General features: G+C 38.7%; 4 protein-coding genes across 6 annotated transcripts in view; 2 read left to right on the forward strand and 2 right to left on the reverse strand.

Moving 5' to 3' along the window:
* Positions 1 to 270: 270 nt before the first annotated feature.
* Positions 271 to 7,293, reverse strand: r3hdml (R3H domain containing-like). 2 transcript variants are annotated; one of them, XM_042491358.1, is made up of 8 exons: positions 7,233 to 7,293; positions 5,829 to 5,874; positions 3,746 to 3,804; positions 2,704 to 3,024; positions 2,276 to 2,394; positions 2,077 to 2,179; positions 1,784 to 1,899; positions 271 to 543 (listed from the first exon to the last, which is right to left on the reverse strand). In XM_042491358.1, the coding sequence occupies exons 3-8, from the start codon at positions 3,749 to 3,751 to the stop codon at positions 411 to 413; spliced, it is 798 nt and encodes a 265-aa protein (XP_042347292.1). In that variant the 5' UTR covers positions 3,752 to 3,804; positions 5,829 to 5,874; positions 7,233 to 7,293; the 3' UTR covers positions 271 to 410. The 2 variants fall into 2 exon arrangements, with proteins under 2 accessions (XP_042347292.1, XP_042347293.1); XM_042491359.1 differs by lacking the exons at positions 5,829 to 5,874; positions 7,233 to 7,293 and having other exon boundaries at positions 3,746 to 3,820.
* Positions 7,294 to 14,011: 6,718 nt separating this feature from the next.
* On the forward strand, positions 14,012 to 19,346 carry fitm2 (fat storage inducing transmembrane protein 2). The gene is given in 3 exon segments (XM_042491360.1): positions 14,012 to 14,174; positions 14,177 to 14,198; positions 15,679 to 19,346. Coding segments are annotated over 3 exon segments (780 nt in total). The 5' UTR covers positions 14,012 to 14,026; the 3' UTR covers positions 16,289 to 19,346.
* Positions 19,347 to 22,057: 2,711 nt separating this feature from the next.
* Positions 22,058 to 43,573, reverse strand: gdap1l1 (ganglioside induced differentiation associated protein 1-like 1). 2 transcript variants are annotated; one of them, XM_042491356.1, is made up of 7 exons: positions 43,528 to 43,573; positions 43,055 to 43,432; positions 36,341 to 36,533; positions 29,466 to 29,639; positions 24,800 to 24,894; positions 22,499 to 22,613; positions 22,058 to 22,404 (listed from the first exon to the last, which is right to left on the reverse strand). In XM_042491356.1, the coding sequence occupies exons 2-7, from the start codon at positions 43,232 to 43,234 to the stop codon at positions 22,061 to 22,063; spliced, it is 1,101 nt and encodes a 366-aa protein (XP_042347290.1). In that variant the 5' UTR covers positions 43,235 to 43,432; positions 43,528 to 43,573; the 3' UTR covers positions 22,058 to 22,060. The 2 variants fall into 2 exon arrangements, with proteins under 2 accessions (XP_042347290.1, XP_042347289.1); XM_042491355.1 differs by having other exon boundaries at positions 43,055 to 43,437; positions 43,528 to 43,555.
* Positions 43,574 to 52,239: 8,666 nt separating this feature from the next.
* Positions 52,240 to 72,089, forward strand: part of jph2 (junctophilin 2) — a 26,693-nt gene continuing 6,843 nt past the window's right edge. Inside the window, exons 1-2 of the mRNA XM_042491345.1 lie at positions 52,240 to 53,068; positions 57,265 to 58,081. Of these exons, the coding sequence (XP_042347279.1) occupies positions 52,690 to 53,068; positions 57,265 to 58,081 (1,196 nt within the window). The 5' untranslated portion in view covers positions 52,240 to 52,689. The remainder of the gene's footprint in view (positions 53,069 to 57,264; positions 58,082 to 72,089) is intronic.

Below are 72,089 nucleotides of genomic sequence, written 5' to 3' on the forward strand. Positions count from 1 at the left end.
AAAAAAGAAAAATGTTCAATCAGGCTGGAATAAGAATCAATAACACATCCAAGGTTACAGTAAATATAGTCTGTACAACAAAAGTGCTTTATTTTTGGTCAATGCGTCAAACAAAGTCATCAGTAACAGTGCAAAAAAATCTGTTTCTCTTCAAGAAGTATAAAAAGTTATGAAAAGAAATAACTTTTTTGGTTTCAATATTATTTTGTTAGTGAACAACAGTGATGAAAATATATACATGCATACAACTCAACTCACCTGTGTGTGAAATATTCGGTAATAGAGATTATTTTGATCATAGTGGTAACTGGACAGCTGCATCATTTCGACATGAAGCCATCGTGTCGGTAAAAATGTGACTTCACATGGACTGTCGCTCATTTCTTACATTAAACAGCATTTTGAAACAGTTAATATCTCGTACGTCTTTTGTGTTTAGATACTGGAGAGCACTGGTTTCTCCAGCAGGAGCCGCCGTAGCTCGACGGACAGACAGAGCAAGGTTTTCCGCTCCTATAGGGAGCCTCGCCCACCCAGTTTCCCCTGAAACACAAGTTAATATCACGTTAGCAATTAGGCATTTCATGAAATTTTTTTACATGTTTGAGATAAATACCTATTAAAGGGTAAGACTGACATTATGTTTTATTTTTTAATGAAAATGTTCAATAAAGGACTTGTTTTCATTACCTCCTGCTCGTTCTCCGAACATGAAATACTGATGATTTCTGAATATGTCTGCTTGTTTTCTGACTTATATTTCTATTTTTATTTATTGACATATTTATTTACATCTTATTTTTTAAATAAAAATCTAAATCTGAAATCTGAATCTACATACTTTTCTAGTTGTTGCCAACACTTCGTACATATCCAGTGTTGGTTAACAGATATCCGGGCCGAGATTTCGTCTTCTGTGCACTGGCCTTTGTTTAAAGTCCCATTATCAACTTGAGACGCTAAATTAAAAATTGTCTTTAATCCTTCTTTAGTCCTTGATCCTGCGGCATCTTTGGAGTTGAAAGACGGGTTGATTTAATTCAGCAGCTACTTTTAATCAACTCATCTTTCAACTCCAAAGATGTCGCAGGATCAAGGACAAATTATTTCATTTTTTAAATCTTGTTTACAAAATGACTATTAAATCAACCTTGTACTTTGTATAAACAGGGAATGACGCTCTGTAGACAGATATCTGCACATGAACGCAGATGAATAAATAAACGGCTGACAAAAAAGCTAAATTCTCATGAGATAAGAGCCGATGGGTTCTGAGATTGCATTTCTGCCGATGCATTTCATCTATTTTGCTCGTCACACATAAAGTTTACCTGCATGGAACTAGAGCCCGCTAAAGCGTGCCGGTCAGTACTACTAGGACTATAAACAGACGCCAGAGCACTTCCAAAATCTTGTCCCGTTGCCCACCGATTCTGCATTCATAAGCAGATATCGATTTATAGAGATTAGAGGATCAATAAAGCCCAGTGCCAACTTTGCCTCAGGGCTCCTCAGCAGGTTAATTCAGCAAAATCATCATTTTTTTTAGGTCTTATATATGAGCGAAAGAGAAAAGAGCCAGCTGACTCGTGTGTGTCTCTGACAAAAGTAATGAAATAGATGAACTTTTAGGGAAATAAACTCATTCTTGTTGTCAAGAGTTACATGAGATCGTAAAAAAAGTGCCAGTTTAGCTGTTTTGTATCTGTTTCCCCCCATTTCCGGTTGATTTATCTTCTCATGTAACTCCAGGCAAAAGAGCGTATTTCCCAGCTCTTCTTACTTTATAGAATAGTTGCAGACCAGCAGCGTTGCCTCCCTCCATGTGTGTCCAAACACGAACATGTTCGAACACCTCCTGACAGCACACCCCACTCTGTTGGTGCTCGCCCACACCATCTGAAAGCAAATAAAGGGAAAAACGATAATCTTTAAAAAAAGCATCCCAAAGAAGCAAAAACAGAGTTTAGACATATTCGAGTGATAACAGGATTTTCTCTCAACTCTCTTTGAATGCACAAAATGAACAAACCCATTTCGACACTTTCTCGGTCTCAAAGTAACAAATCTCAGTACCTGAGTGTAGTGAGAGCACACTGATCCTCTGCATCCGTTCGGGTAGGAGAAGTGATGCCTCTCGTTGTACCAGGATTGAACCAGATCAGTGATGGACTGGTACCTGTCACATCCAGCACACATTCAGTCAGTCATCCACACAGAGCTCCATGTGTTTTGATCATGAGACAATAAGACCTGTTTGTTAGTTTGTCTGCACCTTCCTGAAGTGACGGACAGGTTTTGGCCTATATATCTGATGGCCTGTGTCGGACCGTGATCCCAAACACATCGTGAAGCCCAAGAGTCCGCTGAGTTAGCGAGTCCTTCATCCCAGAGCTGTGGAGCAACGAAAGAAGAGGAATCTTTATGTCATTTTGGCTGTGTTCATGCATATGGAATACATTTTGGTAAGACTGTGTATTTTTGTGTAATCTTGGACTTTTCAGCTCAGTTTAGTGGAAACAAAATTGTTACATTAAGACTGTTAAGTGCAAAAAATGCGCCATTGAAACCATTAAACCCATTAAAACTGCAATTTTTTTATCCCACAGCTACCAAAGCATAAAAACATGAATTATATTATTTTTGGGTGTCATTCTGGGCTTTTGATTTGGTTCCCTGGTCTCACTCACAGTGTCTCCTCACCATGAACTCCATATCTGCTGCAGGAGGAAAGACCTGAGAGCGGACTCGGTTGTGATAATCCAGCAGAGCGTTGATCTCTCGGGGTGAAATTGCTCGTTTACGTCTGCTGACGGCTCCGCTGAGCGTCCTCACGTCTGACTGTGTCTCAGCTCTGGTCACGTTGAGCAGCTCTGTGGAGCTCGACAGCACAGCAGCCGCAGCAGCTCCAGTGTGAGGCGTCGTCCACAGGGCGGCGGCCAGCAGGAGCTGAACACAAGCAGCTCCCATCAGAGGCCTGAGGAGGAGGAGGAGGCTGCAGCTGCACCACCTCCCTGCACAACTCTGAGGAGGAGACGAGTTCACATCAGGAGCAGCCTGACAATCATGAAAATCAATGAAAAAATCTCAAACAAGCATGAAGTCTGATAATTACACACAGTCTGTACTGATTTCATCTTATTTTAAACGGAAAATATCAAAACAGGTGGTTCACAATTAATTCAGTTCATTAAAAAAATAATAATAAAAATATTAGAATATTAACTTTAAAAGTTAAATCACATTGCATCTACTGTCCTTCTGCAAATATGTTTTTAAAAAATATACACATTGCACCAGGGATGACTTAATCAAAGTCATTAATCTCTGAACAGGAAAAAAAATCACAAAAAATCACATCTATCTATCTATCTATCTATCTATCTATCTGTCTGTCTGTCTGTCTGTCTGTCTGTCTGTCTGTCTGTCAACCAACATTTCCAAGAATTGCTGCAAAAGTCTCTTAAATAACTTGAGTTAATTTGCAAAAACAGATGAAAGTCATTCTTAAAACGAACCAGCACCGATTTGATTGACATTCTCTGGAGTTCACAGATAAACATGATTTAGTGGAATAAATGAAAACAGAGATTTCCGTTTTTGCAAATGAACCCTTGTAGATAAATTTAAAAAAGTTTACCATACAGTCACAATCTCTTAGAAATAATATTCAACATGTGTAATCAATCAATCAATCAGCAAACACATTTGTTACATAAAAAGAGGACAGAGCCGAGTGTCGTACCTTCATCAGTGGATCCTTTCACAGAGCAGAGACGAGCAGATCCTCACTTCAACGCGAGCCTTTGCAAACAAGCCGAAGTCATGTTTGGCAGAGAGTTTTTACTGGACTGACACAAACCCGAGAGCTGCTTCTTCTTAAACTTACAGTCTGTCTCTGTGTGTCTCTGTCTGTCTCTCCACTGGAGACAAAATCACAACGACAGGAAATACCTCTGAGCGCAAAAATCACAGAATATTTTACCGGCTGGTCTGATTTTTTTCACAACATATATTTGCAAAACCTTTCTTCAGCACTTTTGGAAATAAATAGTTTTTTAACACATCATAATAATTACAATAATTGTATGTATTAGGATATTTTATGATGATATTTCCGTTGTTTATGAATGTACTGTGTTTATAGTAAAATATATGTTACAAAATTACATCTGAATTATAATATGTCTTTCACAGTTCAGCTTTATGGTCATTATACAGTTCAGGATTGCACAATTAAATGAAGCTGTAGTCTCCCTTACACTCCACACACACACAAATGTATACCTTTTTTAAACATACACATCATACATAATTATGCATGTATATATAGCTAACTTATACCTAACTGTTTATTTTCTTTGTAATTTAGTTAATTTTTTATTCCTTTCTTTAGCGCTACTTACATAATCTTTGTTTATTTTATTGCCTATTTTATTGTTTTATTCAATTAAGTCAGATATACACAGAAAATATGTACAGCATATCAGGCCAATGTGAGTATTAGAACTTATAGTGCAAATAGATACTGCTTATGAGTGCCAAATAATTCATTTGAAATTACATTTAGCACACTAATATTGGATCCCTTTATTTGCAATGGCACGTTTTGGCCTCCCTCCTGACCTCAATGATTTTGTTTTAATAAAACGTTCTATAAAATGTTGAAATAAGCACGCCTCGGGGGAAAGACTGAGCACAAGGTAAAATAAACAAAAAAGGAGAAAAGTGGCTGCAGAGCCAGCGTTCATCTCCAGCTGCTGTTGGTTCCAGGAAGGACCACCGATTCCCTGCCATCTGTAATATGCTCTAACAAGAGGACGAGGACACTGCCAAGGTACACTGCAGCACCGGCAGCACCGGCAGCACCGGCAGCACCGGCAGCACCGGCAGCAACACCAGCAACACCAGCACCAGCACCAGCACCAGCACCAGCAGCACCAGCAACACCAGCACCAGCAACACCAGCACCAGCAACACCAGCAGCAACACCAGCAGCACCAGCAACACCAGCAGCACCAGCAACACCAGCAACACCAGCAACACCAGCAGCAACACCAGCAACACCAGCAACACCAGCAACACAAGCAGCACCACCAGCAACACCAGCAGCACCAGCAGCACCAGCAGCAACACCAGCAACACCACTAGCAACCCCAGCAGCACCAGCAGCAACACCAGCAGCACCAGCAACACCAGCAACACAAGCAGCACCAGCAGCAACACCAGCAGCACCAGCAGCAGCAGCAGAAACACCGGCAACAGCACCAGCAGCACCAGCAGCACCAGCAGCACCAGCAGCACCAGCAGCAGCACCTGGCTCTGCAGCTACTGGGGTCAAAGAGGTCACTGGGACCAGTGCTCAGACACACAGAGAACAACTGGAGAATCAAACAAAAGCTCAATTGAAATCTGATGCCATTGTAAAATTACGTCTTGGTTACCATCATGCGACTGGCACCTTTTTGAAACCCACTGCAATCAGTTATTCATACCGCGAACTGTAAATTATATGTTCCTATAACCCACCAGCGCCCACCCAAACTTCTGCAGTGTGTGTGAGATGATTTGAGATAATTGAAAATGTCATCTGGTGTGAGAAATCTCAATTTATGAAACGCTCTGCGTGCACAGAACAAAATGAACTCTCTGACTCTTCCTCTTCAGTTTATGGACGAGGAACCTAATCCATGAAGTTCAACACGGTTTCAAACATTAAACTCAAAAGACGTAACTTTTTCCCAGATACGACACTCAGTTACATAAAATATTATTTGATTCAAACACAGGCATGAACGTATCAGGAGGCCAATAAACTGTTTACTCACATTCTTCGCTGTCATCTCGTCACATCACCATCAGAGCATTCAGGAACTAGAAAAGACAAAATAAATGAAATAGAGATGAGTTATGTTATTAGAAACTGGACATATTGTGCAGGCAGTGTAGGAATAGTAGACAAAATATTCTGAATATTTAAACATAGCCGATATTTTAACACTAACGGCTACGGAAGCCCTAAGTGGCCATACATTCACACATTTTATTCCTCTGTTTTCCTTAGATGAAAAGATAATTTTCTTGAGATCTCATGATAACGAAACTATGTTTTCTCAAGATAACAACAAAATTATTTTGAGATCTTGAGATAACAAAACAATACCGTAGTAGTAGGCTATTCATCAAAATAATTTATTTGAAACATCATACCGTGGAGCAATGTCAAAGGAGCGAGAGAATATCAAACACCGCATCACATGGGGACACGTGATGGCTGTTTGTGTCCAGTTTTGACAAACTGAGTGAGAGGAGCAGACTTAGAGCTGGGCGATAAATCGATAACGATATCAATCGCAATATAACTTTTCCTTGATTATATGAGATGTAGTCGATACAACACATTTGAGCCACGTCCGCTCCGCTGTCATTCTCCGTCAGTGTCTCCAAATGTACACGGTCTCATGGTGGTCTCTCATGGTTACTTCTTCCTATTCCTTTTAAGACATGATATATTTACGTTTGTTTACTTAATGCGTCTGATTGGCATTCTGGTGTTGTTTTTTTTGCTTATATACTGTATATATTTTTTTCTTCTACTTTGTTTGACATGTTGGAAATAAAGATCTTACTACATTAACGCACATGCATGAAATGTTTAACTTTGTTAGACACTGAAAATATTTTAATGTTTGTCCGATGTAAGAGGCCAAAACCTTTCCAAAGCCCATAGTGACATGTGGCGACAGCTGGGAAATCTTCTGTAGCAGAATAGATGAGAAAAAAATCAAAGCAAAGTTAAGTTTGAGAAACCTGATGTTTTTGTGAAGAATATCTTCAAAATTCAGTGATGTCCTGAAATCAAGCATGAGCTGAGCGTGCAACTATTGAGTGGCAACAGTGGTGACATCATATTTATCACTCTGTATCTTTAACTTTGGACATCTTTCACAGCAGGAGACACACAATAACAAACGTCTGCAGGAGCTGCAGGAGCTGCAGTGCTCTGAGCTACATGCTAACAGAAACATGCACATGCTGGCGATGCCACAGGACTGACACTTTGATTTTCAGCTGGAATAATCTGATTTGATATATTAGCATGGTAACATTAGTGAGGCTGATGGGAATTTCCTGAGTTTTCTTTTTGTGTCAGGCAGGCGAGGCCACAGAGATGAGGCCCAGAAGCAGATATGAAGACTTTTGGGACTTTTCGATATTTTGAATGAACTTACAGGCGGCAGGTCCAAGTTCCAGATATCAGGAGGCTGGAAATCAAAGCACGAAGCATCATTGACTCTTTGGCAGGAAATGAGCGGAAAATGGGCCGGTTTTCTGCTGCAGAGCTGATGAGTGGAGGCGGAAACAGGTGATCAGGTGGGTGGAGCAGTCATGTGATTTGGACAGGTGGGAGCGTCTGAGGACATCTGGTGGATGGATGGAGAATAGCAACGCAGGGAGGAATGACAGCAGAGAGAGAAACAGACTTTATATAACATTTAGAAAGATCACAAAAGTTATAACAATAAACCCAAGACTGACCATTTTATGTTTTTTTTCTAATTAAACGTTTTTTATTTAATATTGACTATCTATATCTTTAGTCTGTTTCACAACTTCTTATATCATTTTATTATTTTTAACATATTTATTCATTATTCTACTTTGTGCTGTTATGTCATTTACCTCATATTTATAGCTTGGATATTTTACTTACTTATCTTTAAATATCTATCAATCTATTTATCTATATCTTTCTATTTATAGGTGTTATGCTGCCTCTGGTGTTTCCTTCACTGGTAGTGTTTCCTCAGCTCCTGGTTGTAATGAGTACTCCTGTTTTAAGTGCTTAACTTAATCATATATTCTTGTTTTCATTCATGGGTTTTTAAAAAACTTTATTTATAGCGTTGTTATACAAAAGGAAAATAACATACATCAAGAAGACAAGGAAAGTATCTAAAAAGAAAATAAAGGAGAAGTCAGACAATCATCAAAATCATTTGTATTCACCCTCTGTGGGACATGAAAGCAGATTAAGTTTTCTCACATGTAGTCTGTATGGCACGGCATCATATTTTTCCCACTTTAACGAGCACTTATTCATATTTTATCTTCCGTAGTAGCATCCAAAGTGCACATCTGCTGGGTTCAACATTTAGTTTCAGCAGTGGCCGCATCAGTTTTGTCACATAGTTAATTTTTCTATCATCGCACATCAGCGAGGGGAGAAATGTTAAGCAGCGATATAAAATAGATCCATCAAACTGTTAAAGTGTGCAGACAGAATGACGGATGGTGGAGCGAGCGCAGTTTGTCTGACTAAGGAATAGCTGTCCCTGTGGATTAAACATTTTAGAAAACTCCTGCTGGATGAAATGAAAATCTGAAGGAAACATGAAGGTCCAATGATGCAGCCAGAAAGTACATTTAGAAGGAAGAGAAGGTGGAAGTGTACGGAGGAGCATTAAGGCCAGGCAGGAGTAATATTTTTGAGAGGAGGAAGATTTTTTTTTTCATTATACACGTTGAGAAAAAAGTCGAAATGATGAGAACAAAGTTGAAATGTTGAGAATAATGTTGAAAAACAATGTCAAGAAAAAAGCTGAAATATGGAGAATAATGATGAAAAACAATGTTGAGTAAAAAAGTCAAAATGTTTATAAAAAAGTAGAAAATTCGCAAATAAAGTTGACAAAATTTCGAGAATAAAGTTGAAGTATGTCACACGCGCTGTTTGTAAGTCTCAAAAGGTTGACTTTATTTTTGAAATTTCTTTTCAACTTTATTCTCGAATTTTCTACTTTTTTACCGACATTATATTTTGACTTTAATTTTGACATTTTGACTTTAACCTTGACATTTCGACTTTATTCTCATCATTTTGACTTTTTTCTCTATGTGCATAATGAAAAAAAAATCTTCCTCCTCTCAAAAATACTTCTCCTGCCTGGCCCTAATCCTCTTCCGTAGGACGTGACTGTTGCATACAGAAAAAAAACAGGTTAAAAAGACAGAAAATTGCACGCTGGCATCAAAGCAACACAGTCAGAAAAGCTGCAATAATTTCATTTCTGGTTTCCAGGTTGTAAATGTGGTTATTTCTGCAGGAATGTGAGCAGAGACGTTCCTGCAGGACAGTGAAATGGTTCAGATTTAGCAGAGGATGATTCTCCAGCCAGCCGACACCAGACGGTTTCCCCTGAGAAACTCCCTCACCCTCCTGCAGCATGACATCATCTGTCTGGTTTCGAGACGCTGCAGGGCGTCCGCTTACAAAAGCTCGCTGTGACCTTGTGGTATCTGAAAGGTGACGAGGGGAACTCGGTGGCCTGCTGTATTTGTCTGAGAGGGAACATGAAACAAACCTTGTAACAACTGTATTTGAGGTCCCTGAGCAGCAGTTTTTCAGCTGTCAGTCGGACTTTTAAGCCGTCTGAGCAGCTGGTGTCTCTCACAGAGTTAGAGTCCCTCAAACCTCCTCACACACAGCAGCACTAACACCTGAATTATGGCCCTTTGAATTAGAAGCCAGCGTTTCTGGAAGTGCTACAACGTGTAAAAACTGTGTCAGCTGTGGGTGAAGCTATCCGCTTTTGTCTCAGACAGGAAGAAGATTCACGCTTTAATCAGTGAAGAACTCACAAAGAATTATCACCCGACTTGGTCATGAACGTTACTGAGCAGGCCAGCTGGGCACAGGTCCTACAAAATGTCACTCAAATTAATAATAATAATAATAATAATATTTCATTTTATTTTTATTATCTTTTTTTTTATCATGGGCTGCAGTACGTGTTAATATAATGAACACGTACAGACCCAGAAGACTCAAATTGACCACAAAGAGACAGAAAAAGGACCCCAACGAGTTGCCAAGGAACTACAAAAAGACACAATATAACTACAAAAACAGGCAAAACAACTGCAAAGAGACACAAAGTGACAAAAAAATCACATAACAATCTCAAAGAGAGTAATTTCAACACAAACCAAAGCAATAAAAGAGGCAAAATCCCCACAAAAGTCTACTTCTTGATATTGAGCTGCTACGGAGTCCCTTCTTTATGCTGCTCTTGCATTTTTACATGGAAGTAAATCACCGTGGCAACATGTATGCCGGCATCCCGGTAGCAAAAGTGGCGTGATGGGCATGTTTTGATTGGATTTTTGTCATGGCACTATGTTTTTTAAAGAAAAAAAAATCACAAGAAATTGATTATTTTCAATATACTTCATGCTAAGTAGACTTTTTCCCGGATTGTCACAGTCAGTGATTTACAGCAACAGTGATTGTGACAATGCATCTAGTGGAAACTGCATGCATTTTTTTCATTTGACAAATATGGAGAAAATATGGTGGAAAACACTGAGCAATTCAAGTGCAAAAAATGCACCGTTGAAACCCATTCAAACTGCAATCTGCCAGCAGGACAGGACGTCCTGTCACAAACGCTGTTTCGGCACTGTTACTGCTCCACTGCTGGCTTAAAAGTGAGACAAGTGTGTTTCCCCGATTCTCCGATTGTACTTTTATACAGAACAGAGAGGCGGTATAATAGCACAATATTCCCGTCTTGAATGCGCAGTGTAAAAGGGGCTATCTGTGTGTCCTGGTTCTATGCAGGAGAGGTGGTGGGGCCTTTTGCATGTCTGTGCCCAGGGGCCCACTGTCTCCTAACACACCCATGGACTTAAACACTTTACAGAGCATTTTTAGCGTCTTTTAGCTCGTTGTTTTGGTTTTCCAGCAACTTAACTGTTTTAACTCACTCTCATTTTTGTCGATGCTTTCCAGCAGAAGCAGACAGACGTTTTCAGCAAAAAAAGCTCAGATAAACCGACTATACGCCACCTGCTTTGCACCAAACAGCAGACAGAGAAAGTCAGCAGCCAGCTGGTGAACACAGATCGTTTAGCTGCTAAAGAGACAGATATTTCCCTCCGGAGCCGGCGCAGCGTGCGTATTCATCAGGCGAAACACAACTTCAGATGAATGCTAATGAAGCAGGTAACAAGTTCATCACCACAACTTTATAAGGTCAATGTTGTGTTTAACCCTTTGAAACCTGGATTGACACCAGTTTTCTTTTGCTGCATTCACAAGCTATTTAAACATTTTAAATCCTGAATAAATTGTTATGATTTTAAAAACATGGGGGGGAAAGAAAAGCAACAGAAAGCAGCACAAGAATCCTAAAGCTGATCAAGGTTTCAAAGGGTTAACTGGTCAGTCATAGAGGAAAAAAAACATATTACAATAAGCTTTTTCTGCAGCGTCAGCAGGCGTTTGGACAGTGAAACAGCATGGTCACCTGGCAGCGTCTCCTCCTGACTGTTGGAATAATGTCTGAGCTCAGTCAGAGGAGTTTGTTTGAATAATTCACACTAACATTTTCCACTCTGCACAGCGAAGCCTTTTGATCAACCGGCCAAGATGTCTGCAGGAGAGTTTCACCTCCTTTCTCATGTTTGCTCGAGATTTTCCTCCTCAAAGAGGGTCCGGTCTGTGTTTGCAGTTAGCATGTTCACAGTGGGGATATCTGCAGTCTGGAAGCTGCAGAGCCAAACTGTGAATACTCTATATTTTAATATGCATCAGATTTTTCTCTTTAATCTAACCACAGAAATCCTTTAGAATCAATTCTTTGAGTGAGATGTCTGAACTGTAATATGCAACCATTTCATTTAGATGCTTTTTCCACATCCAGCCAGAGTTTGTAGTTTGGCATCGGTGCTTAAAGAACAATAAGCAGGCGTGCCTGGAAAATGTCATTTCTAAAGGAGGTTTGTTTGCCAAGTGTGAGTGCATCGAGGACAAACTTTGTCCTGCACTCAGATGCTGCAAGCGGAAAGATTCATCTTCCTCCACTACAATCGCAATGACTCAGCAAGTTTGCCATCACCAGCAGCAGCAGCAGCAGCAGCAGCAGCAGCGGTCAATGAGTTTTACACACAGCCAGTGAACATTTATGCAGGTTATTTAGATTTTGTTTTCGCCCATCCTTTATTGAAGCAGCTTGTGCGCAATTGATATACACAATTTTCATTGGTTCCACATTAAAGGAAATAATTACACATAGTATGCAGTTGCTTAACCATTTGAAACCCAAGCAATTTGGCTTAATTTCTTTCAAAAACATGGGAAGAGGGCGAGGAGCAACTTAACAAGAAATGGCAAAAAAATAGCAAGAAATTAGTAAAAGAAATTACAAGAAAATCACCTGAAAATAAGCACAAATAAACCTAACAAAACCCAAACTGCATAAAAACCAAAAGGTTTTAAGGTTTTGAAAGATATCAAATCGCTTTGCTCAGGTTTCAAAGGGTAAAAAATCTATTTTTGACTTTCAGTTTTTTCCACTTGGGCGTGTTTTTGAGCCAGACCTCCCAAATATTTGCAACATTAAAAAGTTTCAAACTGTTTACATTTTGTCTGTGACCATGGTTGCATTGCATTGTGTTGGCCTCTTGTATCGAGGTCAGCGTGCTTCATAAAAGTCGACACCTTGACCCCTGAGTTATATCCACATGCCGCACTAGAGGGCTCCGTCTGAGCAAACATGACCCAGAGCGAGAGACAGGAGTGTCTGAGTGTCTCTCTGCGTCTGTACCAAAATATTTGATCTGAAAGATCTGAGAGATGCTTTATTCTGTTATCTCCATGGTCCTGTTTTTGTTTTTTTTAATTCTAGTTTGTCATTGTAGCCGTAATGGAGCACATTAGACATGATTTGACATCTTGAGATAATTATTTTTAATTGAGGCCGGTTGTTGACTCTGATTTTTCGTGACTTTGTCCCAGCATCTGTCTTGATGTGGAAGGAAGTCAAATCCCTGCCAAAACAACAACAACAAAAAGGACACTAAGGACAAAGTGCAGCACATCCAGCTGCTCTAAGACTACTTCAGATAAATCACAGTAAAGGAAAGTGAAAGTTAAATCTATCATAGACAGGGAGAACTTAAAAAAAACTTTATCTACTCCCTTACACACATTGAAGTGAAATGTTACTTTTAAAACTTGTAAAACCTAGTTTTAAGCTCTTGCTGAGCTCATTTTAATGATTTTACACACTGTACATAGTTCAGTCTGTCACAAAGTCAAAGTCAAAATCAAAAATTCTTTATTGTCATTATTAAAGCACAATGGAAAAGCACAGTATCTCCTGGATACATAAAACAATACTTAAGAGATACGAGTAATAGCAATAAACTAATTATTATTATTATTATTATTTATTATTATTATTATTATTATTGCCTCTCTCCCCCTCTCCTCCCCCTCTCCTCCCCTCTCTCTTTCTCTTTCCTTTTTGCCATGATTGTATTTCATTTGTTATTTACAACATCTATTGCACATCTGTCCGTCCTGGAAGAGGGATCCCTCATCATCCTCTGCCGCTCTTCCTGAGGTTTCTTCATTTTTTTCCCCATTACAGGGGTTCTTTTTTGGGAGTTTTTCCTCATGTGATGTGAGGGTCTAAGGGCAGAGGGATGTTGTAAACTGTACAGCCCACTGAGGCAAACCATGTTTTGTGATAATGGGCTCTATAAATAAAATTGACTTGACTTGACAGAAAAATGCACTGTAGGAATTGAGCGACGCAACATGCCCGAGCGAGCAGATGTAATCTGAATATTAGCTGCTGATTTTAAATCAACTCATCATTCAAGATTCAAAGATGTGATTTAAATGTAATAAATCAACCTTCTACCTTCTTCTACCTTTTATAGCTCTAAAGTAGCAATCTGAATTCATACAGAAGCTTGTTTGTTGTTGTTGACATGTCGTTGCAGGGCCCACTACCTAACGGGCCCCCTCACCCCGTGGGCCCCTATATACCTATATTACGCCCCTGGAGCAGTGCGCTGATCTGAACAGCAGGAGGCGGTACGCAGTTTGACTCGGCGGTTTACGCTCCGCTTTTCAAAACAGAGCGAAGAAGAAGAACACGGCAGCCGAGGAGCCTGATTGGAGGAGCCGCGGTGACGTCAGAGGGCTATCGCCTGGTCAGTTTTCGTCAACATGGCGGCGCTGGATGTCATTGTGGATAACTTGGTGACTCTGTGGAGGATCCCGGCCGTCAGACTCAACTTCCACTGGATTTTTGTGCTGATTTCGGTCGCGGGGTCGATCCTGAAGGAGCTGCAGCTCGTCCCGCAGACATATTTCAGCGCAGCAGAAACGCGTTCAATGTGTGAGTAACGTCTTTGTCAGAATAATGCGGTAATGACGAGAGCTCACCTGACAGGTGAGCGCAGCCACACGAGCTGACCTGATGTCATCCGGACTCTGTTTAATGGAGTTAAAACGCTCAGGTGAAAAAGGTCACAGGTAAACTGGACCTGTGGGGCTGCAGCTGTTTGTTGTGCCCCCTCTGAGTCCGACCCAAACTCTGATGTTTTAGGATTTAATATTAAAAGCACTTATCACTTTATGGTTTTATGTCGAACCTAAGTGTGTTTTAATGTGTTTTAATTATTTTAGCACTTTTTTTTTAAACCTGAAACACATAATTCTGTTTTGAATTATTTATGTTCTTAATTTATAACTGTCATTTATCTTTTGAGCCTATCTAGTATTATTATTATTATTATTATTATTATTATTATTATTATTATTATTATTATTATTATTCAATTTGTTATTATTCTGTTTATTTTTCAAATATTTCCTATTATTCCTTTTTTCCTCATTGTTTTCTCTCTTTTTCCCCCACTTACCCTTTTTTCATGAAGTATTTATGTTACACATTTGACATTACATGCAACATTTTTTGTTATTTAAACGGTCATTTCAACACTACAACTTTGATCAGTGCACCCATACACTGGTAAATCATAGGAGTTACATAACTGATCCTTCCTCTGCCTCTCCTGAGAATGTGGATTTTATTTTATCTTTAAAAAAATTATACGGAAAATTTAAACTATTTTTAACTGGCCTAGTCCTTTTGCACCTGTGCCCTTAACAAACCGAACCACTGAGGTGAGGACTACGCATTAACAGGGGGAAGCACTATTCCCAGGAGCACACTTTGGTACAACAACAGTAAAATCATTATTATGTTGTATAAAATTAAATTATTAAACAGTTCAAAACCAGACAAAAATGTGGTTTAATGAGTCGCTGTTCTCAGTCAGTATCAGTCAGCCTGGTAAATAAATGAGTATAAGACAGTTTTGTTCCTCTGTATGTTGAAGACAGTCTGCTAGATAAGATAAATATGAATTCATCCTGAGGGAATATTATTGTGCAAAAGTAGTGCAAAGTGGGGAAAGGTACAAATATATTAACCCTAAGGGACTGCTGGGCGCATTTTACAAGCTTTTCATTCTTTTTTTATTTTTCATTTTATTTTGTCTGTGTTCATGCATATGGCATACATTTTGGAAAGATTACATATTTTTGTTTAATCTTGGGATTCGCAGCTCAGCCATTACAATAAGTCTGAAAAACACTAAACAAAATGTTTTTTCTCTTTTCATCTTAAAACAAACAACAAACAAGGATCTGCACATTGCCACTTTACAGAAGGGCTGACATCTTTAAATATTACACTGTGGAACCAGTTTAAAAAGTGATGTTTTTGCATCAGAGTGCAGATAATGTGATGAACGTCGTCACTAATCAGCTCTAATAATGAGCGTTATCTAAACACGCTGTTCCTCTTGCAGGTATTTCGTCAAAGTGTCCTGGGGTTGGACGTTGCTGCTGCTGACCCCCTTCCTCCTCCTCTCCAACTCCTCCTTCAGCAGGAGCGTGTCCTTCCTCGGTCGGCGTCTGCTGTCTCTGGCGGTGGCCACAGCCGTCTGGTACGTCTGCACCGAGACCTTCTTCTACATCGAGGACGTGACCGGCTCGTGTTATGAAACCGACACCATGGACGTCATTAACACGGAGTTCACAACCAAAGCCAGCTGCAGGCGGGCCGGCCTCCACTGGCACGGCTACGACATCTCAGGACACTCCTTCATCCTGGCGTACTCTGCGCTCTTCATCGTGGAGGAAACGGCACCGATGGCGTCCCTGAAGACGGCCAGTCTCTCGGCGCTGCCCAGGACGGTCCTCAGCCTGCTGTACGTGGCCTTGAACCTGATCGTGATCGTCTGGGTGTGGATGTTCGCCTGCACCTCTGTTTACTTCCACGACCCGTCCCACAAGTTGCTCGGGACCATCTGCGCCCTGTCGGCGTGGTATCTGACGTATCGGGTTTGGTATCCGAAACCTTTGTCACCTGGACTCCCCCCTCAGCGCCACCCGAAGGAGCAGAAACAACACGCCTAAACTGCAGGTTGTTTTGTTGCTTATGTTCCACAAAACAACACACTACAGCTGATGTTTTCCGTCTCCGGGTCCAAACTGGCCGCGCTATTTTAAGCTATTTTAAGTTATTCCCTCCTCACAGAAAGGTCGTTTTGTACAGGATGGTGTTTGGCAGCTGCTGTTCCCAAAATGACTCGTGGTAATCTGAGACAAAAGCAGGACGCTGCTCTGCTGTCCGGCTTCAGCCGCTCACCTTCAGCCTCCGAGGCGCGCATGATTAACCACCGTTTGTCCCCCCGGTTTGTTGCCTTATTATAACGTTGCACTCGTGGATGAGTAATCGCAGTTTTTTGATGCCCGAGTGGAAACACTTGAATGTTTACAGCTCCAGTTGTAAAGCACTGATAACATGTATTTTTGCAGACCAATGTAAAGTAGTTCTACTTTGTTTTATAGGAAATGCCTTCAGAACAACGTCACATCAGACACGACAGCGGGCTTAAATGATGGAAAGATTTAAACGAGCTGTTACGGATGGTTTGGGGTCACTGTGACTGAGTCAACACTTTATGTAAAGTTTGCTCAGAGGACGTAGAGCTTGTAAAGCAGATAATATATTAAGATCATTTTAAAGTCTCATCGTGCACAGACTGCAGTTGAAAATTATTAAATTGCTCAAATGGCTGGAAGAATTTCCATTATTTTACATTTCGAAATATGTCCATCACAATCTCCTAATGCCCAAAGTTACTAGAGGCAATAGTAAAAAACCCAAATCTGTTCATTTTAAAGTCACATAGTACAAAGAAAGGCAACAAATCCTCACAACTGTAAAAGAGGAAGGAATCAGAGAGCTTTTAAGGTTAAAAAATAACCGATTATTAAAACAGTTGCATGTATTTTTTTGTGGTGATGGAATAATCAGTTAGTTGCTTCAGGTGTCATTTAATTCATTGTCAGCAACACCGTGAAAAGACCGAAACTAGACGGATTCTACCAACAAGTACTGTCAAATATTGACAAAACTTTATTTATCTTAGTCCTCTGTTCTAAAGAGCTCTATTGTTTCCCAAAAAAAGACGATATATTGATATCAGTATTGGTTATCGGTCAAATTATTTGTGAAACATCAGCATATCGGTAAACTGAGATTATTTTAACAGCCTTGTTAAATCATCCTAAAACACTTTTCATTCAAACACAAAATACATTTCAACTAAACAATCTAATTTCGTCTTTCCACTGCTCCAACAATCACCAACCTGTTACGTTATCCCCACCGCTCACAGTCACCATCTTTCTCAGCTCAGCTGCCTGTGACACCAGTGCAGACTGACCTCTGGTGGTGTATGCTGTGCACTACAATACATTGCAATATTACAGCATTTCCATATCAGTTTAATAGAAAGACGCACGTCTGTTTTTGATGGTATTAATAATCATACTGTCAGGGTTTCTAAATACCATCGTAACAACTTTAAAAACCTTTGAAGCCTAATGGATGCCGAAATGTGTTTTCAGTCCCACACGCACCCTCCTGATGCCATAAATACTAGTTTACAAAACTGTATTATTGTGCATGTGAAAATAGTCCAACAAATGCTCTATTTCCTCCTGTTTGAGTAATGTTTGCTAAAAACGTCCAGCTGCCAAGTAATTAAGTTGATTAAAAAAACTGAAAGTTTATTTGTTTTTAAAAATGTACATCCTCAGTAGAAACAGAAGGCTTGAGTGCCAAAGACAGGAGGAAAGCTGTTAAGAATTAAAAGATGGATAGATATTTGTTGGTTTTGGTCTTTTCATGAAATTTGTTGACAGATCACATAACGCCAGCCACATTCTGTAATAGGGGATTTTGGGAAACTTGGGTGTATATAAATCATATTGCTAAGAGTGTTAATTTACAATGTCACAAGCAAACGACTGTTTTCTAGCTCTCATGTGTGGATTTTTATAATGTGTGAAGAACATTATTGCAAGCTCAGTGCAGGTAACACGATGGTGGTTTCTGGTTTAGAAAAAACAAAATTAAAAAACAGGATCTGTGTATTCCATTTTCATTATTTATTTGTCATTGATGGCAACTGAATAAATTAAGGCTTATGAACAAACATCATAAAAAGCACCATAAATAAATGCATATATATAGAAATATAAAAAATAAAAAGTAAAAAATAAAAAAATACTATAGTGAAATATAATGGCCACAAATCACAACTAGGATTTCTCGACTCAAAACTCTTTGCGTGTGTTCAAAGAAGTACAGATCGGACCCGTCGGGTAGCGCGATCTCAGTCCGGAGAAGCGGTGGAGTCGTAACAGGTGTGCTCGCAGTGATCGAAAAGCGTTCGCAGTGATCGGCTGGTTATGAAGTTTCTTGACGTTTCCCTCCCAAAGCATTTGTCAGTTAAAATAAGTAAATGTCTGAGGATCAAAAAAGTCAACAAAAATAGCTAATTTTATGACTAAATTGTATCAGTAAATAGTATTTTACACCTTTGCGTGTCCTGCTTGCTTCAAAACTTTGAAAAAAATCCATACATATTTTGTTTTAATCTTCTCTTTTGTGCGATTTACGTCACTGCTGCTCATGCAACAACAGTTTGAAATAACCTCCCCGTTTCCTTAAATCTGTATGGCTATACTGCACTCTCAAAACATGAAACTGGACACAATGAACTACATCTTCTACACTTATTCTCTGCATGAAAAATCAAATTTCTTATCAGATGTGACACAGCAAGGAGATGCTGCTATTAAAGGAGCATTGATCGTCGTCTTTGGTTCAACGTTTTCTGCCACAGATGCAGCTAATCAGGAGAATACAGGGAGAATCTAACTGAAAAAATAAAAACCTTCATTATCCGAGGCTTGTGCAGAAGCTGTACTGTGAGTCCTTAACTGCAAGAAAAGTCTGTATAACCAGCCTTAAAACCAAAAGCAGCTTACAACTCCAGCCACATAATGAGTTCAAACATAAAGAGCGCGCGGTTCAGGAGCAGAATTATAAACCCCGGAGGTCTGACGAAGAAAAAAAAAAGCAGAAAAAGGCTCCCATTAGGGGTGAACAGAGCGTGGAGCGAGAAAAGTACACTGCATCAACAAACAACGAGACAGCTGGCGAGGCTCGCCGGGGGGAAGGCTTTTTCTTTTCCCCGCCTCTTTTAAAGCCTTTAGATGAGTCAGCTTTTCCTCCTCTGTTCCCCTCATTTTAACCTTTGAGCTCATTAAAAATTCAAATAAATGCGACAATGTATAATTAAAAATATCTTGTCTGTAAAAACAATCTTGCATCTGTCAGGAGGAGTCAGCGACAAACCAACAGCAGTAAAATCCTTTTGCTCAGTATTGCTGAGAGGCCATCTGCACAGCGCAGGTGCTTCAAAGGTTACAATTAGCCAAAAAACACAAAACATTTAGTGGTTCAAATGTTTGGTAGCCATCATAAATTCTGCCTCTGGGCAGTGTCCGTCCGTCACGAAACGCTTACACAATAAGAAAGAACCCATGCAATGAAATATACATCCTAAACCTAATGCAACACTATTGTGCCGTAGATGCAGAATTTACAATTTTACTACCAGTTCAGCCAAAGTGTAACTTTTCAAACACCCAAAGTTTTTGTAACGTCTGAACTCCTGCAAAGAGAGTGACAGTGGACCAGTGTGTGCTGTGTGATCTGTGGTGCTCTAAATAAACTGACTCTTGAGTGTGTCTCTGTGTTAGTGTGTGTGCATGTTTAATTGTGTGTACAGTCAGTTGAAAGAATAGTTTGACATTTTTTTGTAAAAGTACTCACATTTTTTGCAGAGAGTTAGATGAGAAGATTGATGCCACCCTCGTGTCTGCTTGTTAAATTTGATGCAGCAGATTGTTAGCGTAGCGTTAAGACCGGAAAAGGTTTGAGCCAAATTTTCTGTAGTACAATTACTTTAAAGTCACAGTGCAGCACTGAGCATCTGCTTTTCTTAAAAACATACAAAGCATGGAGATTTTTCACAGCAAACATTTTGGCTCGTCACAGCAGGAAAAGCACAGGTGAAACTGATGACACTAACGATGGCTCACTTCCATTAAGTGTGCCAGCATGCACAACACCAGGACCTCCCCTAAATGGAATGCAGCCACCGTTAATGTTATTAAACACACCTGTGATTCTCCACCATCATTTTCACAGAAAGTATTCAAAGCCCTTCACTTTTCTCACATTTGTTTTGTGTTGCAGCTTTATGTTAACCCTTTGAAACCTGAGCAATTTACTTGTTTTTTTTAACAACAAGCAATGAGCAACTTAAAAAATGACCACAAAATGAACAAGAGATTATTAAAAAGTTACAAGGACAGAAAAAGTAGAGAAGAGAAAAAAAAGAAAATGAACTGAAAAAAAATCAAAAAAAAAAAAAAAATCTGAGAATTACAATAATTATAAATATAATTTTGGTGGTATTTTTCCTTTTTTATTTTTTATTTCTAATGATTCTCTTTTTTATGGCAATTTTTTTTACATAATTTTGGTTTTTTTTGCAATTTGCAGGACATCTCGTCAAGTTGCACAGAAACACAGAAAGCAAGCAATGAACAATTTCAAAAATTAACAAGAAAAAGAGTTACAAGAAAAGAATAAAACAACAGGGAAAGATCTGAAAAAAGCATAAATAAATAAATATTAATAAATAAAAATAAAATTTTCTAATATTTCTTTTTTTTGGCTAATTTTATAAATAATTTTGTTGCCACCTTTTACTTATTTTTTTGCAGTTTGCAGGCCATTACTTGTCAGGTTGCTGATTGCCTTTTTTTAATGTTTCTGAAAGACACCAAACCAATTTGCTCAGTGTTTCAAAGGTTTAAATGCTTGTGAAAGACCTCTGATTGCTACAGAAACTGATGTCGATCCACATCCCAAAGGGTTAAAATCAATCTACACAGTTTTAGGAAGCCAGTCACTGTTGATTCAGTGTTGGTGTGGGTTTAATGAAACCATGTGGGATGTTAAATGCTACTGCCTAATTTAATTGCCCCCCAAAAAACAAACAAAAAAAAAAAAAACACTGCAACTTGCTGCACTTTTTGTTTTAGGAGAGCTGCCATGAAATCAGACATTTTAGGTCGCTACAATCCCAAAAACCCCACACAAAATCCTGGAGGAACTGCTAAACTAACCCTCTCCTGACTGTTGCTTCATATTTAGAGGACAGACATGAGAGCGCCATCAATCAAAACATCCAAGTCTCTGCAAGAAAGTGAATAAGCAAATTCCCCAAAACTTCAAACTATTCCCTTAAAGTTTGCCTCCATACTTTCATCACCTCACGTGGCAGTTTCTGGCAGCGCAGCACTTATCAGAAAGTATTTGTCATGTAACATTTCCTGCGGTTTTACAGTTAAACCTCAGGCTGATGGAGGAGTGAAGAGCAGGTATGAGTAATGACTATAATAGTGGCATGCGAAGGTCAGTTAACCCCTGTTGGTGTTACTGTGTTTAACATTTTGTCTGGGTTTCTTTAAGTTTTTCAGTGTAAGAAGACCCGTTGCATGCCTCCAACAAAAGTTAAACAAAGACTTGCCGGCCGCAAGTTGGCAGAAATTAAAGTCGATGAAGGCCTTGATTACCAGAAAATGTGCTGTCAAGAATTTCTTATTATGGAATGTTTTTATATTCTTTGTTCACCCAGGTAAGTAATAGTGTTCTCTATATAGATTCATTATGTTTTCCTGCAGTCATAAAACATTACAGAAAAGTTGAAACATCACACAAATACACAGACATTTAACACAACAAGAGGGCATTCACTACATGTATTTCTTTTTTAAATACCAGTAGGCAAAGTAGCCCATCCCTCCCAGCGAGCCCATGAGAAAAGAGGCCCCGAAGAAGGACGGCGGCTTCTTTTTTACCATCCGGAAGGCGTTGGGTAGGACCGCCGACAGAAGGGTCGTGTGGATGTCGCCCAAGACCTTGCGGAAAGCGTAGCGTTTTTGCACACGCACAAAAAAGGACTGCAGGTTGGGTCGGCTGCCGTCCTCCCAGTATTTCTTAGAAAGTCCCAAGAACTTGAGCCTGTGCAACAAGGCTCCGAGGCAGACGTCAGCTAGCGTAAATTCAGGTCCACATAGCCACAACTCACACTTCTGACCTGTAAGGGGAGGGAAAATTTCATTAAGAAAACATTATCGGAGGTATTTGTTTTGGTGCCATTACGATGGAGGATAATAATGATTCAGACGAACCTTGATACTCTAGTTTTCTTTTCTCCAGCTCGGCCTCCACTTGATCTAGAACCATGGCTAACTCCCCCAGAATTTTCTTCAGGTAGTTCACATTATCGTGGTCCAAGATTTTCGCCTGATAATGATTCAAAAAAATGATTAAAAGTACTTCAATCCCGAGAGCAGTGGAGGAATGTAACACTCAAGTACTGTACTTAAAGGCCCAGTGTGTAAGATTTAGGGGGATTTAGTGGCATCTAGGGGTGAACTGAAGATTACAGCCAGCTGAAACTTCTCCCACTTCAAATTCCCTCAGTGTTTGTTGTTCAGGAGATTTTTATCGGGAGCTGAATTATCCACAGAGGTCTCTCTCTCTCTTTTTTTTTAAGTATATCTTGAACATTATTCTAAACTTAAAAAAAATACAATTGCATTTAGTTACCTTCACATAAATTAATGAAATGCTGAAATAGGCCGATTGTTTATTTTATTTTATATGTTTAAAAAATGAAATTAAACAGCCCTTAAAATCAAGAAGGCCTCACGATCACCTGGGAAGCTTTGGCAACCCATAGTTGGAAACCAGTGGAGAATGAAACGTGTTGTTGCGGTCCAGCCCAAAATTCATGTTGCCATATGTTAAAATGCAGAATAATGTTACACACAGCAGAGGGGAGCTGCTTTCTCTAGCGCTGTACCCGCTGACCATACACACATCCTCCCTCTGCAGCAAGAGCCATATTTCGCAAAACTGCAATGGAAACACTTTTCTCAATTATATACCTCATATGATGTGCAACACCAGGTGGCAATAAAGCAACTTTATAGATACCAACCGCCAGTAAAACCCAAAGAATTAGAAAATGTACAACAAAGTCACATGACGTTCTACAAAACATGACTCGGTATGTGTGGACGGAGGAAGAGACCGAGATCTTCTCAACTCTGATACAAGACAAAGAAATCACGGCGATTTGCTTTATTGAGTAGCTACACCAGAGATAAATCTGCCAACACTTTGGACATCGGTCGCCATGGTTACTGGAATGTAATTTTGGATGTTATGTTAACATCGCAAGAGAGGTCGCATAATATCACTCAATGGAAACGCAGTCATCTCGCAATTGTGTTTTATCGAAATTTAAAATATATTGCTTACGTTTTTCGCAAATCTATAACAGAAACGCACTCGCTCACTCAGTTTCGAGTTTATAGGGCTGGCCTCTCATGCTGCGGTCGAGCCAAAAACACTTAGAGTCTACAGCGACTGAACCATCTTTATGAGGCACTTGAGCTCAGTGCTAACGTCAGCATGCTGATATGTTCTCGATAACAATGCTGATGTTTAGCAGACAGAATGTTTACCATCCATGGGACGTGCTCCAATATGTCCCCAAAGCAGTTTGGTTGAGATATTTCAGTCATAAAACCAACCAACCAATCGACACACACATCAGTAGTGTGGCTGAAAAACACAAACTAATCTCTGCCTCGTCGATTCAAGACCTCACATCTTTGCAACACTGGTGAAACAGCTGCGTCTGACGCAAACGCCCGGGTATTTTCTGCAGGGAATATAAGCTGTATTTAGGTCAAAGGTTCAGTGTTGCAGGGTTTTCATGTTGCAAAGCGTCTCCTTTTCTTTCTTTTTTTTTGGCTCTTCAGTTGTGTAATGAGGGAATACTGCTGAAAGCTGTTAATGATGAAATGCCCCTAAAACCACAAACTTGGAAAGTTCAATTATCAGTCAAAGCGTTGGACCCTTACAAAGGTAAGGGTGACTTTTAGTAGGTTTGTCTATCACAAGCTTTCACACTGATATCTCCTGCATTGTATGTCTGTGCCTCTTCATATAGCTCATAGGTCTGAAATATTTCCAGGTGAAAATTAACAATATCTAAATCCCTGACTGGGCTAAATTAATGGACTTAAATATTAAAGATTTTTTCCTAGAAAATAATATTACAGGCGGTCCTTATTTTTATCTAAACTTATATATAAACAACTTTAAGGTATAATTGTTTTATAGTCTTTAATTTAGACTATGAAACTAATCCATTAACTAATCCCTTAATTATTACAAATTATTATTTTTTTCATTATTTTTCCTCCTTAAATCCCATTAAAATAACTTGAATGCATCATTAGTGAGGTGTAAATTAATGGAAATCGAAGGGAAAATGAGGGGATGAGTTAAATAAGGGTTGCATCACCCTATTTTGCACAGTCTATGGCGTCACCATATATACAACATTATAAAATATGTTGAAGACGAGGAAAATTAATGCATTTTAATCACATAAATGAAGAAAAAAAACTCACCATGAGTTTCTTCTGCTTGGAGAGGTACGGTTCTGTCAGCTGAGGCTCCTCATGGTCTAACTTCATCAGCTCCGTCGCAGCGTTGGCCAGGTGTCCTGTACACACACACACACACACACACACACACACACACACACACACACACACACACAGGTCAAGTCAAATCAATCACAGGGCATTTCTGCACATTGACTTTGGCAAAACTTGATATTTGAACAAATCTAAATAGCGCAGTTTGTCTGTAAAATCATCTATACATGCATATACTCAGCAGGAAAACTAGGTTAAAGTATAGATATTTTTGTATAATATTAGATGCTTTACTGCCACAGTGCTTCACAGAACAGACACTGTAGGTATAAAGTGTATTAAATCCTTATTTTAGTTATTTTAATGTGATTTACAGGAAAAAGTCTGGCGATATTAAATATTTTTCTTTCCAACAAATGCATGAAAAGACCAAAAACAACAATAAACTGATCTGACTAACAAGTATTGTGTGCGTATCACAGCCTGGTATTTCTTCTCCCTCTGTGTCATTGAGCTCCATTGTTGTAAAAAAAAACCCCAACACATCAATGAGTCACAGACACTGTTGTTTATTTTGACTCAATCCCACTCACACCCTCCTGCTGCCCCACACACTCACTACAATACAAAACAAATGTGGATTAATCCGCCACTGAAAATAGTCCCCAACAAATGCCGTATTTTCTCCCGTTTAAGTAAAGTCTTCTAAAACCGACAGTGACCAACTGGTTTAGTAAAATTACTGAGCCTGTTTTGTTTTGGGGGGTTTTAAAGAATTTTTATATTTCTGACTGACTTTTAAAGATTTACATCTTTAGGTGGGAGCCAATGAGCTTGGAGCTGAGAGCCACAGACAGGAAGTTAAAGAGTATCTAGAGACGGACGAACACATTGTTGCTTTTGGTCTTTACATGAGATTTATAACAAAAATAACAAATAACCAAATGGCCAACTTCATCTTCTCACAGTGGAAATGTACTGTTTCTGGTATTATTGTTGGTGCAGCTTTTGCAGAGACAAACTTTTTGTTTTCCTCAGAGCAAATAATCAAACTAATTTCTGTGTTTCTATTTTAAATACCAACACAATCACTTTTAAGCATTTACACATACCCATTAGACCAAGTGAACAAGTGAACAGAAGAACAAACAACCTGAAAACATTTGAAAAGTGTCTATTTGTGCTCTAATGAATACATTTTTTTTTTACATTGCAAAACACATTATCAGTATTTATTGCTGCTGCATTGCAAATATTTTATCATGAGCATTCGTCATTAATGCACTGAAATAAGAAGACTACAAGACGAAGCCAAAACTATTGATATATTTAAGTGTAACTTGTGTCTTCAGTCTGAAACATAATCATTAATTCAGAGGCTTTTGACCCAGACTTAATACTAGAGTCAATGTAAAATAACTTAAGTGGATAATAAAAACACAAACATCACTGCTTTTCATGAAATACTCCATCAGGTTGATTTTATAGATACAAGACGGACTGACCAGAGTTCACTGGATAATCAATTCTGCTGCAGACTTCTGTTCAGTCCAGCTCATTGATTTACATCGAGAGTCCAATTACCTTTATGAGAGGTGCAGCTCAGAGACCTGATATCAGCTGCTGGGAATATAAACCTGGCATCACTGCAATGTGCTGCGTTAAGGGCTTTTTGGTATTGAGTAGCGTCAAATTACACAGTATGCTAATCAATTTGTGCATATAAATGCTGCAAGATAGATGAATAGGTTTGCATTCATAATGTTTTTGCTTTGGGAGACTCCAAAAGTTGGACCTCATTCACCTGGAGAGATTGTAAATGTTCAGAACAACAAGTTAAAAACACTGAAATCTATTTATATTATATATCAAAATAAAAAATATACACAGAAAATGGGGCAAAACCAGAAATAGCATCTAGTTTTTATCTTGTCAATCTACACATCCTACAAATAGATTCTTGATAAAAAGTAGCAATATTACAGCGTGTAACGACGCTCTTCCGATCTTAGCAGTTCACTGCTAAGATCGGAAGAGCGTCGTGTAGGGGGCTCAGTGGCTTCCTTAAGTCTTGTCGTCACTGTGAGGCTGCGAAAAAAAAAAAAAAAAGTACTTGAAGTACCAATTAACTTCAAAAATACCACAACATCACCCACCTTATGCACCACAGGCATCAAACACACATCCTACAAATAGATTCTTGATAAAAAAAAAAGTAGCAATATTACAGCGTAAAAACACTGTTAAAAGCAAAAATCCTGCATTCAAAATGTTGTGTATAAAAGTGTTTGCATCGAAAAATACTTGAAGTACCAAGTACTCAATAGTACTCTTATGCACAAAGGCTCATATAAGAATTATATATATATATAGCTATTATAATTATTGATGCTTTAATGTGTGCATTACTTTAATATTGCTGCTGGTATACTTCCAGGTATCTTCCAAATATCTTATCAATTTATTTGTATTTTAAAGTAACAGTCTGAATCTGCAAAGTAACTAATATTTAAGGACAAAGGTAAGTGTAGATTTTTGGGGAGATGCAGGGGATACGTCCATCTCAGTAGTCAGAATGAGCATTTGTCCTCCCAAATACAAAAAAAAGAATTATTTTGATAAAATGAAAAACATATGCACCATTTATTGAGGCAGAAAAGGCACAGATTGCTGCTAAAAAATCTAAAAAATCCAAAAAAATTTCAATGCAGGAAATTCAATTTTTGATGCTCAAAATTTTCTGGCAGTGGACCACGAAACCCTCCCTTTCATGTGCCCCTCCTAATGTTGAAAACAAAATCTTCATCCTAGCTATTAAATAAATGTTGTTGCATAAAAAGGACACAATATACGTCCAAAATATGGTGAAGCAAAATTATCAAGTGGCAGAAAATGGAAATACTGCACTCTACTACAGTAATTTGAGTAACTAAGTCACATTCCACCACTGGTTATTATCACTGTAGCCGATATGAAATTTATTTAAATGATAAAATCTAAAATAAAAAATACATAGCTAACATACCACACACACAACAAAAGACACACGTGCATTTACTCAGCGTATAAAACATGTGAATATGTGTTGTGAACTGCAGCAGAAGACACTGTCACATTAAATCACGCCGCATCGCTGCACAATACGAGGTGAATCTGTGAACACTGCGTGCCTTTGTGGGTTAAACACACTTGAGGGGATTCAGCTGCTGGAATTTGTAGTAAACAGTCTACAGATAACAATTGTACTTTTACTGTGGGTCTTTTAAGGAACAATTGTTTGGGCAGGGTTAGATTTATTTTTGTATTCGTAGCTGACCAAGCTTTGAGGCTCTTTGTGCTGTAAGAAGTTTAGGATGATCTGTAACAGTGTCCATGGGCGGATTATGAGACAACAGACAATGGACAAATCTGCTTTTAATGTTTGATTTATGCACATTTCATGCTTGTCTGTCTTGCTTTTACTGATTTTGTTTTTATTTATTCTGTATGTTTAACTGACTTTTATTTGTTTTGTTTTTGTCTCTGTTAAGCGTCTTTGAGTATTGTGAAAAGTGCTCTATAAATAAATGTGTTATTATTATTATTAATGGGCCCCTGGGCACAGTAATGCAAAAGATCAACCCATAGGAGCAAGACGCACAAACTTTGTGGTTTTGTCTCTTTTTGTTGTTGTTGTTCTGTATCTTTATAGTCTTTACGCATCTTTTTGTGTTTTTGTGTCCCTTTGAGGAACATTTTGTGTCTATTTTGGTTGTTTTATGTGTCGCTTTGTGGCTATTTTGTGTGGTAATTTTAAGTCTTTTCCTGATCGGTGCGGGTTGCAGTAATTTAAGTGACATTTTGCAGAAGATCGGGGACCCATTACACTTTGTTGCCCTGGGTCCGTGCCAGGAAGGCCCATTCAGTAATCCATCCATGACAGAGTCCCAACCTGCCTGAAGAAACCAAGCTTGCTGAGTCATCTAGTACTTGTAAATTTAAGTAATAAATACTAAACTACAGCCAGCAGCCGGTTAGCTTGGCTTTGCACAAAGACAAGAAAAAAGGGGACACAGTTAACACGGCTCTGTCCAAAGATAACAAAAAACAGCTTCCATCACATATAAAGCTCATAAATTCGTGTTATAACTTGTTCAACCAACTCAAAACCTTGACTCAAAGAAAAAAAAAAAATCAGCATCTGCCCCCCAAAAGGGAAAACTTATCAACATCTGTTCAAACTAATGAGATAGTTTTCAGTCTCATATCATTTTTATTGCAGAAAAATGTAAATCAAGTGAATTGAAAATTGATTCTTGGTGTATCGATACAATATTGCCACGCAATTTATCCTGATACTATACTATATTGAATTTTCCCCCACCCCCAAATCATACTCTTGCAAGATTACCTTGAGTTTTTGTTTATATTTTACTAGAATTGTCTCTCTATTTCTTTTATCCTTTTTCATTAGCATTGTTTTTTTAATTATTATATTACAAAATCTGATCTGTTTTACTAGATTTTTGTGATGATTTAAATAAGATGCTTTGTGTGAAGGACTTAACTCGATATACAAACATCCACCTGGTTCTTCTTTTAATGAATGCAGAATTACAATCATGCCTGCACAGTACGGTGATCTGGCTTCACTTACTACGTATTTCTGCGGTGGCGTACTTTGGGATCATAGAGTCGGTGGTGAGCTCTGGATGGAGGATGCAGCCGTGTGTGTAAGCGTCCATGGGCAGGCCATCCAGTAGTTGGCGGTACTGCTGCACACGCTCGTGGAGAGGTGAGTCTGCATCAGGAACCAGCTGAGCCACCGTGTCTGCGGACGATACACCGATGTAAAAACAGCAATACAAAGAGAATATTTTAATGGACCAAAGAAACCTTGTAATGGCTCTCTGACAACAAATACAGGCACAGAAAAACATATGCAGGTTTTAAAAATGTGTAAAAAACATTTTTATATTTTCCAAACACCTGTGGTTTCTAAGCAACCGTTATTAGGCTTGCTTTAACACCCCCCCAACAAAACACAAATCTCCCTGCTTCATCTGTCAGATAGACACAAGGTAACCTGGTAACAGATGACACCCCTCGCTCTCTGCAACACACCACCGGTCACGTCTCACAAAACCTGACATTTAAACAATACAGAAGCAGTCTAAAAAAAACATCTCTGGAGACTAACAAGCGTCTGAGAATTTCTTTTGAGTGAAAAGGTGAACCGGTTTTAAAATAAAAACACTGTTTAACCCCCTGAGATGAAACTCAAGTGAATAACAACACAGTGTTCAGTAACACAAGGCTGCAGTTTCATAAAACACACAGGTTAATTAGTAAACACTGTAAGCTGGTTGCATCAATCCCCCACTGACCTGCACTGCTCTATTTATCTGCTTTTGCTCAGGTTAAAGGAACAGTTCCACATTTTGGGAGATGTGTGTATTTGCTTTCTTGCAGAAAATTAGATGAGACGATGAATACCACTCTCACTGAGTATCTGTCTGTTTCAGGTGTGATGTTTTCAAACTTGTCAAAGCTCCTCCAAAACCAGAAAAGGCTAAGCGCAGCTCATCATCACCAACAATCTGATCTTGAGTAAAATTGGTGGGAGTGCCTCTTTAACCCTTTCAAACCTGGGATGCAATCAGTTTTCTTGTGCTGCGTTCACATGCTTTTCACATCCATTTAAACCCTTGAAATCTGAGCATAATGGTTTGATTTCCTTTATAAAAACATGGCTAAACATGCAATGGGCAACTAATCAAAAAATGAAATATGTTTAGAGTGAGAGAGTGCGAGCAAGAGAGAAATTATTAGAAGATAATAGTAACAGAAAATAGGTGATAATGTCCAGCAAACTATAATTGTTAACACAATATTTATTAATGATTTAATCTATATATTATTTATTTTATTTATTTATTCATTTAGTTTTCATGTAACTTCTTTTCATGTTTTGAAAGAAATCAAGTCAATTTGCTCAGGTTTCAAAGGGTTAAGTATTAGGCTGTGTTTATTGGAGGTTTGTGACCTGTACTGCCGCCAGCCACCAGCAAGCAATCAAGATTTCCTGGCATCATTTTTCAGGAGTTGTCAAGATTTTCATCTTTATGTACAGTCTACGGCTTTTACTTTAGGCGGTCCCATGTGTGAACAATTGAAAAAAAAGCAGCTGGCAATCAGAGAAAAAAAGAAAAAAGGGGCAGGAGAGAATCTAGCTTGTCTGGCTCTGTCCAAACTTTATGAAATACACTGTCTGGCATCTCTAAAGCACACTAATTAGCATATATATTGTCTGTGTGGTCCAAAAAAAATTTAAAAATTGTAAAAAAAAAACAATTTGGCATTTTACAGGGGGTATATGCCAGACTATTTCTTGCATGGACCCAGTAACTTCCAGCAGCCTCCGCTGGTAGCTTGGCAACTGCTCAGTAGTCCTAATATTAAATAGTAAAGTTTTACACTTCAAATTTTGAGAAAAAACATCCATCCACCCATTCATCCATCCATTGTCTTCTGCTTATTCAGGACCAGGTCGCAGGGGCAGCAGGCTGAGCAAAGCACTCCAGACATCCCTCCCTCTAGCAACGTTTTCCAGCTCCTCCTGAGGGACCCCGAGGCATTCCCAGGCCAAATGAGATAAATAATCCCTCCTGCGTGTTCTGGGTCTACAGTGGGGCCTCCTACCAGTTTAAATAAGCCATATATAAAATCTTCATTAGTGAGCTTCAGGAGCGCTAGTACAGATTTTTACCTTTACACAGTCAGGCTAGCTGCTTCCACATGTTTCCAGTCTTTATGCTATGCTAAGCGAAGCTAAGTGGCTGCTGGCTGCAGCTACATATCAAACAGACAGATTTAAGATGTGAGTATCCTCTCATTGAACGCCATACCATAAAGCCACTTCTTACACTTTGCTTTTTGAACTGCTCCTGTCCTAGTTCTTGTGCTGGCTGCACGCTGCGGGCTGAGAGGGATGCTGTTCAACTTAATGACCTGCTGCTGCGACTCAGTATTAGGGATGAAACAAGTTAACAGAGCAGAATGAGTTTTTATCTCAGTGCAGGGTCACAGCCAGGGACGCCATCGCTGACAGAACAGAGATAGTCAGTTGGCTCCTTGAGCATGTTTGGACCGATGGAGAGGCCTGCGGAGGGGTGGAGCTGCAGCTGGAAGAGCGCCAGAACGCTGAGTAATCAGTCCCAGGACCTGCATGCTGACCTGGGCATGCCATGCAGAGGTCCTGCAGGTGGTCTGCTGCAGCACCGTGATGGAAATATCACATCAGCAACTTAAGAGCCATCTGAAGAACAACCCAGAGTTCAAACTGTTTTGGAGACAGTGATGCACATTATAAGAGCTGCTGATTGTTAGGCGACAAACAGTTTTCACACAGTGAGAGGCCTCTGCTGCATCTCAACAACACTGTAAAGTAGTCTGAGCTGGCACGACGCTCCTCTGTGCCCGTATAAGAGTCTCTTTTCTGAGACATCTGCACTTTCCAGGCCAGCTGCTGCCCACGTTGCCAGCATTCATTAGGGATTTACACGCAGAGAAAAAGCACGTCTTAAACCCTTATCCTGCAGCAGCCTGGCTTCAGGCTGAAAGCATGTGCAGCATGAGGTCCGCCTGAAAATGTGGTGCATTCAACAGAAATATACCTTAACTTAAGTGTTACATCACACTTTACAGTCACAGGTTCCAGCATGAGTTCAAACCAACTTGTTACAAAGGAACCAAATGTAATTCCTTGCATGCAGCCCACTATTAACCCTTTAAAACCTAAATCGACATCAGTTTTCTTTTGCTGCGCTCAGGTGCCTTTAACATGTATTTAAATCTCCTCTCTTTTCAAAAGATAAGGGAAAAGATATTGAACAGCTTGACAAGAAATGTCCCACTAAATGCAAAATAAAATTAGTAAAACATTGAATATTGAATATTTGAATATTTGTACTCATTTTTTGCTATTGTTTTTTGCTTATTTTCAGATAATTTTCTTTTAACTTTTTACTAATTTTAGGGTCATTTATTAATAAGTTCCTCATCATTTTCTTCCCATGTTGTTAAGAGACATCAAGCCAATTTGCTCTGGTTTCGTAAGGGTTAAACAGCTAAAATTAATTCTTCTGAATGAGAACAAGACATCAAACACCAGGGTCAGTTTCTGCCTGCTGGCCTTTTATTACTGACGAAGCAATGAACCAGATCCTCTGCAAAGCTTTCAAGCATCACTGCTCTGAACGATTGACCACAAACTAAACTAAGACAAGGGAGCTCTCCAGTTATTGGCCGACGTCCCTCAGGCCTTTACTGGGTTGAGGCTCCCAGAACATTACATAACGGCATAATGTCTCTGCTGACGAATCTATAGGACACGCCACCCACAGAGACAACAGGGTTCAGTGTATGAATCTTATCTTTTGCTGATGCGATGCAGTGGATAACATTTATGGCTGTTAATTTGAGTCACCGCCTCACAGTGCACATTTCACATTTTGACATTATCTGTTGTTGGACTCTTTTGGTAATAATTGCTTGGTTAATCATTAAATTCTCTTCCTATCTGTGTCTTGTTTGCCACAAATATCCCCCAAGAGATGATTAATCCAATTCAATTTAATCTAAGCAGAGTTCATCTTGGTGACACTGCTGCAAAAACACTGTTGCAGCGACTTGCAGAGTTTCACAGCACACCACACACTGATACACACTGCACAAAAACAGCAGATGGCCTCGACTTGATGGCTTCCAATTGTCTTTGCTACTCCAGCTTCACACACTGGGAGAATGCACTGTGATACTCTGTTAGCAACAGGGCAAACCTGCCGACTGCTCCCAAAATTACTCTAAATTATTAACACCTGGATTGACATCTTTTTTCTTGTGCTGCATTCAGACGTCTTTTACTAGCATTTAAACCTTTGAAATTTCAGACGATTGTTTTGATTTCTCTCAAAAACATGGGAAAAACGCAATGAGTAACAAAAAAAAAAAAAAAAGGAAAAGGTGACAAAGAAATGATCTGAAAATTAGCTGAGGGTATAGATATCATCAAAAACACAAGGGAAAATGTAAAAAAAAACCCTATATATTTAAAATTCTCTTAATTATATATTTAAAAATATGCTACATAACAAAAGAAAGAAGTTTGTGATTTTTTGCATTTTTTAGGTAATGTTCTTGTTTAATTTTTGTTGTTTGTTTTGTTTTTACTTCCTTTTTCTTATTTTCTTGTTTAATTTGTGTTTGTTTTGTTTTTTAGAACTTTTTTAAAGGTAATTTTGTTGTTTAATGTTGTTTCTCCATGGTAATTTTCTTGTGCCTCCTTACTAATTTCTTGCTAGTTCTGGGGCTATTTCTTGTTAAGTTGCTTGTAGCACTCAAATCAAGCCAATTTGCTTGGATTTTAAAAGGTTAAATGTGAGTCAACTGTTTAGAAATCAGTTAATTAATGTTAATTTCACAAATGCACCACAGAAAAGGGCCTGGGGCATATATTCTCTGTAATTGGAGTGAGAATTTGTATTAGTGAAGTGCATTTTATAAATAGGCCTTCTGTGATGTTACACTGCAGGGTTCAGGGTCATCACTCCTCAACCCACATTTTCAAAATTTCAGCAATCAAATTCACAAATTCATCATAGGCAATGACAAATATGTCTGGTTAATCAGCATACTTGCCAACCTCCAGATATCATAGCCTAAATGATGCAAATTAATCACCTTGACTTCACATTAAAATGTTGAAACCAGCCAAGTGTGAAAACATTCCTCACTTTAGCATTCTGCTTAATAGGCATCTGGAGAATATTGTCAATCTGTTTATGTGCAGGTTTTGGGTTTTTTTTTTGCACAGCACACACTTGTTGGAGACTGACATATTAAAAGCAGTTCACATAGTGTCAAAACAAAATGTGAATCACTTTTAAGGCCAGGTAAAGCAAAATCAGTGACTCATTTTTTATCACAATATAAATGTTAGAAAATACTTGCTGAAAACATGTGAAAAGACTAAACTGTGTAGAAGGCCGCTGCACTGTGAAGTCACTGTTTTTCTGTGATGTGACAGACTCATTATACATATTTATTTACATTTTGCTTGACATTAAACGTCTGGTTCACGTACCCTCTGAACCATTCTTTCTAATACCACCACGTGCCCAATAGGTGTGTCAAAGGCGGCTGTCCTCAAAATGATCAAAAGTGCATTGAGCACACTCCTGTCACACATGGCAGGGTGCACGTGACATTAATATGTGTGTGCACATAAGATCCAGTTATAAATATACGTACTTGTCAGATTTATATTTGTTTTTCTCTGCGTGAGAAAATGGACGTGTGAGCGCTTGAAACGTGTCAATTGTGTGAGTCTTAAGGTCCAGAAGAGCCATGCACAGACATTTTTGAGCAGAGATATTCAAGTTTAAAAAAGGAACCCTTCCACAAGGAGCATACTAAAAAAAATTGCAATTGCAAAGCACGCCCTGTCGGGAGGTTGCTTTGTGTCCGCTGGCTGACAGAAGACCCCTTGAAGTCTATGTACAGAAATTTTGGCACAATGACCAGCTGAAAAGCTTGTCTAGATATGAGGTGATCTATGCGACATGTAACTAGCAGGGGAATTTTCCTGCAGCATTACACTTTTTTGAATTGACAATTGATGTTATGGGCCAAATTCAAAAATTAAAGAAGAAAAAAAAGGCTCACAAAAACAGCACTTAAACATTCAGACTCCAAAAGGGCAGGTGCTTGAGCACCACTTGGGGTCTATCTGTGCACATGTCTGCAGTCAGGCGTGAGAGCTGGCAGCCCTGTTTTTGAAAAAAATGTGTCCTTGATTTCAGACAGAGACAGACAAAAGGAGCGTCTCATTTTGCCACCTTAAATAACAACAGTCGCTGGCTGTAGATCGTTAGATCCATGAGATGGTTGAAAATCCTCCCTCTGCACAACTTTTTAATGTTTACATCTCACTCGTTTCAAGTAAAAATCTTCAGATTTATGTTGTGTTTGCAATTCATAAATAAGATTAAAAATAAGAATAAAATTGGCTGAGTCTATCTGTATAAATTGAGAACTTTTAAAAAAAAAACAGTGAATGAGTGAAACACTGCTTATGCTGGAACACCAACATATAATAAAAAAGATAAATCAGGGTTCCAAAACAGAAAAGAAAGAAAGTGAGTGGAAAGAAGACAAACTGATCTGTAAGAAAAAAGAAACTACAGGTGCATGAAAGATACATGGATCAAAAGAGGAAGGGTGAGGAGCCCACAGAGTGCTTAGGTCCAGAATTTGGTGCTACGCCCCTGCTGAGTATAACTCTTACTACAGCCTCATGCACACAACTTCAGCATGTAGAGAAATCCTAAATTTGACAGACATGCCGTTGCTGCCTCAAGGCTCCGCAGCAGGTTATCTGTCTGCCTGCTTTTAAAATCAAAGTTGAAAGTGAAGAGAAGAAAGAGAAACAGCACCAACTGAAGAGTGAACCACAGTGTGACCGCACCATACCTCCCACAAAGTTTTTCTCCAGGTAATCTATAATCTGGTTGTAGTCACTGATGATGGTGTCGCCGTGGAGGAAGACGGGCACCTCCTCGCCCAGGTTCAGCCTCATGAACCACGGCTCCTTGTGCTCCTGCAGCGGCAAGCTCACATCCCTCTCCTCGCAGACCAGACCCTTCTCATTAATGACTAGACGTACCTGCAATCACAAAAACATACAGCTGATGAGAAGAAGAGATGAGACATAAAAGGGGTTCATTTGGTGGCTCGGTCGTCTTTGAGGGTATTAAATCAAAACAGTAAAACTGAGAGGATGAAAGAAAAGTTTGTGCACACTCTAAACACATCTTTTTTATATATACCTTGTATAAGGAATCAAAATACATGTTGTTATACTATACACAGTGTGAATTTACTTTTAAAAGCATTACCCAGGTGTGAAGACTGATGATTCATTTGATCTAAAGGAAAACATTGTGCAACAAATCTAATCTTTCGGTTATTAAAAGAGTTACTTCAATATTGCAAAGCTAAGCAGGGTGGCTAATAGCCTCAGCTGTTGGTTTACAACATAAAACATGTTTGTGTTGTTTAAAATAAATAAGCGTGTCTGTATTGTTTGTGTGGTCTGGCACAATAATGAGATGCTTCACAGCGTGGTCACATTTGAGCAAAAACCTTCAGGATCCATTGTTGGCGGGATGAAGGATAAGCCAAGGTCCATGGAGAGCTATTAGTGGGAGTAAGATTAATGAAAGGAGATGACACTCGGGCTATGAAGTGCTACATTTGGCCGCTTAGGAGGAACGACCAAATGGGAGTTTTTCCGAACATGGCCAGACACAGTGTAATGAAATAATACTGAATGATTTAGTAACACAAGCGCAGTAATTACAGCAGGCCCGCTGGTTCGGACAGTGGGAACAAATCTGTGACTGCAGCCTCAAAGTCAAACAAGAAAAAAAAAAAAGGATTTTTACGTCTCCATCAGCATGACTTTGTTACTCACTAAATCAAGGATTTCTATATAAAACTGTCGAGTGTTTCAGGTCGCAGTCTTACACCGCTGAGGTGTCTCTCAGTCATGCTCTAATAACACAGTCGTTGTTGCTTCAAGAGTTTGTTATATAATAAAATTAGTCACTCCTTCGTAATGATGCCAAGTTCAGCTGCCCGGGAGGCGCAAAATAACTCATCTTATTTAAAAAGTAATTAAACATCCATCTGCATGTTACTACGTTTACTCAAGTGCAGTGCTAAAGTACAACTTTGAGGTTTACTTGAGTATTTAAATTCCCTACATTATACTTCTGTTCAGCTGCATTTCTGGGAGGAATGTTGTACTTTTTTCTACTGTAGTTAACAGATTAAGGTTTTCAGAATATGATTTTACATTAAAAAAAATATATGACAAGACAATAAAAAGCAATGGATCGTTACAGGCTGTTAGACATCGTGACCCAATGTCTAGTTCTTCTCACATGGTTGCACTTAAATAACTGTTAAAGGCTCAAAGAGGTAAAAGTTTCCCATAAATATAATTTTGAAAAGCAAAGTTGAGAGAAACAGATAAAAAATTAGTACATTTTGTTTTGCAGAATTTTCTTCTTTCAATACTTATCACAAATATATATTACTAATTTATTTGCAAAAGGAGTGCTTTAACTGCTAATAATTCTGATTTGACTGCAGGAATTTTAACAGATTATCTGTACACTGTTCAACTTTATTTATTGTCATTGTATAAAAGATAGAAGTGATAATAGTGGTCAACTGTTGCTTCTCTTTCTGGATGCAGGACTTTTACTTGCAACAGAGAATTTTACATTGTTGCAGTGAAACTTTGACTCAAGCAAAAGCTCTGAATATTTCTTCACCCCTGGGTGATAATTCATAATTACTATACTGTGAAGCTAACTCTTAAAAGACTGATCAGATACTTGCTGGCGTCATGACACACTGCCCTCCACACAGAGGGAAAACAGCACAGCGTGAGAGTCTCACAGAAGGTGTACTGAAAGTGTGAATCTCTAACATGCAGGCTTTGAGCTTTTCGGGGCTCTATTGATCTGTGATGTTGGCCTTTAAATGTGCCATTACTCCAGAATATCCAGTTATCTTTATCATATCTGTGAGGCAGATGAATATACCGTATGACCCACTACAGGCCATGGGAGCAGAGTCACAGTGGCAGTTAGTCATGAAGCATTATGAACACTGAGGACTGAAAGAAAGAGTCGTGCAGGAGAAATTCAGCGGCTCAGTTTCCCCTCTCCTCCTCAGAAACTTGCTGAGGCATACACAGACTTGTAAATAATCCCCCTGAACGTCTGACGACGATATTGTCTTCACAGGGTTGTTGATCTATTGGAGGAGTGATTCCTTTGTCATTTTCACTTGCAGAGTGTCTCATTGTCAGAGTGTTAACTGTATGTTGTCTTTTTTAGAGAAAGGAAAAAGAGTTTTCACGCCAAGATTGACTAAATATAACACTATCTTTCAAGGTGCTGCAGAGACGCTTTGACCAATCACAAGCATTTCTGTTACACTAAGACCCAAAATATTCAGTTCTGATGGAGGGAACAACTGAGTGCTTGGCCTATAATCTCATAAAAGCCATCCCCAAAATGCCATTCAGAGCAAGCATCAGCTTGCATAACAACAAATGTCAACACACCATTTAGCAAATACCCCGAATCAGGAATTCAGTGCAGTGGTTTTACTGACGTCTATGTGTGTTTCCCTAAAAAATGCATGCCCAGTATTCTCTCTTCATTGACAGTACAGTCACACATGATCGTAAAGTCACTCCAGCTCCAGGATTGACATGATAATAATGACGGTGAGCCTGGTGTTTACCCTCTGCTGAGTGACAACCGGCACAATCAGCAGCTCAGACTCCAGTGGCTGTGAGCCAACAATCGTGCCTTATAAGTGACGTACCAACATGAGAGTAAGCATCGACTCAAGGTTGTTGAGGAGGAATATACAGTAACATCATCCTTCAGCTCATAGAGACGCAGTTATGGCTATTTAAGGGCAATATGTATTAATGATGCATGCATTGAGCCGCTTCTCGTGACAAAAATATTTAACCAGTCCTACTGTTTTGTATCATAAAAGATCAAAGCTCAACCAGAGTGAAACTCATAAGGGCTGATTTTCATTATTTATTTATCTGCCAATTATTTGTTTAATGAGTCGGTTAATCGTGCCTATCACAGTTTTCTAAAACCCAAGGTGACGTCATCAATATCCTTATTTTGTGTGATCAGTCCAAAACTGGAAGATATTCTGTGTATTACCATAAAAAGTCGAGCAAATCCTTATTTTTGAAAAGGTAGAACTAGATAATCTTGAATATTTCTACTTTAAAATAACTCAAACTTACAAGTAATTGATTATCAAAGAAGTTGCTTATATCTTGTCTTTTAATCAACTAGGCAATTAACTGAGTAATCATTTCAGCCATAAAACTCACATATATTAATAATAAGTGTCATCGATGTGTCCACAAGACACAGACGGAGGTCAATAAACAAGAGATGAAGCAGCAACTACTGTTTCATAACAGTGAATGTGCATTTTTTCAAAGGGGTACTCCAGCAGGTTAGTATTGCATTTCCATAAAATTAGGAAACTTAAAACACAAACAGACAGTCAAAATTGAAGAAGCAGAGGCTGAGATGTCCTGACTTTCAGTCCCTAATATGGGTTAAGCTCCATAAATATTGGATTTTAAAATTCCCGTAATAAAACTTGATATTGTTTACAGCCTAGAGAGACAAAGTGAAACTTTTGGGTTTGCTCAAGGCTATTAAATGCAGGCTGACACACAGTCTTTTGCACTTCAGAAATATTGTATTTACCATATTTATGAGTTAAAAACACATGAACGGCCCTCCAAAGTCATAATTACAAGTGGGAAATTGGGCAATTTTGATGATACTCGAGTTGTGCCGTTGACATTTCAGGGCAGCAGAAATGGCAGAAAGCATGGAAACAGTGTCAAGAATTGATGGTAAAAAATAAATAAATTTTGTAATTTTGTTCCTAGTAGCTATCATTTACTTGTAGTAGTTGCACATTTTAGTATATGTACATATACACTTTAGTATATTTTAGTATTTGTATATATACATACATTGATAACGTTATTTTATAACAAAGTGCTGACTCAATGTCATTAATGCATAAACATGGCGGGCAAAAGTCAATGTTTGGTCAAATATCAATTATGATCACATATAAGGTGTAATATGGTATCAATGTTAACTGCTGTCCATGTAGAAATACCTAGATTAAATATAAAAATATATATATATATATATCATAATATAATAATATCATACATAAAATACATGAAAAATAGAATAATATATAAAAATTGAAATAAACTGGAAACAGCCATCTTCTTCGTTGCTTTCATGTTGTTCCCCCTTTATGACCTCAAAGCACACAAACACAACAAATGCGGAAGAACGACTTTTTAACTCGGAAACTACGACCTTCCGACTTCACGCGAATGCAGCATTTGACCCCATGGGAGCTGTGGGGTACAACACAAGCTGCGACAACAGCAGGCGAAGCTAGACATAATGATGGCATGATGTCTGCTCAGGTGCTCTTTGGATGCGCTCTGCACTTTTTGGGTACACTTGAACAGCAGCCGATATGCTATAGAACCTTTTAAAGAGACTGCACTTATTTTGGACCTTTTCAATACTTACAGACTTGTAATTCTTACTTCTATCTTTATTTTCTGTCTAAAATATATTCTGAGCTAAAGCCTACCGCAAGTTCAAATGCCTCAGTTAAACAAATCCATTTCCCTTTTTAGATTAGATTAGACAGTCTGTATTGCCCCTGAGGGAGGCAGCAGTAGTCAACACAACCAAAATCATACACAACCAGCATCATAAAATATTACAATGAATAGACATAAGCACATGTAACATACAACAGATGTCACCATGATATGAACTGTAATGAGACAAAGTGTTCACAGTCCAGCTAGATTAAAAAGGCGACTTGATTAAAAGCCAAAACTCAACTGCTGATGGGACAAAGACATAAAATATCTGCACAGTTTGGCCATCAGACTAAAATATAAACCTCCTGTGTGATAAAAGTGCCGGAAATTTTACATGAAGAGGGTGATTCTGGGTAGCTCTAACGCTGTAAACATGACCAAGAGCTCACAAGTCAGTGCCACTGGTCCTCTGACAAAGTTTCACAATATCTCCCCTATGTTCGATGATAGTGCACCAGCCACTGAGCCCTTCAGCAAGGGCAGACCAGACTTTACTGCACACGTGTAGCACCCCGACAATGTGACGCAACTTCTCCTCTTTTTAACCTCCTTGGTTCTGTTCCAGAAGTGAAAAATCATATTAACATTTCTGACAACGCATATAATTAAAAAATTAACACAACAGAGGCTTTCTCAACACTGTGCACTCTATTTACATAAGAATGGATACTTTTTTAGGATCTTATATTCATGTTTATTCAATATTCAACATTTCTTTCTGGGAGAAAGCCCTGAGAGCAAACTTCACTCAACAATGTTCAGGTACAAGTCAGAAGATGTTGTTAGCAATGAGCGAAGCAAGGCAAATTTATTTCTATAACACACGTTATACCCATATCCCAATCACAAAGCACGCCGCAAAGGACCGTACCAATAATCATTTCAATTCAGTATCAGTAGTAGTTAGGTTAGCCGTTGACCAGGTGACACTTAAGCTTTTATATTGTTGATGCACAGAGTGGTCATGTTGCATTTTGCAGTCGAGGTTAGTGAGGTTACTGAGTACTGAGAATACTCTGTGTTTAGTCAATTTTCCAGCCAGAATTACCAACTGGGGACTCAGAAACATCCTAATTTAAATGAAATGCCCTACGAGATAACCCCGGTGACATCAATGTGACACCCAGGGAGTTATTTCCTCTCAGCTCAAAGCTCATCAAGAGCCAGTCAAAGAGCCACAAAACATGACACGCTGTCACAGGCTGACAATGTATAGTAAAGTGAACTTAACTTGTAAAATTGGTGGAGTGTCCCTTTAATATACATGTATATACATGTTGTTTGTGAGGTCATGAATAAGAGTGCAAAGCCCTCTTTATAATGGTTATTACTGTGAATGAATCATGTCTGCTTTCAGAGTTTTGAATGGCTTTATGTTATCACCCGTGCTCATTTAATAAGAAAGGTACAGTCTAAATGTAACCAAAGAAGCCTCTAAAATAACAACATATGGTATGATTCAGCTGCAGAGGGGAAGATGGCCTTTGGTTTGTTTTGCACATCATTTTAATCAATTATTTAGGATGTCATGTGTAAGAGCACATAGGTTGGAGCCACATTCACCAGCCACAGGGAGACAAAACAGCTTTAACGTGTGTATGAAAGGTAGAAGCTGGTGAGATATGGGGGGTGGTTTATGCGGTGGTAAATAAACATAATATTGACCACCAACCCAGCTATATGTCGAGGAATTGAGCCCCATGCTGCAGCGCTTTTCTAACGGGAGATCTGCCCAGCTGCAGGATCGTATTCATATTCCGGAGGTATGTGCAGGAATAAACATGCACACACCAAAAAAAAAAAAAACATGTTTTGATCATAACAAACACACGGAGCTCCACGCTGTAGCATCATGCAAAGAGACGTGGAGCCACCTCCATTTTCAAGCTCTGCTCTTTTTTTTTTACCTTTTGGGAGGTGAAAGACTGCGTCCAGTGGTACAAAACGAGCCTGTCTTTATTGAAGGGTTTGGGCTCTGCCGTCGGTTCTTCGCACTCCTCCCCGTCTGTGATTTTGCCGTCTTCGTCCATGGCTGAGATGGGCCACCAGCTACAGTTGGTGGGGGTAACATGGTTGGAAGACGCCATGACAGAGCGTTTTGTGCGTGTGGAGGAGAGGAGCGAGGAGGGAGAGAAGAGGGGAGAGAGGGAGAGAGAGAGAGAGAAAGAGAGAGAGAGAGAGAGAGAGAGGGAGGATTTCAGCAGCTCGAGCTCCTCAGCATCATCGGTTCACGCGGCAGCAGCGTCCGTCAGTTTTCGGAGGACAGCTCCGGTGCTGAAATCGGCCTTTCCTCCGAATAAAAAACAAAAATTCATTAAAATTCATTCAAAAATCTATATGCAAATAGCTACTTACTCGAGCATGCTGCTGCTGCACTTACAATAAATCAGTGTGTAACCGTGGCCTATTACATCACACGATGAGCCACGCACAAACATGCGCGGTGGAAACCCGCGGAGGGAGCGTTTCACTGGAAGGTCAAGCGGCTCTCTGTAAGGACATGGAAGGATGCTGTGAATGATAATATGCCTCTTAGCTGCTTAACTGGCCAAGAAAATGCAAAAAGAAATCTAAACAACTATTTGCAACATGTGTGCAGGCTTATAATTTGCAGTAGTTGAACTTTTTCTCAAGCACTGTGCTTATATTTTGTTTACATTTCCATTTCAGAAGAAACTACAGCCTACTGTAAAAAATGTCAGTAAAATTAACAGCAAAGTGCTGCAAAATCATGACATCATAAAACCTTAAATAGGAAAAACAAGTGTTCAATTTACACTAATATTTCCTAAAGCACTGGACCAAAAACTGTTGATTTTTAACGTAAGAATATGTTGAAATAATGCTATTTCTTTGTAGGAGTTACAGAAAGCTTCGAAAACTGCGATACAAAAAAATAGTAAAATTATATTAAAATTACAACCTAACAGTCTAAAGGTGTTTGTCAGGTAATTGTTTGTTTGTTTTTAACAGAAATAAAGTGCATTACATTTTATAAATTCATAGCCTGCAAATGGATTTTACAGTGGATTTTAAAACATTTGAGTGTCAAATTGGATGTTCCTTAAAACTTGAACTTTGGTGTTCAATCTAAAAACTAAACAACAAATGTTTTTGGCTTAAATATGGATGTTGACAAAAAAACAAAAAACAAAATTCCATATAATGCAGTAGTTTAACTTTTTCCTCAAGCATTGTAACAACTAATATTGCCACTTTTTGCTGGTCTATACTTCCATTACACTATTTCAGAGGAAATCATACTTTTTTATAAGGGATGCACAAATAATTTAAATATTATTGAAATAATAATATGCAATATCCAAATTAGGAGCTGCAGTTCTTTTTATTTATAAAAGTAATGGATAAATATACCTGTAATATGTAAAACTATATTTTTTCTGTGAACTTCATATGACAATAACATATTTTTTTGTTCATGTCAATCAAGTTATTTTAAAACCGTCACAACATACATTATAAATGAGGCACTGTTGTGCTACAGAAAAATAAAGAGTAAAAATTACTATTTATTCATTACATATCATGTACCCTAATTTTCACTGTAGCATACCAACAGCTGTGTTACTGATAACTTTTTGGATTAAGATTAAAAGATTTTTAAAAAAAAAAAAAAAAACAAAAACCAAACAAAAAACAATACCCAAAAAAAATAGCCCTGTATGAAAACCAGTGGTTTCCAATCTTTTGTTAGACCTTACAAAAAAGCAGTGTCTGCTTATAGACACTATATATAATTATTCTTTTTTTCACTGCAAAACAAGCATATTTTGGACAAGCTATTCTGTATTCTGTATGTATCTACTAAAGTTAAGTTTTGTACACCCCCTGGACAATATTTTGAACCTTTTTAGTGCAAGATTAGGCTATTACTTACAACCGTTCAGCTATTTAATTTAAACAGAGATAGGCTACTGTAGCCTATGTATTTTTACAACATACTAGTTACTTTTTTTCATATTTTTATTGTATTTTCTTTTTCGATATTACAGCCCATTTATGTTTCGTGACTTTTCTCACCCTATGTTTGTTATTATACTATAATACACTAAAGCAAATTCCTTGTAGCCGTGAAAACCTAGCTAGGCTACATAGTAAAAACTGGATTGTGTTACGTGACATTTTGATATTAAACACAAAAAAAGGACAGAAAATGTAGGATAAAAACATAAACACATTAAAGTTAACTTTCTTCTATCCTTTCCCATGAAAAGCATACTCACCAATTTAGCACTGGTTTATAAAAATACTATAAAAATCGATGCAGAGTAGAGCCAGGGATGTCATTAGAGGTATTCTTTGTCTTGGGGGCCTACAATACCCACAATGCATCTGTACCTTCCGCAATTTGAGCGGGAAATTCGGTTGTTATGCTAGCAGCAGCCAACATTGTAGCCTAGCAATTACTGCGACACAGATGAGGATCCGCAAAAGAGGTCTGTTAAACTCACAACTCCGCACACCCAGATTTGTTTTCATGTTAAAATAATGTACATATAATGGAGGGTCAATAGGGGCGCTGTCATGGATTAGACGTGTATTTCCTGCGCTCCGTTGTTTCTCCCCTAAAACACAACTCAAACTACTGCACCAGTGCCTATTTTTTGTCTGAACATCTTGTTAATACTCATCGGTGTGTGCTCGTCGTATTTGCCGACCATGAAACCCAAAAAGGCCGAAGGGAAGCGCAGAAAGTAGCGACTGATGCTAACACGAGGGCAGCTAGCAATGACATGATAATAGCTGCCATCAACGCGCAAGCTACGGAGTTAACCAAAGTCTCCAAACTCCTGGACGACATGAAAAAATCTACGGAGGGAACATTTGATGCCATTGAATCCCGTTTAACCACCCTACAGAAAGAGCACCGTGAGGGTGAGCATCGTATGGACACGTTAGACGAGACTGTCACCGCTGTGGATGCTCGGATAACTGCCCTGAAAGCTACCTGCAGGAATCTACAGGTGGCTAACAAGTCGCTAAAAACAAAGTTGAATGACCTGGAGGGACGCTCACGCAGATTGAACATAAGAATTGTTGGTGTCAGAGAAGGGGAAGAGGGCGGCCACCCGACGGAATATGTATCGAGTTTGATCCCGGAGCTGCTTGGTAATGACAATTTTGACAAGCCGGTTAAAGTCGACAGAGCCCACCGCAGTCTCAGACCCAAGCCTGCTGCGGGCGAGCGGCCGCGCATCATCATTGCGAAGCTACATAACGACCGGGACCTGGCTACGATCCTCCGCCTCAGCCGGGAGAAAGCACCACTCCACCACCAAGGGAGCAGAGTGTCGATATTTCCAGATTACACGGCCGAGGTGACAGCGCAGCGACAGGCTTTCAACAAGGTGAGGAAGATGGTGACAGAGACTGGAGCCAAGTGTACACTACGCTTTCCTGCCAAGCTACACGTCGAGCACAACTCCGAAGTCAAGATTTTTGACAGCCCAGAAGACCCGGAACGGTTCGCTAAATCCTTGGCTAACTAACTTGGACTCAACCATGGCTTCAAGCTGTGGATAAGGTTTTGATTTTCAACTCTAATAACATTAGTTATAGCTACATTACCTCTGTTACACACTGATTTAAGAGGCATTGCTATCACATTTTTGTTATTTACAATCACTTGGCAAAAAGTAAATACCTATGTGACGTTTATAATAATGCAGTAGGACGGTACATGTTTATGTGTGTATGACATCTATAACATTTTTTCTTCTCTCTCTGTGCCCACACTTATCTGTATGGGGATATGTGGATGCGGGTATTAGTGCAAAGACAGATGTGTATGTGTGCCTGTGCATACCTATACACACTTAGACCTACTATTGGGGGGATTCAAATGGGGCTGCTGTGTGGTGTTTGGGTAGTATCCTTTTTTCTAGTTAGTTTTCTCCCGCCGCAGCCTTTGTTATAATGAGGGGTAGGGATTTGCTGCGCAGTTTGAAGCAGCTACGTGGAGTTAGCTCACTAATATTTTTTTTGTTCATTTCGTTGGTGTGGATTTTAACTGTTACCTGGACCCCATTATTGATCGATCTTCCACTAAACCTCCCTCTGTCTTAAAATCAGTTGCTGGATTAAATAACCTGATAAATTCTTTGAATCTGGTGGATGTATGGAGACACCAACACCCCTTGGACAGAGAATATTCATTTTTCTCCTCTGTTCATCGTAGCTACTCCCGGATAGATTATTTTCTTTTGGACTCCAGACTCATACCAAATGTGATACAATCAACATATCATAACACATTGGTCTCAGATCACGCCCCCATCTCAGTTGTATTAGATTTTTCTCTTCCGAGACACTTCTATAGTTGGAGACTTAACCCATTGATGCTCTCTGATCAGACCTTTTGTACAGCTATGAGAACTAGAATCTGCGAAATTATTCAAACCAACGATAATGGGGAAGTGTCTGATTTAACTTTATGGGAAACTTTCAAAGTTGTGATGAGGGGACACATTATAGCTTTTCAGTCTGCAGGTAAGAGGGATCAACAAAAGCACTTGACGGAGATCCAATCTCAACTTCCCATACTTGATGAGGCCTATAGAGGGTCTGGATCACAAAAGCTTCTCGATGAAATATTGAAATTAAGATATGAATATAACCAAATTTTAGGCAAGCAAGTGAGCACTCTCTTGTGTAAACTAAAACAGAAGCACTTTGAACTGAGTGATAAAGCAGATAGATTGCTCTCACGACAGCTTAAGGGCTTGCAGTCTGAAAGAGCGATCCGTAAGATCCGCTCTACCTCTGGGAATATTGTCACAGATCCTAAACAAATAAATGATCAGTTTATGGAATACTATTCACAGCTGTATTCATCTAAGTCCACAGCTACAGATTCCGAAATTGCAGATTTCCTCAATTCTATTAAAATGCCAACTCTCAGGACTGATGCCAGGGATGAGCTAGATGCAGCAGTCACCCTTGAGGAAATCAAATCTGCAATAAAGTCTTTCCCTAATGGAAAAGCTCCTGGTCCCGACGGTTTTGGGATAGAATTTTATAAAACATATATTTTATAAAACGTTTGTTGAACAATGACCAAAAGATAGTTGCCAAGGTCCTAGCTAATCGGCTGAAAAAACATATTGGTTCGCTCATACACCCTGACCAGACAGGGTTTGTTCCTGACAGATATTTATTTTCAATGTTCGATGCTTGCTAAATACAATGTACTCTGTCAAATCTGCAAATTCTGTTGTTATTTCCTTAGATGCTCAGCAAGCTTTTGACCAAGTTGAGTGGAACTATTTGTTTGCCGCTCTTAAACGCTTTGGCATTGGTGAGAAATTCATGACTTTGTTGAAAATGCTTTATGCATGTCCGAGATCAGCTGTCTTAAACAACAGCGATAAATCCATTCAGTTTCAATTACATCGGGGGACCCGACAGGAGTGCTGTCTCTCACTATGCTTTTTAATTTAGCACTTGAGTCTTTGGCTATCTCTATCAGGATGAATCCTCTAATTACAGGAATTAGGCTTGGCGCTACAGAATCCCTTATTGGTCTGTACGCGGATGACGTGGTTTTAACTCTCTCCAGTGTCCAGACTTCTCTTCCTCCTCTCTTACATCTGATAAAATATTTTGGAAAACTTTCAGGTTTCGCTATTAACTGGTCCAAAAGTCTTTTGATGCCCCTTACAGATGACGTAAGCTCAATTTATCTTGACACCCTGCCCTTTAAGATTTGTACGGATCACTTTGTTTATCTGGGGCTAAAAATTCCCAAGAATCCAAAACATCTTTTTAAACTCAACTACCTTGAAATGTTAGGAAAGCTCAAAACATACATTGAGAAATGGAGGCTCCTGCCACTTTCACTGATCGGACGTGTAAATGCAATAAAGATGGTTGTTCTCCCTAAATTTATGTACCTTTTTCAAAGCATACCCATCTTTCTTACAGCTAATTTTTTTAAGACTTTAGACTCCATAATTATGCCATTCATTTGGGCATTTAAGGCCCACCGCATTTCTAAATTGCAGCTACAAAAACCCAGAGAGGAGGGTGGTTTGGGGCTTCCTGTATTTCGACAGTATTATTGGGCCTGCAACGCAAGAGCAATGATTTTTTGGCATTTGAGCTCCTCCTGTGAACTAGAAGTTAGCACATTGTTCCCAAGGTGGCTAGTGATTGAGGCCCAGAAGTGCGTGGATTTGACAAAATCTTCCTTGTCAGCTATTATTTTCTTCAAACCTGACTCGGCTCCAAGATGTGTGGTTAAAGACTTTGTCCTTGGTAATTCATTTAGGATTCTCAAACAAATCAAGAGGGTACTTGAGGTCACAGATGCATCAATACACTTGCCATTTCGCAATAATCATAATTTCATTCCAGGTCAAACTGATGTTGTTTTTCGCAGTTGGGCAGAAAAGGGCCTGTTAACAATCAAGGACTTTTATATTGATGAACATCTCTCTTCTTTTAACCAGCTAAGAGATAAATTTATTCTGCCACATAGTCACTTTTTCCGTTACTTGCAGGCGAGAAATTAAATCAGACAGTGTTTGGCACACGCTGAAGTCTTACCTAGACAGCATGTCTTCTATGAACGCATGTTGCTAGCTCCCACCTCCAAACATATAATATCACAGTTTGTCACTCTCTTCAAGGTAAACATCTCCTCTACATATCTCAAGGAAGCATGGGGAAGGGAAACTGGCTCTGAAATTCCTCTTGAGCTCTGGGAGAATGGGCTAAGTAGAATTAAAGATTACAGCTGATTCAACTTAAAGTTATGCACCGTATACACTACTCCACGGTCAAGCTGAATAAGATCTACCCCTCCCTCTCCCCTACATGTGACAGATGTAAGTCTGAGGAGGGGACTTTAGCTCACCTCTTCTGGTCGTGCCCCAAACTTAAGAAATTCTGGGAGGAGATATTTCAGTGGTACAGTGTTATACTAGCAAAGCGAGTGACCCCTGATTGTAATTTTGCAATTCTGGGCTGTTCTGAAAATTGCTCACAACTTCCACACGAGAGTCAGTTGGCCCTCATGTTTGGCATGGTGATAGCCAAGAGGGTTATATTGAGGGAATGGAAGTCTTCATCCCCTCCTTGTTATAAAAGATGGCTCAATGATATGATTTCCTGCCTACATCTAGAGGAGATAAGATATTCTTTGTCTAACTCTAATTCGAAATTTGTAAAGATTTGGGGGCCCTTCGTGGATCACATCATGCAACAGGGTGCCTAAGTTGTACACCTACTTAATGATCGCTACATTTTTGTGGCTGGAGTACTATTAATGGTCCATGTTACATGCTTTAACGTCTAAATTTAAAGGACATTAAGTGTGTTTCTGCTTATTTGTTGTTGGTCCTGGTGGTTGAATCTGGTTTCCTGTGGCTACCTGCCTTTGCTGGATTTTTTGTGGCATTAGCATTGGGTAATACCTGCACTGTCTATTTAAGTATGCATGTACAATATATGATGTATAATGTATTATATTCTGTACATACTGGCCTTTTGTTCGGGTTGGGGGTAGGGACTCTGTGTCTCATTCTCTTTTCTTTTTATTGTGTGTTGTTTTTGTATTTTGTATATATCTAAAAACCTAAATAAAATTATTTTAAAAAAATAAAATAATAATGTACGTATAATAACAATAGTTAATAGTTCAAACTTAGAGGATAGATAGAGGCTCTATAAACGATTTTTAGCCCCTGGTTTTGACTTATTTCTTGGTGTCATCCTTATTGGAAAAGAAAGAGAAATTGAATAAAAAAAAAAAAAAAAAAAAAGTGTTGTTTAGTATATAGACACCTGAAAATAGAATCATGGTTTTTTTTGTTACTTCATGAGCTGTTTATATCTTCATAGGGAGCGGGTTCTCGTCCGCAGAGATGACCATGTTTCTACAGAAGCCCAGAACAAACCAAACCAAACCAAACATGTAAGAAGCCCCTGCACAACAAGAGCATCATGAAATCACACCTTTTTTTAGATAAAACTACTTTAAATCTGTGGATCCATTTGCAATCTGCGATCCTCACCACTAGATGCCTGTAAAACCCCCTAAATTTTACGCACACTTCAGTAAAACACTGCTGCTCATTAATGTCACAGAAAGTTTTACACAGTTTAAAGACATTTTTCAAGTAGAACTACAAATACTTTTACTTTTGAGAGGCCTATTTTAAGCACATTTACCTGATAATATGCTATTTACTAATAGGACTTTTATTGACATATGATTCTGAATACAGAACTTTTACTTGTAATTTAATACTTAAACATTAAAGTGATATTTTTACTTGAGTAAAAAGAAAATCTTCGCCCACTGTTGCTCCTTAGTATTCCAAAAAGTTAAACCCAGATTACAGGGGGAATTTAAATATCTATAATGCAGTCACTGATATTACCCAGCAGAGGGAGTGAAGAGAGTGAAGTGCAGGACCATACTGCTACGTTCAACAATGAAAAACATTCATTCACACTGTTTGTATATTAAATTAGGTTGCATTGTAAAATAAAAAAGTGATCATTGGTGTATATATTCCCAGTAAATGACACGTGTTGGAAGTTGGCTCCTGCAGTAATCAAGCAAACTATTACTCTAACTACTACAATATCTTATGATTTAGCTTTGATATTAAAGGGTTGCAAAATAGGCTGCTGTAATGATAACATCATAGGGCTACACCATAATAGGTATGGGCCTACTGTTAAAGAAAGTTATTATAACCTCAACCACAGACACACAGGCTCTAATTTCTTATTGTAGTATTGTAGAAATGTTATTGTATAATAAGATCTATGAGCCCATGCAGGTCACACAGGAACGTAAATTGGAAATAATACAGATATATCTACTTGAAGATATCTATTTCATCATGTTTAATAGCCTATTACAGAATAATTACTGCATTAAACTGCAGGAGAAAACTTGTAGAGTCCTGAATGGCATGTTCTTTAGCCCCGAGGTGGCAAGACTCTGGCATGGCTCCTTGCAGGCAGCAGAGTAAGGATTGGGTTGTATTTTTGGAAGGGTGTGTGTGTGTGGATTGGTCGCCTTGTTAGGTCTGCTAAAATATTTCCAACAGCAGCGACTGTGAGGAGATAGCTGGGTGGCAGGGACAGGGGGAGAGACAGGGGCTTTTCTCTGCGGCCACCTGGAAAAAGCCATGTAAGATCAGTGGCTTTTCAAGACAGAAATACAGAAATAATTCGATTTTATAATACAGTCATCCAAATTTGTAACACAGCACAACTTATTCTGGAGAAATCTAAGAAGACTACGACACTGGAGTACAAGAGGGCAAACTTAAAGTTTCTGTAAAGTTTAAAGTGCGCACCGGAGCTTCATGGACACGCGCAGAAATCCCCAAACCGACTCCAAAAGAACAAACCCCCTCAAGTTGAGCACCAAGGATATCTCCAATCAGTTTTGATGTCAGGTGAAAGTGAAGTCAGACTGACGGAGGTTTTATCTTTAGCCAGGTAACGAACTTTTTAACTTTACTTTACAGATCGGTGCGTAATTGCGCAGCGGTGAGGCATGAGTGGAGGTCGCTTTGAATTTGATGACGGAGGAGCTTACTGCGGAGGCTGGGAGGGAGGCAAAGCCCACGGCCATGGTATCTGCACCGGACCCAAAGGCCAGGGCGAGTTCTCCGGCTCCTGGAACTACGGCTTCGAGGTGGTGGGGGTCTACACCTGGCCCAGCGGAAACACCTACGAGGGGTACTGGTCACAGGGGAAGCGTCACGGCCTGGGAGTAGAAACCAAAGGACACTGGATTTACAAAGGGGAATGGACTCATGGCTTCAAGGGGAGATATGGGATCCGGATCAGTGTGGGCAGTGGAGCGAAGTATGAAGGAACATGGAATAATGGGCTACAGGATGGATATGGAACAGAAACATATGCTGATGGAGGTGAGATTTACAAATTCAGACTTTTGATTTTTTATAGTGCAAATGAGGCAGTAGAGGAAGAAGTACTCTGATATTTCACTGGCATAAAACTATCAAAACAGTGTTAAAATACTCAGTTACAAGTATAACTCATTATTTCCCTTTGAGATGCAGTTTAGTTGTTGTATAAGTAGCATTACACGGAGATAAGCCTACTCAGGAAAAGTTCCTCAAAGTTGTTCTTTAAGTACAGTACTTGAGTAAAAGTACTTTGTTACACTGGAGCTCTTTATTAAATTCCTAAGATTGCAGCAGTAGTGTAAATACGCAACCTTTACTTAAGTAAAAGTAGCAATACTACTATGTAAAAATTACTTAATTTTCAGATAAAAGTCATAGCAGATTTATTTCCCTCTGAGGTATGGACTACATGTTTACTATAGACATGGAAAATATGAAAATACTCAAGTACAAGTTACTTGTACTTTAAGCACAGTACTCAAGTAAATGTACATTGTTACACTGGAGCTCTGCAGTAAATATGATTATACCAGTGGTGGGAGAAGTACTCAGATCCTTAAGTAACAATGGGCCCACAAAAATATTTTTAAAAAAAATACTTTACTCACAAATACAAATTCTGAACTTAAAGTTTCATTAAACTTAATGTACAAAAGCATCAAATTATACTTTAAGTGGCAAAAAAGGAGGTTAAAGTGGAGCAGCTTTTAATCATTTTAGTTGCTGGGAAATTTGATTTAAAAAAAAAAGATCAAATGCTTTTATCCAATAATAATAATCAAATTGCGTTATAGATTGTTGGTTTAGCTAGTGATTTCAACCCAACGGATTAATACCATTTTACCTTATTTTATAAAATAAGATCATCTTAATTAAATAAGTACACAAGTATCTTAAAATGTTCCTGAGTATTTGAGTGAATGTACTTTGCTACACTGACGCTCTGCAGTAAATATGACTACACCAGTGCTAGAGGAAGTACCTAGATCCTTTGTTTAAAAGTAGCAACAGGCCCACCAAACTGTAAAAACAAGTACAAGCTCTGCATTCAAAAATAAATTTAACTAAAGTACAAAAGCATCAAAATATACTTAAAGTGCCAAAAGTGATGGTTAAGGCCGAGCAAATTTAAATCACCTCATGTGCAGCTGGGAAGTTTAATCTAAAAATCTTTTTCTACCACTAAATGTGGAAATGTGAAAGCACATTAATAATGCAGCTAAAGATCTCTGCAAAAGTAGGGGAAGCATTTAAATAAAGTGGTAACATTATTATAGGCAAAAAATAAAGTTTCAAAGAAAAAAGTACTCTTAATTCAGAGAAAAATTACACTTCATTCAGTCATTACCCGTATTATTGACGCAATAATGTATACCATATATATATTGTTCTTAAATTGAGTTTAAAGGACAGGGCAACTTTTTTAGGATAACTGAATCAAAAACCCCACAAGCTAAGTGTGGCCACACGGTCCATCGCACCAAGTTCATAGCAGGCAAGGTGGAGACAAATCAGCTCATGATGCCTGTCTGTAACCGGAAGAAAATATCACCCTGCTGCTGTCAGTCAAAAAGTGTTTAAAGCTCGCTGGAAATCAAATCCTACAGGAATCTTTCCACTTTGTTAAACTACACCAACATCAACAACGCCAGAAGACGTATGCAGAACTTTAACTGAAGTAAAAGTCGAAATACTGACCTCAAAGAAATTTAAAACAGTGTTTTTAGTTGGACAAACTTTATATCAGTTGAAACTTGAGACCAGTTTTTAGATTTAATTATGTTCAACAAGGCAGTCTAGGGGGAAAGGAGATGCGCAGGTGCAAGAGAGATTCTCAGTCTGATTGCTTTTTTTTTTGTCAATATCGTAGAAAAGTAAATGTCTATGGTGTGATAACCGTCAGCTTTCATACCACGGTATACCTTGAAACTGTTATTTCCCTGCAACCCTAAAATGTACTGAAAGTATTGAAATAAAAAACATTAATTATGTAGAAAAATGTTCCCTCGATAGATACATACATAGATAGATAGATAGACAGATAGATTTGTGTATATACTGTATATATACACACTCTTGTGTAGTTAAATCTATTATAAATACTCAAAAAAAACTACTTGTAACTATAGCAATTATTTAACCTTGGAAGTAAGTGGGTCAGATAAAAAAAGTGGAGTAAAATGTCCAATATTTCCATCTGAAATGTTGTGGACCAGAAGCATCAAGTAGCAAAAAATAAAAGTACAAGTGCCCCAAAACTTTTCTTTAAACAAAATATTTACATAAATGAACACACTTTGATAAAGAAACTGTTAACAGGCCAGAATTGTATGTGTAAACTTCAGATTTATATCTCAAATTAAGTAACAAAAACTCCCAAACATGTTACATAAGGTTGACTACTCTTTGGGAGCTTCTGGTGCGTTTATCTCCCACCAGCTCATCCATTCGACTATGTAGAGGAAACTAAATAAGTTAGACAAATAAAAGCGATTGTGGTGATCTCTGCTTGTACAATAGAGGTGGGAAACCCTCCTTGACAGCTGACTCATCAGCTTTGAAGCCCAGTCTGGTGGAAGTTGCTGTGGGGGATGTGATAGCACCAGATGTCAGGATGTAATAATAGCCCACGAGCCCCATGCCCTCCTGGCCTCACGGGCTGAGGCCTAGCTGTCACTATAATCCACACTCATGTCAATTATAGCATGAGACCGGACCTCAAGATGACTTGTCAGTGAGAGCATTAATGAACTTTCACACTAAAGATACCCGTGACATTCTGACAGAAATAATAGGACGGGTAGTTTTATATGGAGTGATCTATTTTGGTTCCACGCCATGTTTCAGAGTCTGCAGCCGCGCTAGCAGCTCTGTGAGGCTGTTGGGATTAATGTTAGCATGCTAAAATGCTCACAATGGCCATGGTTACATGTTAACGTTAAGCAGGTATAATGCTTACCAGGTGCAACACCTTAGTTTAGCATGTTAGGATGCTACAGGGTTCCTATGATTATGAAATTCCTAAAAATGTTTTCCAGGCCTGTAAATGGTTTGGAATTAACAGAATGTTTTTTATTATACATTGTTTTGGCTATTGTTTAAAATATGTATATAAAAATCCCCAAACATGTCTGATGTTACATGAAATACATTAGTTTTATTACTCATTTAAAATCTAGTGCTGTGCTGCATGACTGTGATACATATAGATCAAGCCAGTATTGCATCATTGCTAAGACTTTATCCGCATTAGGGGGAGAGAAACAAGCAATCACATAAGGAGAGAAAAGGGTAAATACCATGAGGTATATCTATACATATGCTTCATTCATGTGATGTCAGGAGGTCATAGTTGGGAAGTCATATTTCTAAATTTGTTGTGTTCGTGTGCTTAGAGGTCGTAAAGTGGGAACAACATGAAAACTACCAAGAAGATGGGCTGCATTTTAATGTTAAAAGCATTTAAATAAGGTGTGGATAGCTTTTTCCAGTTTATTATTTAATCTAGGTCACTCTACATGAACAGCAGTTAACATTAATAACATATTACACTTATCAAGATTTGATATTTAATATGTGAATTTTAAACAAAGTTTTTTTACCATTGACCAAACATTGACTATTGCCTGTCATGTTTATGCATTTATGACATCAAGTCGGCAACTCGTATTATAAAGTACTGTTGATATCAATGCTCAGTGTAGTCGCCTGGCATGCTTTATAGTTCAAAGTTTGCTCACTTGTTACAGCTGATGGATGCAATGATAAATGATAAACGTAAATGACAGCTGCAAGAGCAAAATAATGATATATATTATATTTTACTGTCTATTGTTGACACTGTTTTCATGCTTTCCACAATTTCTGCTGCCCTGAGACATCACGCAAACGTCACAACTCGTGTATCATCGAAATTTCCCAATTTTACACTCGTAATTACATCTTACAATTGGAGGGCCTTTCATGTGCTTGTAACTCAAAAATATGTTAAATAAGATATTTGAGAGGAGCACATGAAGGCAGCAGTAGATGTTCTGATGAGAAATACCCGGATACTGTGTTGGGTCAAGTCATAACTGAGATATTTCAGTCTGGACCAAAGTGAGGAAAAAACAACCAACAAACATGTGAAAGTTGCCTTTGACGTTTGGTCTGTGCTGCAAGTTGAAATTAATTCCGTTTTTTGATGTTTGCAGGTACTTTCCAGGGTCAGTTCACAGGTGGGATGCGGCACGGCTATGGAGTCCGTCAAAGTGTCCCTTATGGCATGGCAGCAGTTGTCCGCTCCCCTCTCCGTACCTCCCTGACCTCCCTTCGCAGCGAGCATAGTAATGGCACCGTCTTGCAGCAAGACATCCCCGTCATCACCACCACCAACGCCTCAGGTGAGGAGACACCCGTCGCCACCCCTACCCAGCTGGGACCGTCCCGCGGAGGCTTCGCCCTCACGCTCCAGGTGGACCCAGAGGCTGTGAAACCCAAGAAGAAGGGCCTGTTTCGCAGGAGCTCCCTGCTGGGTAAGCTGAAGAAATCCGACTCAAGCACCTCACTGTCCAGCCAGAAGAGCAAGATCAGCTTCCTGAGGACTGAATCGGCTCTCAGCTCCAACGCCAGCGACACCAACTCTACCATCAGCATCGGGGACGAGAGCCTGGCTGGAGCCGAGGACTTCCCCCCAGTGGAGGCCGACATTGATGCGACCACCACAGAGGTCTACATGGGCGAGTGGAAGAACGACAAGCGCTCAGGATATGGAATAAGCGAAAGGTCCAGCGGGCTTAAGTACGAGGGCGAGTGGCTGAACAACCAGAGACACGGCTACGGCTGCACCACCTTTGCCGAGGGTGGGAAGGAGGAGGGCAAGTACATGAACAACATGCTGGTGAAGGCCATGAAGAAGAGGGTGATCCAGCTGAAGGGAACCAAGATCAAGCAGAAGGTGGAGCGGGCGGTGGAGGGCGCTCAGAGGGCTGCAGCCATCGCCAAGCAAAAGGCAGAGATCGCTGCTTCAAGGTAAGAAAAGATGATAAAGTGATGATTCTCCCTATCTCTCTTTCATCTCGTTTATCACGGTTCGTATGAAAAACCTGAATCCAATTTTCAAATAGAAATTTCCAAGCCTGAAAAGGTTTTGGAAAAGTAATAGAAACCTGTTTTATAAACCTTTAACAACACATGATGTGTTCAAGGTGTGAAATTTGAAAATTCAACAATAATGTCTGTTGTTATAGTTTCTGGCTTTGATAAATATTGTAATTTTGGAGATTTTTTTTAATAAATCATGCACAGGTTTGGAAGGCTTTTTTTTTTCAAAGAAAAAAAATCACCAAAAATTTGTAAAGAAAAAAAAGCCAAAATGTTTTCTTCAAAAATCACCAAAGAAGTTAATGAAAAATCATCAAAAAAAATGCAAGAAAAAAATGCCAAAATGATTTTGAAAAAAAATTAAGAAATTCATAGTGAAATAAAAAAACAGCCATTTAAAGTTGTATGCCCCTAGTAAGTAAGTAAAAAACCCTTTTCAGTGCTTAAATAATTATTTGTCATGCCTCCCCCTTTTTGCACCGGCCCCTCACTTCTCATAAATAAATAAACAGTCCCTAAGTTATATTTAATCAACCATTTGTTTTAAAAATGATATATATTATGAAAGCTGTTAAATAGTAATTGAAAAAGAGAATTTATGGTCTTAAAATGTGCCTCAAAGTCTCAGATATTCATTGATAAAAATGTGTCTGAACTCTGTTATTAGGGAAATATTTGTAAGAGTTTACTCTCGTCTGAGTTTGTACCACTCATGCATTAGTCACAGTGCTAAAGAGCCCCTGACAAGTCATAGGGGGAATTTTTCCATAACCTCTTTTGTGTTTCCTCACAATGACTTTTTCATCCCCGTGATTCATAGAATTACTTTGTTTATTCAGTCCAGTTATAATACACTGCAGGAGGGCTCTGCAGATAGAACTACACAAAAGACAGTCGGTGTTACATGATGCATTCATTGCTCATTACTCCTTTCAAAAGGCCAACAGTTTACAGCCACTGGCTATGAGGTGCAGCTGCTCTGTCTGGCTGGGGTGGATAAAGCTGTGGCTGTGGTTTTGCTCAGAGTACGGTTGCACTTGTGGTCGAATTACAGCTACAGAATCATCCCATGGCTGTAGTCATCATCACAGCTAGTCTGTCTAAATTGGCCTCATACAAGAAAACTACATGATTATACAGCTCTCAGCCTCTTCCTGCGAATCAGGGGGAACATTAAGTATTTCAGAAATAAACCTTTTCTGACCATTTAGGGCCTCTGTGCAGCGTTAAGCACCTGTTCTCTCTAAAAAAATAATTACCTTGTTATCTCTGAAAACCCAAAAGCTCATTCAACACTTACAGCTGTTGTTTCCAGAGTACTCAAAGACTCTATATCCATCTGGGTGAAATAAATGTGTGCATCACGCTGAGAAAGATTTTTACTTGTCTCTAGAGTTACATTTTTTCCCGTCCAAACAAAGATAGTAACTGAATGAAACAGAATCTTAACCCTTTGAAACCTGGAACAACATCAGCTATATGACCCCTTGAAAACAGAGCAAATTTGATTGGTTTCTTTTGAAAACATGGGGGGGAAAAAGGTATTGGCCATTATAGCAAGAAATGTCCCACAAATTAGTCAGTCAGTCATTTTCTGTAACCGCTTGTCCTCGTAAGGGTCGCGGCTGGAGCCAATCCCAGCTGTCATCGGGCAGAAGGCGGGGTACACCCTGGACAGTTCGCCAGACCATTGTAGGGCTGACACATATAGACCAACAACCATACCCACCTAAGGGCAATTTAGAGTCACCAAATAACCTGACCCGCATGTCTTTGGACTGTGGGAGGAAGCCAGAGACCCCGGAGAGAACCCACACAGACACGGGGAGAACATGCAAACTCCGCACAGAAGGGCCCCCGCCTGGACCAAACCCCGTACCAACTGGGATTCAAACCAGGGACCCTCTTGCTGTGAGGCAACAGTGATAACCACAAAGCCACCGTGCCGCCCAACATAGCCGCCCAACTGTTGGTTCAAAAAATAAACTCAATGAAAGTAGAAAGTAATTGATTTTGATTGATTTTGAAAAGCGCATTTTGTGTGCAGAGCAATACAAGTATGTGTAATATTAAATCAGGCCCAAAGGGTTAAATGCCACATTGTAGTTAAGAAATAATGAACACAGTGGCTAAAGTGACTGTTAAGAGTCACAGTTCGAACCACAGATTTCATATTTTGCTCTGATTAACAAAATGTTCAAACCCAACATTGTGTTTCATAATAAATCCAGTACAAGTTGCTTGAATGTTACTAACTTGTGATGCAAACTTTCTTTTGTCTCACTTTAGTTTTTGCAATGATTGCATCACTTGCAAAGACTTTTCTCCCTCTGTCTCTGTTGCTAAACTGTGTAAAGTGTCAGAGCACACGGCGACATTACATCAACTAAGACTGGATTAACTTTCAGAGCAGCACTGTCCCAAGTGGCAGCCTTAACAGTTAAAATAGTTGAACAGAACAACTCTGGGCACAAAAGAGAGGCTCATAAAAACAGACTAATGAAACAGTACAAATGAACGGCAATATGTACCTCCCATTCTGTTTCTTTCTTTGTAAATATTACAAAATAAAACCAATTTTAATAGAAATGCTCTTGATAATTATTAGCCTTTGTGATCAGAGATTCAAAAGAGCCAGTGTTTATAATTAATTTTAACAATTCCACAAGATTCCTTGCATCAGTTTGAGAGAGACTTTTGCATTTCATGTTCATATTTTAGCTCAGCACTTCTAGAGTGGCCTAGGATTTTGCCTTTGATGGCAATACTGACCTTAGATATTAAATTGAGCAAGAGAGTGTGATTATTTTTGGTGTCTGAGCTCATGAAGCTTCAATAGTTTTATTAGTTGCATTTTTTATTTGTGTCTTTGCTTGATTAAACAGATATATTTTTTTCATAAAACTGTCACGCAGGTGTTAGCGCGAGACAAGAAGGGAAAGGACCAATGTTTTTGTGGGGGGGGTTCAAAGTGAAAGTATATATAGGCTTACAGGCAGAGAGGCACCCGCAGGGTCAGGTATCAGGGGTCAGGTTCAGGTACAGGATCAGGATCAGGATATGATGGCTCCAAAGCAAAGGCACAAACCAGCACAGAAACTTTGACAATCTGGCAGGGAACAAGTGGAAATGGGCTGCTTCTATACTGCAGACTAACGAGGGAAATGGGGAACAGGTGAGGAGGTAGATGGGGAAGGTCAGGTGATGGGAAATTTGGAAATTGGTTACTACAGAGCAGATGAGATAAAGTGGAAGCAGGTGAGCAGTTAATGAAAGTGCCTGGGGAAAGGGGAACCTGGCTGGAAGAACAGAGATGCAGAATGTGATTTAAATTCTGGCTTAACCCTTTGAAAAATAAGCAAATTGGTTTGATTTCTTAAAAAACATGAGGACAAAGCAATGTGCAGCATAGAAACGAGCAAAAAGTTACAAGAAAGTGTCCCAAAAATAAGAAAAAAAGAAAAAGATATTTTTAAAAAAAACAACCCAAAAACAATACATTTTTTCTGTATGTGAGGAAAAAGGACACTTAGTCAATGTCACAGCAGTTTATTAAACACATTTTGATCCTGCTTGGATCTGCGACAGGTCGAATGTTTGAAAAGCTGAAACCACGCCTATATTTATACATAGTGCAAATAAATTACACAGAAAATGCAGAGAAAAAATACATCGGAAAAGAAAAACAGTGATGTCATGGCCATCGCACAAAATACCAAACATATCTCAGTTGATAAAAACATTTTTCAACAACTTTCAACTTTTTTTTCTACGACGTAATTTTGTCTGTCACCTGAAATGTGAGCATAAAAACTTTTTTGCAATAATTTTTTTTTTTTTTTTTTTTCAAAATTGACTTTTTGTATTCACAATTTTAATTTGTGCAATTTGAGGGTTAATGGAAACCTAATGCCAGTTTTTAATCTTTTAAAAGTTGCCACTATAACCTTAGACAAAATGAAATTAATCATCTTTAAACCTCTTTCTAATCACAGTGCATTCTTAATTAATTTGTATCAAATAAACCCATCAACCTGCGAGGAAACTTGTTATTTTAATGTAGCACATTGTTAATATGTGTACACAGCTACCTTCAGTTTGTCTGTGACCGTACAAGGCTGCGTCGTGTTTTGGTCCACAGTCGTCTTCAGCACCTGAAATGAGCTCAGTGTTTACAGCAGTGAGACTCGCGCTGATGGACTGCAGAGCCCTGTCCCAGCAGCAGATAGAAATCTAAATATTGTACTCGCCAAGGATAAGCAGTATATAAGAGTTATGGGCCAGTGTTTGTTGAATCTGTGCTTTAAATTCACCTACAGCAAATCCACAGGCGCCTGCAGAGCAGAGAGAGGAAGCTGTGTATTTATGTAGGACTGCTCTCAGAAACACCTTGGTGGCCTCAATAAACCAAACACAAACTTATCAGAAACTCCAAACTGCTGCAGGAAACTAGGTACATTTACTCAAGAACAGCATTTAAGGAATTATTATAAAGTACATTTAGTTTACTTTCATTTAAAACTTAAGCTCCACTGCATTTCAAAAGTATTGAACTTTTTATTCCACTAAAGTTGGAAAAATTTTTTGAGAAATTTTGTGACCTAGCCACCTGATGGAAACAGTCGAGCCAAAAACAGCATTTTTACAGCGAAACAGAACATGAAAATATGTTTCTGTTAACAGTTGAGGTGAGAAATAGCCAGTGCAATAACAGGATCTTGACTTATATTTGATCAGCGCTGCGTAATTTGACAGTTTGGCTGCAGCTCACAAGCAGCGATTGACATGATCGACAGCTCCTCGGCTCTGATTGGCTGTTTTCTTTTAGCCGCTGGAGATTCTTGTAAATGCCATTAGAAGAACATTAAGAAGATGAAGAAAAAGTCATCAAATTTGTACTTTAGAAATGTGCAGATACCTTGTGTATCTTTAAAGGATGTGGATACTTTTGCTACCGCAGTAACTAAACACCAGCTACTCTGAAGCGTTCCTGCACGTTGAACTGAAATCTGTTTATTATACAAGCAGTGGAGACATGACACATCTGTTCCTGGCAGTGGTTTCCTCTCTCCATGATCCTTTGGCAGTGAAGTCGTCAGTTAAAAATACATGAACAACCTGTGCGCCGCATGGGATGCCAGACCTCTTCAAGTCCAGCTCACTGAGCGTTCGCTGGTATTCAGACACTCTGTGGACATTGTTCTGTTGTGTGGGCCGGCTGAAGGAGGACCTGTGTGGCAGGACGGGGTGTAAATGACGCACACACACACACTCAGGGGCCCCGTGGTCACAGAGGAGCCCTGACTAAATATGGGCAGGCGCACTCTTGCTGTATCACAATCACAGGGGAATGCAACAGCTGATTATCCCCCCTCCCCGGCCTCTAGACCCCAACTTTCCTGCCTCGTCACAGACACACACCCAGACCGCTCTGTGCGTTTGTCTGCATGTCACGCTACCACTTCACTTTACTCCTGGCCTGTTTAAGCCAAATGGTTCGTAGCTCTGCTTGAAAACAGCAGTCTGATTTAGTTTCTGTCACCCACTGTACGCTTTAGCTCTGCTGCTCGCCGGCAACACTCAGAGATCACAGATCTCCGTCCATCTTGCGTCAGCAGTGGTGTCAGATGGTCGCACGGATATAAATATGACACAGCTCATAAGCAAGTGCTTGGGTATAAAGGGTTAGCGTGTAAATGTACCACACCTAGCTTTAGTTGTGCGGCTTGGATTTCATACTGTACTGCTGATACGAGCATTTTGTGCGTTGCATTTGTAAATAAAGTCCTCAGCTCAGGACTATTGATGAGATCTCTGTAGAGTCCAGTTAAGGACATTTACTCAAGCAGGCACGATTTTAAAGTACTTCACTTGAGTAATTCCATTTTATTTTTTTACTCAAATATATTCTTTGACAACTTCAGTTACTTTTCAGTGCAAATCCAAGATATAAAACAATCTAATTTCAAAGTTAAGAGTTTATTGATGAAATATATAAACTACGTGGCAGTATACACTCAGTGGCCACTTTATCAGATACACATGTACAATCTGCCTGGAAAACATCTTTGTGAAGCGTGTAATGTTCAGGTTGTGTTGATATGTTCCTAAATGTGTTCATTTATTTAGTTATTGAGTTCGTAGTTAAAGGTGGTGTTGTACAATAACAGTATTACATGTAGATGTGTTTCTAATGTTTTTCTTCTTTCCATTTCACACCACGCAGTGTGACGCATCATAAAAACAGACCTTGAGACAAACCATTTGTATTAAACTGAACAGCTGTACCTAAAAAAGTGGCCACTGAATCAAGGGCCCATTCTACATTATAAGATTTACTTTTACATAATATTTTTAAAGTAGATTATTATTGCATTGAAGCAATATTTTAAAGTAAAGAGTAATGTAATTATTTAAATCACTTCATCAAAGTAACTTATTAAAACTTCTGAGTACTCTTGTGAAAATGTTTTAAACGCTGCAGTAAAGCTGAAAATGTTCGGAAGTAGTCGATGCCAAAAGAAGACATGCGAAAGACGCAAAGCAACAGAATGACTGTTGGTTTCTTTTTTACTGAAAAGAATATTTTTGGCTGTAACTCCTTTAACCCTTTAAAACCTGAGCAAATTTCATTTCTTTTAAAAACATGGGAAGAAGGCAGTGAGCAACAAATATATGTATGTGTGATTGAATTGAATCAACCTCTGAATGTCACATACATCTTTAAGTTGTATTACTGCTGCTTTGTGTGTGTGTGTGTGTGTGTGTGTGTGTGTGTGTGTGTGTGTGTGTGTAGGTACTCCAGTGCTTCCCCTCAACCAAACATGACATTTGACACTGTGACCTAAATACCCTTTATGCTTTTAGTGCGGCCTTAAGGAGACGCTTGTTGTACTCTGAGGAGTGACGAGACGTCAGCTGTAGGAAGAAACTGCCTCCAAAGCTGTGAACAATTGTGCACCTTAAATCTTAATTTAGGGCCGGAGCAAAATGAAGAAGTGTTTCTTCAAATAGCTGCTGGTGTTTTCCATTTGTTTTTTGTCACGCTGCAGTTGCCCTGAAGGCTGCTGATGGCAAGATATTCTGTCATTCTGGCATGTGTCACTTTATCTCTGTGGAGGGTCCTATTCAACCGAACGCGTGTGTGTGTGAGAGACAGAGGGAGCGTGAAAGAGTGATTTGGTGTCTATAAAAAGACGACTAAATGTTTCCGACAATAATCAAATCGCTTTGTGAAAATACAACTAAATCAAGAGCTAATTGCAAACTCATTATTGCAGCATTGCTAAGAGGTTGCATAAGGAATACCTTTAAAAGAAGTCAGATATTTAACTTGTACAGCAATGACAGTGTAGAAATAATCTGTTACAAGTGATTGCCAGGCACTCAAAAAAGTACAAAAGTATCAGCAACAAAATATACTTAAAGTACAAAAACTGAAAGTAATCACTATGCAGAAATGCCCATTTCAGAAAAATATGTATGGTAATATTGAATAATAATTATTGACACATTAATAAAGCAGCAAACCCCTGTTTACTATAAGATAAAGTGGAGTGAATGAGTGAATGAAGGCATGCTACTTTTGTGAGTGTTGCAATCAACCTGTAGATGGTGCAGCTGTGTTTTCATGCACTGTTTGTACATTTTTATATGAAATTTAATGCACCAAGTTTCGTACATATCCTATGGTATCATGAGCGAGTAATTTGTGTTTAAGCCACATTTTTGGAAAGGCTGCAATCACATGAGCACTGCACCGGCGGGAGTAAGGAAGATAGCCGTTGTGTTCAGAATAGTGTGAACTTTGAGTGAACTTTAACTCATTTTAAGGTATTTCAGCACCATGTTTATTTTCCAAAAGCTACCTAAAATAACTTTACATTGGCTACGTAACTTTACGTTAAGTGCTTAATGGGCCACTATTTAAAACGGGATCATACGAACAATTGTATGAGGATTTGTTGACCTCTGTCAGCACTGTTTCCTTTGTTAATGCTGTACATGCTGTTTGCACAGTTAGTGGCAAGCACCGTTAGCTGCTAGCTGCTGGCTCCGCCATCTAGATGTTGCGAGCCGCGTTCAGGCAATCTCAGTTTAAACTTTTGAAATCTGAGCATATTGGCTTGATTTCTTTCAAAACATGGAAGGAAGGTCATGAGCAACTTAACAAGAATGACCCATAATTCTGCAAAAAAATAGTAAAAGACTCAAGAAAATTACCTGAAGCAAAAACAGAAAATAAAAAAGTTAAAAAATAAAAAACAAGGAAATGACCTAAGAAAATAAAAAGAAATTCAATTGTAACATAATTTTAAATATAAAGTTACAATACTAAAGTTTTCTGGACATTTTTCCCTTTTTTGATAATAATAATTTTCTCTCTCTCTCTCTCTCTCTCTCTCTCTCTCTCTCCTTTAAACAAATTTTCAGGTCATTTTTCTGTCACCCTTTGCTATTTTCTTGCAATTTGCAGACAATTTCTTGCAAAGTTACTCATGCCCCTCTTTTTCCATGTTCCATGTTTGACTCAAAAGATGACTTGATTCTGATATCTATCCAGGCTTCAAAGGGTTAAAGTCATTACTTGACTCCAGAGAAGTGTTTGCTTATTTGATTTTATCTGGATTTCTGGCAGTTTTCACAGTTATATTGTACTATGTTCTAACACCTGTTTGAATGTTTGTATTCAGTAAATTAAGCTTTTTTTAAAGCTTGTACAGCAGTTAGTTTCTATTATATTACATTACATTAGGAATCAACAGCTGAACAGCTTTTCTGTGTTCAGGTGGGAATTATCAGTCAAAACAATACCACATTGGCATTGCCATCTACCATGTTATTAGCTATACATAATTTTAGTAAGTGATCACAGTGGAGGGTACCATGCTGCACTGCTGGCCCTCAGTACTCAGCTGCTTTTTAGTTCCTGGTTGCACTGGTTGTCTGCAGCATCGACTACATTTGGATAACTTGACCGGTTATTTTAGGGTTTAATCTGTTTTTCCTTTGCAGTGCAATACAGGGGTGAGCTTCTACTCCACTCTCAAGGACATTTGTGGTGAGCACCATTAAAGTCTAAGGTTTCTGCACATTTATGGTGCTGAGAGTTGCGTGAGACTGATGCTGCATTCATGTGATGTCTGAAGGTCGTAGTTTACGAGTTGGGAAGTCATTTCTTCTGACTTCATTGTGTTAATTTACTTTGAGGTCTTAAAGTGGGAACAACATGAAAGCCACAAAGAAGATAGGTTGAATTTTAATGCTGAGAGCATTTAAGTAAGATGTTTATAGCTGTTTATTGACATTTTTATATATTATTTCATTTTTTTTATATATTTTATATATTATATTTTCATATTCATTCTAGGTCACTCTGCATGAACAGCAGCTAACATTAATACCATGTCACACTTTACATGTGGTCAAAAATTGATATTTAATATGTGAATTAATTATAGAAAAAGTTTCTTAACATTGACTTTTACGGAAACTTGTGTTATAAAAATTAAGTTGTTTATGCTTTCTAGTTAAAAGTTTGCATAGATGCATATACTAAAATGTGCAACTACTAAAAGTAAATAATGGCTACTAGGAACAAAATAACAAAATCTAATTTTTTACCGTCAGTTGTCGACACTGTTTACATGCTTTCTGCCATTTCTGCTGCCCTGAAACGTCACGCACTTTGGACGCCCTCTAAACACTATATGAGGGCAGTTTTTGTGCCGTTCACAATGACATAGAGACATGCCCAAGACTTTAGACATGACACCCAAAAAAAGTTGTAAGACGAAAAATAACTTCTGCAGCAATTATTGATGTATTAAAAGTAAAAGTACCCATGCAAAAATGTTCAAATAAATTTAATAAATTAAAAATAATTTAAAGGAAAAGCAGCTACCCCTCATACATACATTACATATGAAAAGCTGGAACCATTAAACCTTTTTTTGCATGAAAATGACTAACACGTTTATAAAAATAGTTGCCAGTTAATTTTCTAAATAATTAACTAGTTGTTTTAGCTGCACTTGTGTACTTTCATATAGTTTGTGCGCAAAAACATTAATATGAAAAGTAGTTATCTAATAATGTAAGTGGAGTTAAAAGTACAGCATTTCCCTCTGAAGTGTAGTGGAGTAGAAGTGGAAAGTGCCATGAGAATAAAGTATTCAAGGTGATAATGTGAAAGTTTCTCAGATTTGCACTTCAGTACAGTATTTGAGTAAATTTACTTAAATTCCAGCACTAGTCAGTAGAGCGACGCACAGAAAATGAAATTACAGTCACTGTAATCAACGGGCCACATTTAGTAGTATTTTTTCAGCACTGAAATGTAACAATACAATCATTATAATTACTCTAAAACATAATTTAAATTTGATTAAATGCATTTTTAAATGCTCTTCAAATGTAAAACTTATTTTTCCTTAAGCTGCACAGCAATTTGTGACCTGTGAAAATTAGATGTTTTTCTTTTAAGTTCGTAAAAGTGCTTTTGTCTTTTTGTAAAGTTTTCTCTTAACTGAGAGAGGAGCAAAAATAGGAAAATGAATGAATCCCAAAAAATTAAGGGCACCAACAAAACAAGAACAAATCCTGGATATGAGCAAAAAGAAAAGAAAATTTGTCCGAAAATCGTTTCTCGCAGGATGTCTATTGTTTGTTATGGTCTTTTCACATGATTTATTTACAGTAAGAAAAAGATATAATAACTCCAGCTTTATCCTTCAGGATCCATGTTTCAGTAGTATGATATTTTGTAAAGTAGACATTCAGAACTACATGATACCCTCTTCATAAGTGGTGGTCTGCCAAATTAAATAGTATATTCCTAAAGTGTGCGTGTTGGGATTGGTACCACAAAGCTTGTTGCTAAAAAGCAGCTGTTGTTATTATAGATCTACATTTACTGACAGATTTCAGTGTAATTATAAACGTGAGATTTGAGGGTGTCGCGGTTCCTGGATGAGGACAGAGGTGCTGACGGTGTGTGGACAGGTGGAGCTCATCTGTCTCAAACAGGGAGCCTCAGGAGTCTCTAATTGTTCCAGCGGGAAGCACCTTCCCCGCAGAGTCTTAAAGTGGACCGAGGAGCTATTTTCAGCTCAGTGTAGAGTTACAGTATGTCAAGTATCCACAGAGTAATCACAATCAGTAATTCTCCCAGTTAATGTGCAGCAGCAGCCTTCAACACTCTTAATGCAGATGTCTGGTTTTTAGCCAGTCAGTCCACAACTTTGGCCCACACTGAAATATCCAAACAGTTTTAGACGGGTGGAAATGAAATTTAGAGCAGATATTCGTGATTTCACACAGATGAAACCATCTGACTTTGGTGATGCCCTGACTTTTCCTAAACCGCCACCGGCAGGTCAACTGTTTCTAAAAAGTTGAATATTTCTACTTCTATTAGATGGATTTTTTATAATGTTTTGGCACAAAGTGTTGAAGAAATTGACACAAATATATGTCCCCCTCTGGGTCAGTTGTAATAATGTTGGTGATGCCCTTCCTTTTCATTTAGAGCCACTGTCGGGTCAAAATTTTAGTTTGTCTGCATGATAATACCTGCAAAATTGACACTCCCGCACCCATATGGGCAGACTGTGAGACAATGAGCCCCACGGCACAGACATGCAAAGGTCCCCACCACCCCTCCTACAAGGAGCAAGACACAGACTTTGTGGTGTTTTCATGTAACTTTTGTTATGCATCTTTTTGTGGGTCTGTGTTTATTAGAGGTATTTTTTTTTTGTTGTTTTGTGTCTCTTTGTGGTTATTTTGAGTCTATTCAAGGACATTTTATGTTTTTTTTGTTGATTTGTGTCTCTTTGTGGTCATTTTGTGTCCTTTTTGTTGTTTTGTGTCGCTTTGTGGTCTTTTTGTGTCTCATAGAGGTAGACCCTCTTTGTCATGTCACTATGTTTTTTAGATGACAAAAAACACAAAAAATAATTATTTTCAATAAACTACATGTAAAGTAGATTTTGTTTTCTTTTAATCATCACTGCGTTGGATGTGACTTGATTTACAGCAACACTGACTGTGACAGTGCACCTGGTGGAAACAGCATGTATTTTCTCTACATGCCTCTAAAATGACATAATCAGTTGCAAAATAGTAAAAATGACAAATTTCAAGGCAAAAGCCTAGAATGACACTCAGAAATAATACAACACATGTTTTATGCTTTGATGGCTGTGGCATTTTTGGCACTAAACAGGATGCATGTAACAATTTGAAAATGCAAAAAGATCCGGGCAATTAACAAAGTAACAAGGGGTTAGACTGAGGCTCAACCCAAAAATATAGGCAGCACTGAAAATCTAGATCAAAGTCACAAGGCCGATATGAAACACTGGAAAGCTGAGCCACGGTGCACAAAGATTATCTGGCAGAGAGTGAAAGTAGAGAGAGTAGATATACCAGGGAACTAACGAGGACCAGGAGAGAGATGATCAGCAGGTGGAGTGAATCTGCTGACGAGACGGCAGGCAGTGGTCTGAAATGGCTTGATTTCTTTTAAAGGCATCGGAGGAGGGTGACGAGCAAAGAAATGACCCAAAAATTCAGCAAGAAAATAGTAAAAAGGAAATTAGAAAAGAATAAAAAGAAAGAAAATTACCTTAAAAAAGATAAAATAAAATAAATTACTTTTTTTTCTTTTCTGTAGCATAATTTTAAAATGTATAAAATCCAGAGAATTCTTCATATAGTGTCTGGAGATTTTTCCCTCATTTCTGATAATATCTAATAATCCCACCCGACTCATTTTCAGATCATTTCCTTTTCACCTTTTACTCTTTTTTTGCAGTTTAAAGGTCATTTAATGCCAAGTTGCTCATTGTGTTTTTTTCTCTTGTTTGTGTTTGTGTGTGTGTGTGTGTGTGTGTGCGCGCGCGTGCGTGCATGCGTGTGTGTAAGAAATGATACCAGTTTTCACAGATTTCAGAAGTTTAGATTCTAATGAAAGGCGTCTAAATGAAAATGGCGTCTAAAGAAAACTGATTTCTATTCAGGTGTTAAAGTCTTAGAACAGAATATACAAACAAACCATTAAAAAAATGACAGCCTACATACACAAAGAGTAATCAAAAATCCTCATTCTTGAACTGTTGGTCACAACTAATCTGAAGCTGTATCTTTATGCATATGCATATTATTATTATGCATCACTCGAGTGACTTCTCTGTCTCACAGAAATATGTGTGATGATGGAGCCTTCAGTAACTCACCATAACTGCCATAACTTTTATCGGGGTGGCGATAAAAGCGTAATTTATTTCTGTTGCAGCCCAACAGCAGAAAAGGACACTCTCTCTATAGCTAATAATACTAATGAGCCGTATGACCTGCAGCCGTCCACCCCTCATTGAATACTATAAACAATCTCCCAGTCTGCGGCGGTATTTTTGGTTAAAGTATTTGGCGTCATGTTTAAGGGTTCGTATTCAAGGTCCATACTTTGATTAAGAAGGTCAAGATCAAAGTGCATTTAAATATACATAAATATACCACATCATCACCAGCAATACTTTACAACACATTGTCAGACCCTCCTGGCAGAGATACTTTGGCATTTTGGATGGTATTTTTGTTAGAAGTAACACCCAAACGTTTAGTCATGCACATTATTTCACAATATTGTATTAGTCAAGATCTGGAGCCCATTCCTAAATTATTAACCACCAATTATTTACATGCTGCTGCTACATGTAGCTCTCGCTCTCCCTTTTTCATAGGCCCTTTTTAAAAAAAGTAAATCAGATATAAATCTCAGGCATTAAGTTATTTCTATTTTTATTTCTTTATTTATTTTATTATTAATTATTTAACAACACTGTCACTTTATTGTACGCTGTTGGCCTGATTCACAAGTTTCGCTCTTTTCATGTGTCAACATGTGCAGAATGACAATGAAATGAACCTT

This window comes from Plectropomus leopardus, chromosome 8 (assembly GCF_008729295.1).
Source record: "Plectropomus leopardus isolate mb chromosome 8, YSFRI_Pleo_2.0, whole genome shotgun sequence".
Classification (NCBI taxonomy): Eukaryota; Metazoa; Chordata; class Actinopteri; order Perciformes; family Serranidae; genus Plectropomus; species Plectropomus leopardus.

Bases quoted from the DNA above. Each gene is read 5' to 3' on its own strand.
- gdap1l1 (XM_042491356.1), bottom strand. From the start codon at position 43,234: ATGGCGTCTTCCAACCATGTTACCCCCACCAACTGTAGCTGGTGGCCC. The intron at 36,534-43,054 runs GTAAAAAAAAAA...TTGTGATTGCAG, and splicing joins AGTCTTTCACCTCCCAAAAG to GTACGTCTAGTCATTAATGA. The intron at 22,614-24,799 runs GTGAGTTTTTTT...AATCATTATCAG, and splicing joins CCAAGCAGAAGAAACTCATG to GCGAAAATCTTGGACCACGA.
- r3hdml (XM_042491358.1), bottom strand. The intron at 2,180-2,275 runs GTGCAGACAAAC...TGGATGTGACAG, and splicing joins CTGTCCGTCACTTCAGGAAG to GTACCAGTCCATCACTGATC. The intron at 1,900-2,076 runs GTACTGAGATTT...ATTTGCTTTCAG, and splicing joins TGTGCTCTCACTACACTCAG to ATGGTGTGGGCGAGCACCAA.